The following is a 72,089-nucleotide window of genomic DNA, read 5'->3' as shown; positions in this document are numbered from 1 at the left end:
TTTAGCTAAAAGTCTACATTTCGTGGAACATGGACAGTTGTAAACTCGCTCTCGTATATCTTGTGTCCGCTAGCGCTGCCTAATTTAGAGCGGTACATCGACCCTATATTTCTTGGATGCCCGAAATAGCACTATGCCGAAGCTTTGAAACTCGCAGAAAAAGAAGCAGCTCTGAGCGAGAACTGCATGAGGTTACGCGGCGGCAGAAATGCATGTTCGTTCTCTCATCAATTCTCTGAGACCCGCCGCTTCTTTGAACGTGATGCGTTTCACCTCTCTAAAACTCTCAGTTCCAGTGGAGACTGTGCTTAAAACTTTGTATTTCATGAAACACTTCTGCCGACATCTTCAAATTAATAAGTACTGCGTCATGAAGCCTTTGTAAGTAGCTTCAAGGAACTGGTTTTGACAATGTAACGGCCGGTGAATGGTCAAAGTGGGTGGGGAGCTTTGCTCAGCTACCAGCACCACAAAGAGAAAAGCAGAAGGGACGAGACACAGCGCTGTGTCTCGCCCTTTCCGCCTTTCTCTTTGTGGTGCTGCGCTGCTATGGTTTTATAATGACATGCCGACTAGCCCGTTAGTCTGTGGTGTTAACACCAAATAAAAAAAATCACTGATAGATGCATCCTTCATGTCTATCGTATCCCTGCCTCAGCCTATTCACAGCCTATAGTGAGCTAACATTTTCATAGTTTACTTAAGCCACTGTTGGAGAAATTTTTTTGTGTAATTTATTCACATGTGAATAACTAAGCGCAAACATTTTTACGGAAGAAAATGGGGAGGTCTCCACTTATCGCAAGAGTGAGGGGCAGAGGATATAGCGTGGTGCTTAAGAACAAAATCGTAAACTATATATATCGTTCAGTTGGTCTACAAGCTGCTATAAACAAGTGCACTAGTGGTCTAGCAGGTGCGCTAAAATTAATATCCACTGCACGGGTATTTTCACGCATTACAAGGCGGTCCTGTCCACCTTCTGCATCTCTGAGAAGCTCGTGAAGGAGCTTGACTTTCCTTGAAGGCTACGTTCCGCCAAACGTTGGTATACAGGTGCATATTCGATGCAAATAACGGTCAATGCCATTTCGAAGGTTAATCGAACGTAATACTGTTCATGTCTGTCGAAATTTTTGTATGGCTGATCTAGTCTTAAAAAAACGTGAGGACCTATTTCAGCCTAGTATATAAGTGAAGTAGAGTTCAGTTTAGCACATTGCTTTTTCTTCCGTATATTGGTTCCTCTGAATAGTCTTGCAGCATTCAACCTTCATCTTTCGTATCCCACTGCCCGCATGATAACAATATGTGAATGAGCTTCTATGCCGTGGCCTTAATCGCGTTCTCAACACATTTAACCTATTTTTGCGCCTATGAAGACGTTTTGAGGGTGTCAACCTCAATTTCGAGTATGTTTTAAAGAATTGTGTTTCTTTTGTTGCAGTGACCCAAGACAGAGTGTAGTTGAGTCTAATTGGAGTAGACTCCCCGCACCACTAATGTATCGCGGAAGACGTCGGCAAATGTTCTGTGTGCTGGACGTAGCAAGCCCTGAAGACCTTCTTACCTTCGCGCTGCAGGCCGACCCAACACCGCCGACTGATAGCAAGGCGGCATCATGGCGTTTCTCAGTAAGTCTCATGCCTAGTGCGCCTAGCACGTTTCGGCGAAGTCACCATCTCCTTCGGTATTTGAGCAACCCATTGTGTTCTTGGAGATTACGCCTGGTTCACTGCATCTCCAATCACAACTCCTTTCACCCTCTTCCCTTTGTTTCTTTCGCTCCTCCGCGAGTGAGAACTAACAGGGTTGACGACTGGGCAAGTTGGTACAGGTTCATACTTAACCAGCCAAAAGACGAGACACAGCAAAGAGGAGAACAGGACAAGGCTGGACTATCAACTGAATGTTTAATGATCTGAAGAAAATGAAAAGCTCGCGCGCAACCCAACCAGTGGAATGGCAAGACAATGGGAGGAAGATGAAGACGAAAATTCAAAGCCAATTCAAAGTCAAGGCCTAACTAACGACTTTTCTAGTAGATCCAATTCCTTACAATGAAGGCTAACCGACGCCTTAGCCACACACTTGTCCTTGGCTTTAGCAATATAAAATGCTTCAACCAACTCCCTGCAGAGTTGATTACCATTGCTATAAAGTACACCCGTATTATTGAAGTCAGGCGCACAAAGAGACGGGTCGTGCTTCGACTTACACTCTCGGGATTGCACATGTAGCGCAAGATTGGAACTCGCCTTCCCTCCCAGAGAATTAGAGTGTTCCGTCAGGCGCACGTTGAGGCATCTGCCTGTCTGTCCGTAGTAGCACCGGCCACAATTCAGCGGAATGCGGTAGACCACCTTCTTTCTGCAGGAGGTGAACTTTTTCTTATGTGACACTGCACATCGAAAACTATCACGAGGTACACTGTCAAGCCCCTTTCGAACTCTAGCGCACAAGCCTTTTACAGCGAGAAACAAGATAGGAGGCTTGTGCGCTAGAGTTCGAAAGGGGCTTGACAGTGTACCTCGTGATAGTTTTCGATGTGCAGTGTCACATAAGAAAAAGTTCACCTCCTGCAGAAAGAATGTGGTCTACCGCATTCCGCTGAATTGTGGCCGGTGCTACTACGGACAGACAGGCAGATGCCTCAACGTGCGCCTGACGGAACACTCTAATTCTCTGGGAGGGAAGGCGAGTTCCAATCTTGCGCTACATGTGCAATCCCGAGAGTGTAAGTCGAAGCACGACCCGTCTCTTTGTGCGCCTGACTTCAATAATACGGGTGTACTTTATAGCAATGGTAATCAACTCTGCAGGGAGTTGGTTGAAGCATTTTATATTGCTAAAGCCAAGGACAAGTGTGTGGCTAAGGCGTCGGTTAGCCTTCATTGTAAGGAATTGGATCTACTAGAAAAGTCGTTAGTTAGGCCTTGACTTTGAATTGGCTTTGAATTTTCGTCTTCATCTTCCTCCCATTGTCTTGCCATTCCACTGGTTGGGTTGCGCGCGAGCTTTTCATTTTCTTCAGATCATTAAACATTCAGTTGATAGTCCAGCCTTGTCCTGTTCTCCTCTTTGCTGTGTCTCGTCTTTTGGCTGGTTAAGTATGAGAACTAACAGTCTGGAAGCGCTTTCCACCTGCCAGATTATGCCTCGCTTTGTGTCATTAACTTTAACTGCAGAGTTCTTGAAAAAGCTGCGTGCCTTTTGTAGCACATTGTTGTATTCCTAAAACGCTAGTGGGTGTCTAATTACCGCCAAAAAAAAAAAAACGTCGCAACACGTCGGAGGTTTCTCAAATTGAAAACAATACTGGGGACAGAATTGCCTTGCAGCGTGCTATACTATAGCGCAAGCGCGTGAAGATAGCCCGGTTGTTGCGGTTTAGGGGCGAGCCTTGCCATCGCAGCCGCGTTGCCTTCATCTGTTTTTGTCTGCGGAGCTTTTATTCCATCATGCCAGTATTTATCGCTGGCACGCCGCAACTAAGTTATTCAAAAATAACAGAGAAGACAAGGCACACAAGATCCAACTTTGAGAGTGGTCGCATTCGGGATGAAGCAGGAAGAGCGAGCCACCAAGACCAACTCTTTCTGCCTGATTATTGCCAACAATACACTCTGGTGTAAATCTTTGGAAGCGCCCCTCGCCAAGACCGAACTTGCCTGTAATTCCGGATATTTCTTCACTCCCTACCTTAGCATTCCAGTCTCCTATGAGAAAAACGACGTCTGATGATGGGGTGCGGTCTAAAAGGCATTGTAGGTCCGCATAAAATCTCTCAACGTCAGCTTCTTCAGCAGTAGTGGTCGGTGCATACACTTGGGTAACTGTTATGTTGAAAGGGTGACCTTGGATCCGAAGTGCAATCATTCGGTCGTTTTTGGGGTTGTACCCTAGCACTGCTTTGCCCATTCTTCTGTTTACTATGAGAGCGACCCCATTCCTTCTCTTGGATTCGTGCCCACAATAAAAGACATAATGGTCGCCGGAGTTAAATTCTCCCATTCCGGTCCACTTGAGCTCGCTGATACCCAAGATATTAATGTTCAATCTGTCCATTTCTCGCTTGACAATATCCAGTTTACCTTGCGTCATAGATCTTACATTCCATGTTGCTATGTGATACATCTCCTTGCAACATCGGACTTTCCGGTCGCTTCCCGACACATCCACAACTGAGCGTCCTTTTGGCTTTAGCCCAGCCGCTTCATTCGTCCTGGAGCTACTAGGAATCGCCCTTTGTTCATCCCCAGTAACATATGGGACGCCTTCCAACCTGGGGGGCTCATCTTCCGGCGCCATATCATTAATGGTATTGTGACTGGCCATAGGGTTTTCTTGGCAGGAAATACTGGAGTGGGTTGCCATTACCTTCTCCAGTGAATCACATTTTGTCAGAACTCTCTTCCGTGACCTGTCTATCTTTGGTGGCCCTACACAGCAGAGCTCACGACTTCATCGAGTTTCGCAAGCCCCTCCGCCACGACAAGGCAGTGATCCATGAAGGGGTGTTGCGACTGTAGGAAGAAGGAAAAGAAAAATTAGTTTGTATTCATATTCGTTTTAAGGCGAAAGCCTTTAATGGCTCATGCTGTTGTTGCGACTGTAGGGAGAAGGAAAAGAAAAATTAGTTCGTATTCATATTCGTTTTAAGGCGAAAGCCTTTAATGGCTCATGCTGTTGTTGCGACTGTAGGAAGAAGGAAAAGAAAAATTAGTTCGTATTCATATTCGTTTTAAGGCGAAACCCTTTAATGGCTCATGCTGTTGTTGCGACTGTAGGAAGAAGGAAAATAAAAATTAGTTCGTATTCATATTCGTTTTAAGGCGAAAGCCTTTAATGGCTCATGCTGTTGTTGCGACTGTAGGATGAAGGAAAAGAAAAATTAGTTCGTATTCATATTCGTTTTAAGGCGAAAGCCTTTAATGGCTCATGCTGTTGTTGCGACTGTAGGAAGAAGGAAAAGAAAAATTAGTTCGTATTCATATTCGTTTTAAGGCGAAAGCCTTTAATGGCTCATGCTGTTGTTGCGACTGTAGGAAGAAGGAAAAGAAAAATTAGTTCGTATTCATATTCGTTTTAAGGCGAAAGCCTTTAATGGCTCATGCTGTTGTTGCGACTGTAGGAAGAAGGAAAAGAAAAATTAGTTCGTATTTATATTCGTTTTAAGGCGAAAGCCTTTAATGGCTCATGCTGTTGTTGCGACTGTAGGAAGAAGGAAAAGAAAATTTAGTTCGTATTCATATTCGTTTTAAGGCGAAACCCTTTAATGGCTCATGCTGTTGTTGCGACTGTAGGAAGAAGGAAAAGAAAAATTTGTTCGTATTCATATTCGTTTTAAGGCGAAAGCCTTTAATGGCTCATGCTGTTGCGACTGTAGGAAGAAGGAAAAGAAAAATTAGTTCGTATTCATATTCGTTTTAAGGCGAAAGCCTTTAATGGCTCATGCTGTTGTTGCGACTGTAGGAAGAAGGAAAAGAAAAATTAGTTCGTATTCATATTCGTTTTAAGGCGAAAGCCTTTAATGGCTCATGCTGTTGTTGCGACTGTAGGAAGAAGGAAAAGAAAAATTAGTTCATATTCATATTCGTTTTAAGGCGAAACCCTTTAATGGCTCATGCTGTTGTTGCGACTGTAGGAAGAAGGAAAAGAAAAATTAGTTCGTATTCATATTCGTTTTAAGGCGAAAGCCTTTAATGGCTCATGCTGTTGTTGCGACTGTAGGAAGAAGGAAAAGAAAAATTAGTTCGTATTCATATTCGTTTTAAGGCGAAAGCCTTTAATGGCTCATGCTGTTGTTGCGACTGTAGGAAGAAGGAAAAGAAAATGCAGAGGCCTGCTACTGGCTCTGATTTCTTTAAAAAACTGATTTCTTGCTGAGCCATCGTGCGTATAGAAGAGAAAATAGAGAAGAAAGAAAAAAAAGAGGGAGAGAAAGACGCGCGTCGCAACAGCCGTCGTGCAATGACTGCCTACAACAGATAATAATTCGGTGGCAGGCTAGCCCACGCTGCAAGCGGCGTTGACCTACCAGTCCTTGCCCCGTAGGGTTAGAATCAGCCACACTTCACCACCTCTCTTCCTCATGATGTCGTGGACAAAATGTGTCCCGCTTTTGCGGCTGGTCTGATTGGCCGAGGTGGGATGACATCATAGAGGTCTCGACCAATCACAGAGCACCACCACAGTATGCGCGAATGCGTGCCTTATATGGTCATATGTCAATCAACAATCAATTACTAATGAACGAATAATTAATGAATTAAGTTTTTAGTGACTAGTTGAGTTATCAATAATTAACCGAATAATTAATTATTTCTAATCAGTGCCAGTTACGTAGAAGAATGCGGCACTCAGGCTTTCTCCTTTCACTACTTTAGTCGCTAAAGTATCTCGTAATTTTTTTTTGTCTGTTAAGCTCGTTATTTCTTTCTTTGTTGTTTTTGTCTAGTCTAATGTGTTTGTAGAAAAAAGGTATATTCCTAATTTGACCGGTCTGGTCGTGTGTTTGTATAATCCCACTAAATGAACCCTTTGATTTGTGGATTTCAAAGGATCTCCTCACAGCGTCTCAATGAGTGCAGTGTTGGTGGGGAAATAGTTGAAGATTTTCTTGGCTTTATATAAAAAATATGACTGTATTTCAAAGCACTGCGTTTCGCGTCGGCGTCGCCCTCGCCGACGCTGACGCGAAACGCAGAAACGGGCGCCAAAAAGCTGTGATCTAAAAAAAAGAAAAGAATAGAAAACAAGCGGGTCATTGAGCTCACCTTAAGGATATTATTCTATAAAGCGGCCTGGTGCATCGTGGTCATAATAGTAATCTGGGCCATTTATAGTGCGCGCGCCATTTGTTTGGGCAGCAGCGTACATCAAATCGCCCGGGGTTCTGGTAGCCATCGCATAGAGGTAATAATGTCGGTAATACTAGCATTAATAAATGTCACTGATTGGCCACTGAAGATAGCAAGACAAAGATGGCAGCAAGCATTCTATACTCTGTCCTGAATTATCCCTTTTGTAACTGCTACCTTCATTTTTAGATCCGCAGCCGGGTCAGCGCAGGCAGCGCGCGCTCCAGCCGCCACCATTCGCCGCTGCGTGTGCCCTCCCCCACCCCCTCTCTTTCCTCCGTGACGGCGACCGCGCGTGTTCTTCGATTGCTGCGCGTGTTCCTGCCGCCACCGTCTGCCGCTGCGTGCACCCCCTCCCCCTCATCCTGATGGCGACGATGGTGTTCTCCGGTTGACGTCGCCCCGCCGGGGTGGGGCAGTGGTAAGACGTCCGACTACTGTGCCGGAGTACCCGGGTTCGAACCCGACCTCGGCGGCTGCGTTTCGATGGAGGCGAAACGGAGAGGCGTCCGTGTGCTGTGCGATGTAAGCGCACGTTAAACATCCCCTGGTGGTCGAAATTACTCCGTAGCCTTCCTCTACGGCTCATCTTTCTCTCTTTCCACTTTCACTCCCACCTTCCTCCCTTCCCTTACGGCGTGGTTGTGTCGTCCACAGCAAACAAGTGAGACAGTTACCACGCCTATCCCTTCCTATAAATCAATCTCTCCGGTTGACGAAGCGCCGGCTCGGCATCGGCGGATCACGGTGCGTGCATCCCAATCCGAAATGCAGAGCCACGCTGACTTGACTCGCTAGCGGCGTGAGCGGCATTTGTCAGTCGCTGCTATCTCTTCGCCGCTAACGTTTCTATAGGCCGCCGCGCTGCCTCCCACGACCTCCCGATAACTTAATTGCTCTCTTCACTCCTTCTCCAATGCCACCCCTGTGCGGAGGCAATCAGAGCGCCGGATCGGTGGCGGCGGATATCATTATGTGCACCGCCCGAGCCAAAACACTACCTCAATCTATCCAAAAGCTGAAACAGTTGATGAGCTGCGCTCAAATTTCGCATTAGGAAGTAACGTAATCGCGGCAATTTTTTTTTTTTCAGATTCTGATCAGAAATGTTTTGTATTGTGCACTTTGCTTAGTTATTTTCGCTTGTTCCTCTTTTCTACAATCAACGAGTTACTGCTCCGTGAATGAATAAAATGAGTAAAAAGCTAAGCACGCTCAATGAAAACCTAATGACTCTATCACCGCTGAGTATCGATGAAATTTTGGCATTAAGCTACCCTATCCAAGCATGTGACCATCCGCTTATTCAAGGCGTGAAGAGTTCGCTATATATTAAATATAGCTAAAAAATAACTAGCGCAATGCACACTAACAGACGCCGTCGCCCAACAACGGCTGCTGGTCTCCGTCTGAGGCGGCACCCCCCCCCCCCCCCCCCTCTTCCATTTCTCTCATACGACGGAGGGCCCGAGCTCTTTCATCTGCTGGTTAAATGAAAAGTTGAACTCTCTCTCTCTCTCTCTATAGACCCAGAGTGTGATGCGTCAACGGAGAGAGATGAGAATCTTTCTTTAGAAGGAGCTTCGACCGTCGTAAATGTGCTCCTAGCTGCCACTGTCGATTATGCGGACAAGGGAGGATTGGCATGCTCTCCACAAAAATCCGAACTCTTTCTATATAATCCGAAGCACCTAAGGGGCAAGACACGGTTGTATATAACCATTAAGGTGGAAGGTACACATTTACAAAAAGCTCGCCACGGTGGTGCAGTAGTTAGGGCGCACGACTACTGTGGCCTATAATGCGGGATGAAATCCCGGCATTGGCGGCCGCTTTTCAATGGAGGGGACAAGCGCACGTGTTCTGTGCGATGTCAGTGCACGTTAAAGAACCCCAGGTGGTCGATATTTCCGGAGTCCTCCACTACTGTGTTTCTCATAGCTTGAGTTGAAGGTTTGAAGTTACTTTTTTTTGCATTGATGTAGATACATTACAGTACATCTTGGAATTCATAAAGGGGTACCAAAGTCGAAGACTGTAAGTGGGACCCCTTATTAGTACTACAAAAAACAATCAGTGAAAGAACAAAACGGCAGTCACAGCATGAAAAAACAATAAAAATATTTCACACTGAACAATAGCCGAAGCAATTTGGCAGTAAAGAACCTCAAACGATGTACAAGAATGAAGAAAAGGACGCAGGTTATTTTTGAACATGGTTATATAACAAGATTGTTTGACATATAATGGAAACTTATTTAAGACTAAGGTTGCACAAAAATTAGTGGTCTCTTTGCCGTAGTTATTTCTTGGACTGGGTAATAAGTAATTATCCACTAATGCAAACCGTGTATGATTGAGGTGAAGAAGTTGATTATGCGTGACTAAACCTAAAGGCAACTTCATGTTATGAAATTTAAGGACCAAAATGCCAAGTGAGTATTTAACCAAATCAGTAATGGATAATATTTTATATTTTCAATATAATTAAAAATTACCTTACGTTAAAGCCCATAAAGCAAACTAACTAAACATCTACCAAATGTTGATCAAATCAGGATCCTCCAGTCGCTTGGTCACAAAACAAGGTTGACGACTGAGCGAGTTGGTAAGCATTCATTTTAGATCAGCCAAAAGAAAAGACACAAAGAACACACTTTTAGCAACTATTGTGTAGTTTACGGAAAGGAAAAACAAATCTATCAGGAGATAGTTGCGGCATTTCGCATTGCTAATGCTAAGGATGCGTGTGTGGCTAAGCCGTCAATAACCTTCGTAGTAGGCAATTCGCTCTGTTAGATAAACCGACAGTTAGGCCATGACTTTGATTTATTTCTGCCATTTCACTGGTTTGGGCATTGTGCGCGCGCATCTCAGTGCGACTCTTCGTTGTTTTCTTTCCTTCAATAAATCTTCAGTTGTTAGTCCAGCCTTGTCTTGTTCGCTTCTGTCTTCTGTGTCTTGTATTTTGGCTAGTTTAAAATGAATTGTCACAAAAGCGAGCCCATCAAGAGACTGGAGAGTGACGAGGTGATGACGCTGAGTCTAACCAGGTGAGTGGCCAATAAAGGCCGACGACTGAAAGAGAAAAGCCTCATCGAACTAGTACACGCGTACGTCTTCCGCCGGATAAGCTACACAACGCCGTACCTAAATTTGATTCTTCGATTCGAATCGAAAAAGGGGGAAAAAGAAACTTATATCCAATCTCTAATGAGAAAATGCATTAAAAGGGCGCTAGGACCGCCAACATGTAGCTCCAAAGAGAGAATGCTGGCTTTAGGAATGCGCAACACGGGAACAGAACTAGCGGATGCCGTGCAAACCTCTCAAATTGAAAGACACTGTACAACAGAGACAGGAAAAACTATACTGCCCAAAGTTGGAAAATCCACATAGGGCCCTCACGACAAAAGTAGACGTCGGAGAAAACCTGAAGAGCCACGAGGGGTTAGTAGAGTTCAGCCATTTTCTGTCGGAAATATATATATATATTTTTTTCAATTCCATTGCATGCTACTCTCTCTCTTCTCGTTTCATCTTTCTAATCAAAGAAAAACGGAGGGAATGAAACTGTTTATGGCCAACATAGCCGCATGTGAGTATGACCATCCGCATGATTGGATTAATATTGTGAAGAAAAGGAAGGAATAGGCAGTCAGCCAATGCAGCGTACCGATTGGCTCTACCGTGTCGGAGAAATGAAGAAATGGTTGCAAAAACGGACAGGTAAAGTAAAGCAAATTACAGACTGGACATCAGTCTTGTAAGCATTACTGAAAGCAAGTAGCTGACTAGAATTGATTTAATGAAATGCAGTTTACCTCAGCAGTCGACCGGAAGCAATGGAAAGTTTAAAAGAACAATCACCCGGAAGCTATCAAATATTAAGTTATCTACATCCACATATAACACACACACAAAAAGAACAAGGCACTTAAGCCTACTAACGTGCTGTGAATTCGAAAACATTGTAGGAATGCTTCGGTCCGATCCAAAATGTCGGTTGTGGGCTAAGGTTCACGTCGATCTTTTCAGATGGACTACCAACTCTTTAGGAGCGATAGCTATACTTCGTTCATCTGAGTGAGGAATAACGTTAATTATTTCGTTCATAAATTTTTGTTCACTGGGATGAACGGAGGAATTGAGGGGAAGTTATTATCGCACCTAGTGCCTGATGCCTTAAACAGATGGCGCCAAGTATTCGTGTGCCATCGGTTATCCTCTCTTCGCACTACATGTCCTGCCCATGCCCATTTCTTCCTCTTGATTTCTACTAGAATGCCAGTAACTTGAGTTATTTGTCTGACCCACTCTGCACGCTTCCTATCTCTTAATGTTACCCCTACCATTTTTCATTCCATAGCCCTCTGCGTTATCCTCAAGTAGAACCCTCTTAGTTAGCCTCCACGTTTCAGCCCCATAGGTGGGTACAGGTAAGATGCAACTGTTGTGTACTTTTCTCTCGAGCGATACCGGTAACCAATGGACGCTTAGGGTAACAAACTGGATTCCAAGGGAAGAAAAGCGTAGCAGGGGCGGCAGAAAATTAGGTGGTTTGATGAGGTTAAGAAGTTCACAGGGGTCAAGTGGATGCAGCTAGCACAGAACCGGGTTAATTGGAGAAGTATGGGAGAGGACTTATCCCTTCAGGGGCTACAGACAGGCTGATGATGATGATGATGATGGTAATTCGTGTGCCACATGTGTCATCTCATGCTGCGCAGCAAATATCCTCGTCTTCATGTCGCGTTGTGCAGCAAACATCATCTTCATCGTCGAGCCCAGACGCGTGGGTCCTATACTATCGCCGCAGCCGATCGCGCCTCGTGTAAAACTACGGCACACTATCGAGCTGTGCAGATGATGATGATGAAAACATTTATTCACATTGGCTTAGATTAAGGGAAGGCTGGTCGGGTCCCTAGTCCGGGACACCGTTGGTAAAAACCACTGCCCGTGCTCTTTCGACGAGGGCTCGTTGTCTTCGTCGAGGCCTCGAGGTCCGAGTAAGTGCCTTGATCAAACAACGCTCCCGCGTTATGCGTGGAACATCGTCGTCCTTATGCAGTTCCATCTGCGCCATCACCTTATTTAGCCAAGGTAAACACGCCATGCACATATGCCTTCTCCCTAAAGCCAGAGACCGTGTCAGACTACTCCGTGGTCGAGAAGTTTGCCGAGAGCGGAAGAGAGTCAAGATCGAAGCGGCAGCAGCGACAGCGGCTGTGGCCTATGGCTAGCGCTTAGTTAAGGATAGTTTAACCTCTGCAATTTGTTTTTCGTACCAACCCTAAATGTAGGGGTTGACCGCCAAATTTTGGGGGTGGTCGAAATTCGACTTTCAAAATCTTCAGAACGGACCACAAAATTTTGGCGGTTGGCCCGGCTAAGCACAATATTGCGGAAGAGAAACCCCAAATTCTAGGTTAAACCCGCGACTGGTACTGTAGAACACCCAGAGTTTTCAACTAGGCAACGGAAACCGACTAGGCGCAGGTTCTCGATTGGTCACAGAGGTGATGACAATACAGTGCTGATTTACGAATCTGAGCTTTTCAGTGCCACTTTTTCGAACGCACACCTCCACGTCACCCGAACGATATTAGAGAGTTTTAATTTAGCGTAATCCGCGATCTGCTACCGCGATCCGCCACCACGCGTTCTACTGCGCATGCCCAGATCCCCTTGACGCCGATAGATGGCGCCGCATACTCGATCTCGGCGCCATCGTACTGTCTTCTTTTGGCAATTTGTATATTCTAAGAATTCGTAACAGTTATAGTTCAGTCGATGAGTGCTTAAGACGTGCAATCAAAAGAAGGTAAAGTGTACTCAGTGTGAGGCGCAGGTTAATCTCAAAGAAACGCGTTTTGATTCTGTAGGTGAAGCGGAAGGCAGCGACTTTTTGTGTCGATGTTGCGTACTGAATGCACGTCTAGATAGATTTGATCAAGAAAGGGGCTGTTTAGTGTCTCGTGTGGAGGATTTAGAAAATGAAGTACGTTTGCTAAGGACGGAAAATCAGAAACTGCTTGGACAGCTTACTCAGATTGAAAAGAAAGGGGCCGACTTTGTCCTTGGAACCAACAAGGACGAACATTCCAATGCGGGCCACGTGGCTGGGGCCAGCACTGGCATGGAAGGCATAAGCAAAGTAGGTCAGGCGGATCCGAACCGTCAGAGTTATTTAGAAGCAGCGAAGACGCCGGAAAAAAAGCAAGAAGTAAGGAAGAAGGAAAATCCCAGAGATAAGGACACAGATAACCGAAAACAGGAGCCAACAGTTGGGAGAGGGAGAGAGAAGGCCCAGGTGCTTATCGCCGGAGATTCTAACATGAACAGGTGCAAGCGAGATATCTTGGAACGTGTAAGGGGTGATAAGAGAGTGTTGGTTGGAGCCTTCCCAGGGAGAACAATGAGGGCTGTACTAAAAAAGAGTAAAAATAGGCTGTTGAAGGATTCCGCAGAGCGCAGTATGGTAATAGTAGCCGCGGGTCTAAACGATGTCCTAAATGGTGACGCTGCAGGAGTGGTGGAAAGTTTAGCTAAGGGAGTTGACGAGATCAGGGAGATAGCACCGCAGACGCAGATAGTTGTATGCACAGTACCAGAGGTGCTAGGATTGAAAGGAAAGATGGAAAAGGACGTGGTGACAGTTAATCAGGACATAAGAAAGTTAAGCCTGGAGAAGCGTTTCGAAGTGGTTGAGGTAAACAGGGAGATACATAAAGCAGGTTTTGGTAGGGCTTTTCAGCGAGATGGCATTCATTTTAACAGAAGGGTCGGAGCAGAGATCGGCTGGCGCTTGGCAGGCAGGGCTGTAGCTTTTTTAGGGGGTCCGCGAGGACTCCGTGCACAGAGGTAGTTAGAAGTGAAGCAGAAGAAAGTGTAATAATGGAGGCTGAGCCCCCAAAAATGGCAAAGAGTAGGTCGAGAAAGAAAAGTACAAAAAAGAAATTTAACACTAGGATCAGCTACATAAACATGCAAGGAGGTAGAAAAAGAGCGAAATGGCTAGAGATAGAACAGCAGTTGAAGGATGACAAAATAGGTGTGTACGCTCTTTGCGAGACTCATCTCAGGGATCTAGAAGATCCGCCGTTTTTAGAAGGCTACGTCTGGGAAGGGTGCAACAGAACGAGAACGGAAAGAAAGGGTGGAGGGGTAGGTATGTTGATACACCAGGGAACAAATTGGCAAAGAATTAAATCATCTTGTAAAGAACATATCTGGGTTTCAGGAACCATTGCCGGCATAAGGACATGGCTAGGGGTAGTTTATTTAGGAACAGGACATCAATGCAGGCAAGAAAACAGGGATCTTGTTGAATGTCTCAGTGACGATAGAGGCAGTTTGGAAACGGGGCCAATATTATTCTGCTGGGGGACATGAACGACCACATCGACGATCTGGATGGATACACGGATTGTAACGGGAAGCTAATGCTAGATTTCTGCGAGCGACACGATCTAGTTATAGTAAATAGAGAAACAAAATGTGAAGGCCAAATCACGTGGGAATTCCGCAACAGGCAGACGACCATTGACTATTGTCTAATGTCGCAGGAAATTTATAGCAAGGTCAAAAAATGGAAATAGACGAAGAAGGGGAGTGTAGTCTGGGAAGTGATCATAAACGTATTAGTCTGCAGATGGGGCCCTTGATGAAAAGAGAAATGGAACTTAGACAAAACGTAAACGCAAAATTAAACGACGATCAAATAGCGCAGATAGCAGCAGACATAGAGGAAGCAATAGAGAAAAGCCCCATGAAAGACTGGGATTATGAAGAGGTAGAACTACTCATAAGGAGTAAAATTCAGGAGGTTAAAGTAGCAAACCGCTGGAATGGAAAGAGGAAGCCACGGAGCTGGTGGAATAAGGAAATCAGGGAAGCTATTGAACAACGACGGGATGCTTCAAGGGAACACCGAATGGCAAAGAAAGCACAGGCTTCTCAGGAGGAAATCGACCAAAAATGGGAATCATATCGACAAAAGAAACTTCAAGTGCAGGCCCTCGTCCAAAGTAAAATAAGACAGTCCACCGATCGCTGGATGGCTGATATACACGATGCCTCTAGAGGCGGAGCAAGAAAATTCTGGAACCATATAAGCTGGCTAGGGAAGAAGAATCAAAGAAAGCAAGATCGGATTCGAGATAACGAGGGAAATTGTTTAAAGGGAGACAACGCAGTGAACTACATTACATCAGTTATAGCCGAGTCATTTAAGAACGACGATAGGGTAATCTCCGCAAATCAGGAAGCAACACAAGGTAGCAGAATACAAAGCACCTTAGAACTGACCAATCTAAACTGGAAAAAGGCAGAAAAAAATATTCCTAAAAACACATCTACAGGAACAGATGGAATTCCCATCATGCTGATTAATGAACTCGGTCCAAAAAGTAAGGAAACGTTGTTAAAAGCTTTGGAAACAGTCATAGCGAATAAGCAAATTCCGGACAGCTGGCGGCAGAGTAAAATGAATTTGATTTATAAAGGGAAAGGAGAAAGGATGCACATAAAATCCTACAGGCCGATTACCATAACATCTGTAATGTACAGGTTAGCCATGCAGGCGGTGAAATTAAAGGTGCAAGCATGGGTTGAAAGTAACAAAATACTCGAAGAACTTCAGAACGGCTTTAGAAAGGGTAGGCGCTTAGATGATAGCCTGTTCGTGCTTACCCAATGCATCGAAATATTTAGAGTGGAAAATAGACCTTTGTAGTATTTGGCCTTCCTGGACATAAACGGGGCGTACGACAACGTCAGCAGGGAACTCCTGTGGAACATATTAAAAGAAGAAGGTATCGGTTATGAGATAATAGAGTTCTTACAGGAAATATAGCGGGATAACAAAGTAGAAATTACGTGGGAAGGGATAAGAAGTACGGAGGATGTCAAAGTATGCAAAGGATTAAGACAAGGCTGTCCTCTATCACCGGTGCTGTTCATGCTTTATATGATAAACCTGGAACGGAGGATACAAGACAGTAACCTAGGTTTTAACCTGTCATACAGATTAGGTGGAAAGGCGGTAGAGCAGCGCCTCCCCGGTTTGATATATGCAGACGATATTGTGCCGCTAGCTGAGAGTCTGGAAGAATTGCAAACTCTAGTTAAGTATTGCGGAGACGAAGGGGACGCTCTAGGCTTCAGTTTCAGCGCAGTTAAGTCGGGTCTGATGATTTTCAACGGCTCAACTGATCAGGGTCTTATAATAAAATGCCATGAAATACCCAGAGTAGCAGAATATAAATATTTGGGGGTATGGGTAAACGAAGGATTGGCATACATTGGAAAGCATGAGCAATCACTTAAGGCCAAAGGGCGAAGGAATGCCGGGATAATGAAGCATAAGGCATTGTGGGGATACAATAGGTATGAGGTTTTGAGGGGTATTTAGAAAGGAATTATGGTGCCCGGACTTGCTTTCGGAAATGCGGTTTTGTGCCTAAAATCAGAGGTACAGTCGACATTAGAAACAAATCAGGGAGCCGTCGAACGACTGCTACTGGGTGCCTGCGGCAAAACCCCAAATGAGGCGGTACAGGGAGATGTGGGCTGGGCATCTTTCGAAGTGCGGGAAGCTCAGAGTAAAATATTATATGAGGAACGCCTGAGGAAATTGTACAGTAACAGATGGGCAGCTAAGGTATTTAAATACCTGTACCTAAAAAGCGTTGACTCACAATGGAGGAAAAGAACCAGGAAACTAACTAGTAAGTATGCTAGTAACAAAGACGGAGAAATAAAGAGCATTAAGCAACAGGTGAAAAACGCAGAAGGTAAAAATTGGATAAATTCGATGAAAAAAAAAACAGAGTGTGGAATTATACCGAAAGTGGAAAATGCAGATCAGGAAGGAAGATTTCTTTGATAACTCAAGAGGCAGTGCCCTACTTTTTGAAGCTAGATCAGGGTGCCTTAGAACACGCAGCTCAATGGAGATGACGCATGTGCTGTATGTGGAAAATCCAGTGAAACAATTGACCATATTGCCACGTGCCTAGCGCCGCGCGACAGCCGTGTTTGGTGCCGACGACAACGAAGCGGTGGTTGGCACGAGCGGCGCGCTGGTGCTGGACTCTGTGACTCTGTGTTCGGAACGACAAGCCGACCTTATTCTCGGGTCCTCGGCTACGTGTACTTTCACGGCTCCCTCTGACTTCAGTCGTGACACTGGTGGAGGTGCCATCGATGATCCCTTCTCCTGCAGACGACCCTACGCGGCCGCCTCTCGTGACCACTCCTGTTCATCGTACCAGCTGACGGCTCCGAGGCTTGCCCCCCGAGGCCTTCCCTCTTGACGAAGAGACTCTGGCTGTGGCAATGACACCGCCCGCCCGTACCATGACTGTCCCTTCCACCCCTTCGTCCTGTCTCATCCTTCAGACCCCACGTACCCCTAAACCATTTCACGGTGAGCAGTTTGAAGACGCTGAGCACTGGCTAGCTCACTATGAAAGAGTCGCGACGTTTAACGGCTGGGACGACGCTGCGAAAATGCGGAACGTCTACTTCAGCCTTGAAGACGCTGCTCGCATAGAGTTTCTTATTCTTACCTAGAGGGAAAGCTGTGCTGCCGTCTATGGGCGTTTACATGGAGTTTCCAGACGGTCAGTTCAGCCACCATGGGCGCTCAAAGCATCATGGGCCGGTGAGCTACCGAGTGCAGAACTACAACTTTTGGCCAAAACTAATGCAAAGATAAACGTTGTTCTACCGTAAATAATGCCCTAAGATTGAATATTGTGACTATAAATTGTAAAGAGAGAGAGAAACAGCATGTCAGTGTGATATTTATCCAATATAAGCGATGGCTCTTTCTCCTATTGGCTTAGTTTTGAGCAGCACAAATACCAATATTTCGCACTTAATAGGCAAACTTTGAAATAAAAAAACGTTATGAAAATATTTATGGTTGTGCAATCACTTAAGAAAGTTTTTAGTCGCATTTTGGGAAACAAAAACCATTTATTGGCGACGTCTGCTTTTGAGCCTTCGCTACTATGGCTTTCGCGGTCTATGTACGCACCTTCAAATGATGATGATGACGAAAAAGAAACATCGCAGTAACGCCACTCCACGTACCCGAGAAAAACCGACTGTCCCGCAACAAGTAGCACACTGGCCCATGATTCTTAGCGCGCCCATGGTGGCTGAAGTGCAGCGCCCTCAGCTTTCCCTCTAGTTAGTGTAAGGAACTCTATGGCTGCTCGGACATGGTTCGAGAACCGCGAGGCCACATTCTCTACGTGGCAGGCCACTCGAATGCAATGGTATCCAATCGGAAGTTGATGCAGGCGAAATCACTGTTCCTGAAGCTCTGGGGTTTAGAGATAACAGTGGCCGGGTGAATAAACCGGCGGTGGAAACTAGCAAAAAACGGCTGGAAGATTGGCGGCTCAAAAGCAGAGAAGTGACATAATGTTAGTAATGTAGGAGCAAAATTTAATAAATAGAATGATGGTTTAGTTAACCATTCTAAATCAATAATTAAGATATATGGAGAAAAATGAGCATGATAGCTACTGCTACCACTCCGTTTCAAAGGGGACGCTCCTATATTCCATCCATCCATCGGCACATATACCTGCCACGTCGGGACAAATGAGCTTGTGCGCCCCGCCCAAGCGCGTCAGAGGGTCGCGGTGGCGGATCGCGGATCACGGTAAGCTAAATCTCTCTATTGAACTTCGGCGGTTTTCTTGATGAATATTCTGCTGCAACGCATATCTGGGTATTTCGCCTGTGATTTTTTTCAAGTATTCTCCGGCGTTTTTCTCATGTTTACATGCGAACAAATAAAATAAGAGTATGTGTGTGCACGCGCAAGAGGGAAGTGTCTTCGTTTATCATATGAAAAAAAAAAAAAAAAATCTCGCGCCTTACCGAGAAGTTACGCGAAGCCCGGCGCTTGGATGTCGTTGGCGCTCAGAGAGCACAAAGCTTAAACGCACTAAATGTAACTTTCCGCTGTTCCATACTGAAGGAATGTGAAATCCCAACTGCGGAACGAGGAACTGGTCAAATGCAGGCCGCCCGCGATTGCATGTGCAGAGATCCTCTCGTGGGCGGCATCTGACCAGCTAAACCATTTTCCTTCTCAATGAAGGAAATTCGGTGCTATACGAGTGTGCGTTGCCGAGTTTAGGTTCTTCAAAATTATACCGTTGCTTACAACTCGTTCAAAAATGATGTAACAGAGTACTAATAATCAACTTCTAGCGAAACGCCAATTGATTTTTGAATAGTTCGCTTGAGATAAAGGAATGAAATCACGAAAAGCAATCATTACAAAATGGGGAAAAAAGTGAATTGCAAGTAATAAATTTTATCTATCGCGGTAAGGACAAGTTTGTAGCGTACGCATTTGCAGGGCGCGTAGCAGTTGCGCTCAGCTGCCTGTTCAGCCTAGCAAAACTTGATTTTTAGAGGCAGCGAAGATACTTTAAGCGTCTTAAATTTATATCTACCCTTTGCCCCGCTTCTCGAATTTTGTAATATGAATCTGTTTTACAAATGCCTTTCTGTCGTGGATCACGCAGGGATGCTGGATTTCAGCGAGCGTGGTTTGTGACTTTTTGTCCGTGTTTTCTTTGATATATATCTTTATTTTTGTTTTTTAGCTAAAAGTCTACATTTCGTGGAACATGGACAGTTGTAAACTCGCTCTCGTATATCTTGTGTCCGCTAGCGCTGCCTAATTTAGAGCGGTACATCGACCCTATATTTCTTGGATGCCCGAAATAGCACTATGCCGAAGCTTTGAAACTCGCAGAAAAGGAAGCAGCTCTGAGCGAGAACTGCATGAGGTTACGCGGCGGCAGAAATGCATGTTCGTTCTCTCATCAATTCTCTGAGACCCGCCGCTTCTTTGAACGTGATGCGTTTCACCTCTCTAAAACTCTCAGTTCCAGTGGAGACTGTGCTTAAAACTTTGTATTTCATGAAACACTTCTGCCGACATCTTCAAATTAATAAGTACTGCGTCATGAAGCCTTTGTAAGTAGCTTCAAGGAACTGGTTTTGACAATGTAACGGCCGGTGAATGGTCAAAGTGGGTGGGGAGCTTTGCTCAGCTACCAGCACCACAAAGAGAAAAGCAGAAGGGACGAGACACAGCGCTGTGTCTCGCCCTTTCCGCCTTTCTCTTTGTGGTGCTGCGCTGCTATGGTTTTATAATGACATGCCGACTAGCCCGTTAGTCTGTGGTGTTAACACCAAATAAAAAAAATCACTGATAGATGCATCCTTCATGTCTATCGTATCCCTGCCTCAGCCTATTCACAGCCTATAGTGAGCTAACATTTTCATAGTTTACTTAAGCCACTGTTGGAGAAATTTTTTTGTGTAATTTATTCACATGTGAATAACTAAGTGCAAACATTTTTACGGAAGAAAATGGGGAGGTCTCCACTTATCGCAAGAGTGAGGGGCAGAGGATATAGCGTGGTGCTTAAGAACAAAATCGTAAACTATATATATCGTTCAGTTGGTCTACAAGCTGCTATAAACAAGTGCACTAGTGGTCTAGCAGGTGCGCTAAAATTAATATCCACTGCACGGGTATTTTCACGCATTACAAGGCGGTCCTGTCCACCTTCTGCATCTCTGAGAAGCTCGTGAAGGAGCTTGACTTTCCTTGAAGGCTACGGTCCGCCAAACGTTGGTATACAGGTGCATATTCGATGCAAATAACGGTCAATGCCATTTCGAAGGTTAATCGAACGTAATACTGTTCATGTCTGTCGAAATTTTTGTATGGCTGATCTAGTCTTAAAAAAACGTGAGGACCTATTTCAGCCTAGTATATAAGTGAAGTAGAGTTCAGTTTAGCACATTGCTTTTTCTTCCGTATATTGGTTCCTCTGAATAGTCTTGCAGCATTCAACCTTCATCTTTCGTATCCCACTGCCCGCATGATAACAATATGTGAATGAGCTTCTATGCCGTGGCCTTAATCGCGTTCTCAACACATTTAACCTATTTTTGCGCCTATGAAGACGTTTTGAGGGTGTCAACCTCAATTTCGAGTATGTTTTAAAGAATTGTGTTTCTTTTGTTGCAGTGACCCAAGACAGAGTGTAGTTGAGTCTAATTGGAGTAGACTCCCCGCACCACTAATGTATCGCGGAAGACGTCGGCAAATGTTCTGTGTGCTGGACGTAGCAAGCCCTGAAGACCTTCTTACCTTCGCGCTGCAGGCCGACCCAACACCGCCGACTGATAGCAAGGCGGCATCATGGCGTTTCTCAGTAAGTCTCATGCCTAGTGCGCCTAGCACGTTTCGGCGAAGTCACCATCTCCTTCGGTATTTGAGCAACCCATTGTGTTCTTGGAGATTACGCCTGGTTCACTGCATCTCCAATCACAACTCCTTTCACCCTCTTCCCTTTGTTTCTTTCGCTCCTCCGCGAGTGAGAACTAACAGGGTTGACGACTGGGCAAGTTGGTATAGGTTCATACTTAACCAGCCAAAAGACGAGACACAGCAAAGAGGAGAACAGGACAAGGCTGGACTATCAACTGAATGTTTAATGATCTGAAGAAAATGAAAAGCTCGCGCGCAACCCAACCAGTGGAATGGCAAGACAATGGGAGGAAGATGAAGACGAAAATTCAAAGCCAATTCAAAGTCAAGGCCTAACTAACGACTTTTCTAGTAGATCCAATTCCTTACAATGAAGGCTAACCGACGCCTTAGCCACACACTTGTCCTTGGCTTTAGCAATATAAAATGCTTCAACCAACTCCCTGCAGAGTTGATTACCATTGCTATAAAGTACACCCGTATTATTGAAGTCAGGCGCACAAAGAGACGGGTCGTGCTTCGACTTACACTCTCGGGATTGCACATGTAGCGCAAGATTGGAACTCGCCTTCCCTCCCAGAGAATTAGAGTGTTCCGTCAGGCGCACGTTGAGGCATCTGCCTGTCTGTCCGTAGTAGCACCGGCCACAATTCAGCGGAATGCGGTAGACCACCTTCTTTCTGCAGGAGGTGAACTTTTTCTTATGTGACACTGCACGTCGAAAACTATCACGAGGTACACTGTCAAGCCCCTTTCGAACTCTAGCGCACAAGCCTTTTACAGCGAGAAACAAGATAGGAGGCTTGTGCGCTAGAGTTCGAAAGGGGCTTGACAGTGTACCTCGTGATAGTTTTCGATGTGCAGTGTCACATAAGAAAAAGTTCACCTCCTGCAGAAAGAATGTGGTCTACCGCATTCCGCTGAATTGTGGCCGGTGCTACTACGGACAGACAGGCAGATGCCTCAACGTGCGCCTGACGGAACACTCTAATTCTCTGGGAGGGAAGGCGAGTTCCAATCTTGCGCTACATGTGCAATCCCGAGAGTGTAAGTCGAAGCACGACCCGTCTCTTTGTGCGCCTGACTTCAATAATACGGGTGTACTTTATAGCAATGGTAATCAACTCTGCAGGGAGTTGGTTGAAGCATTTTATATTGCTAAAGCCAAGGACAAGTGTGTGGCTAAGGCGTCGGTTAGCCTTCATTGTAAGGAATTGGATCTACTAGAAAAGTCGTTAGTTAGGCCTTGACTTTGAATTGGCTTTGAATTTTCGTCTTCATCTTCCTCCCATTGTCTTGCCATTCCACTGGTTGGGTTGCGCGCGAGCTTTTCATTTTCTTCAGATCATTAAACATTCAGTTGATAGTCCAGCCTTGTCCTGTTCTCCTCTTTGCTGTGTCTCGTCTTTTGGCTGGTTAAGTATGAGAACTAACAGTCTGGAAGCGCTTTCCACCTGCCAGATTATGCCTCGCTTTGTGTCATTAACTTTAACTGCAGAGTTCTTGAAAAAGCTGCGTGCCTTTTGTAGCACATTGTTGTATTCCTAAAACGCTAGTGGGTGTCTAATTACCGCCAAAAAAAAAAAAAAAACGTCGCAACACGTCGGAGGTTTCTCAAATTGAAAACAATACTGGGGACAGAATTGCCTTGCAGCGTGCTATACTATAGCGCAAGCGCGTGAAGATAGCCCGGTTGTTGCGGTTTAGGGGCGAGCCTTGCCATCGCAGCCGCGTTGCCTTCATCTGTTTTTGTCTGCGGAGCTTTTATTCCATCATGCCAGTATTTATCGCTGGCACGCCGCAACTAAGTTATTCAAAAATAACAGAGAAGACAAGGCACACAAGATCCAACTTTGAGAGTGGTCGCATTCGGGATGAAGCAGGAAGAGCGAGCCACCAAGACCAACTCTTTCTGCCTGATTATTGCCAACAATACACTCTGGTGTAAATCTTTGGAAGCGCCCCTCGCCGACACTGATGATGGAAGCGCGGCTTCACTCGTGCCGGCCATAGGAAGATCATTAGAACTGAATAGCTCCTATCTTTGGTATCGATTCCGCAAATAGAGCGTGCTGAAAAGCGTTTCGCCACCCTTGGCGCGCTTCGTTTCATTTCGGGTGTACCTCCACATTATATACTTTTTTGCTACCAGTGGAACGTCTTATTGCTTCGATTGTGTGCCGAATTTCATCCTTTTTTCGGACATTCCTTCTCGCGTGTAGATATTAGGTTTATTTTTATGGTTGTCATATAGTTTCAGAATATTACCCAGACGGAAAGCTGGCGCCACCCTCTCTGTGAGTTTTTTAAGGGGGCACTTCATCCTCCATGCCAGGATGACAAGGCTAGCTACTTGGCTTGACCCTAGAACGTAATTACGACCAGAGCTCTTTGATAACACCACTCGTGAAACCTCTCATAGGCCCCGTGCAATTAAAAACGGTGGGTTTGATTGGTCAAAACATAGGCGTTTACGGATAGTGGCAGCGTGTAAAGTTGAAAAGTGCAACTTTGATATGGTTTATGGATAGTAGTAAACGGTGTTAAAGTTGTAACCTTTCAGTTTGTTGAAAAATGACGACCACCTGCCAAACAGAATCAGTTGAAAAGATGCAGTAGCAAAAATTATTAGGCGTAACAGCCGTACAGATATTTAATGGGGGAAAATAAAACGAAACGCAGTTTTCAGAAGGCAAGATAGGCAATAGCAAATAGCTCTTCTTTACTTATTCTTGATGGTATAGCAATTCATAAGCATCCAAAAATTGCATACAAAAACTAGTCACTTTTTGAAGCAGTTTCCCGACTGGTATAGGACGTATCCGATACATATGGTATGGGCGTGTCCAGAAATCTATGATAAAGATCAAGGAGCAAAAACAAAATTTTTGACAGTGTACTGTTCAGCTGAAACCCTGAGATTCAGCTAGGTTTAATACGACAGGTTGAACACGCTGCCCGGGTCCAAACAAACAGACTTCTTCTACCAGTTAACCCCCTGTCTTTCCTCCTCCTCCTCTTTCTCCGGGTCCAAGGGCTCCAGGCCGCCGCCTAGGAGGATAGGATGACGCCTATCCTGAGTCTGTTGGACAATAAAGTTTTACCGCCACCACACCAAATGTCATGATTAAAAAGCTTTGATTGTGAATCCCTGCAGAAATATATATCTCTGTAAACAAAATCGCAAGGCAAGGTTGTTTCGTAATCACAATGTAAGTAAAATTTGCCTGTGTACATTGTAATAAATGAGCAGAAGTGCAAATGGATGTAAACACGCACCCAGTTTCCCCATAGGGAGATAGGGCTTTCATTCATGTCGCCATAGCCAGCCATCGATTTTTTTTGTTGTTTGCCTTTAGCAGGCACAGTTTTAGTGCAAATATTTCAAAACATTTCTTAATGCCTGAAGTAGTACTCTCCATGAGCGTCCATTTTGGCATAGGAAAAGTTAGAAACGTTTTATTTGTATCGTCTGCTATAGCCGGTTCACATCATATGACCAAGATTTTCGGGCTAGGTTGAAATGAACCACATAGATAGCCGGCCACAAGACCGCCAACTTCTGTTTATCACCCAGAGCACCTGATAAATCCACTCTTCACTGGCGGTACACATATCGGTGCACATAAACAGTAAAAAATAATAATAAAAAGAATGAATCAACCGGCAAAGACGTTCTTGATTTTAGTTTACTGCTTCGTTCGATATACAGAACACGAGCACGCGACTCCACATGGAATAATTTACATTCTTCGAAAGCAGCTTACGTCTGTGAGTGTCATCCCAGAGAAGTACAGTTACTACACAGCCATTATGATTTTTGATAATATAGCGCGAGCGCCGACCAAACTGCTGGTCAGCGCCTTAACAAGCGATAAAATACAGTTACACGTGAGACTTTCTGTATCGGAAACAATTGGAATGGAGGTTTCAGTAGATGGTCTCTAACTTTGCAAATCAAGTTTATTGTGTAAAGGCAATACTTAATAAATTAGGAAATTGTCTTAATTATACGTTAGTTAACTGCAAAATAAAAAAGAATTGCCTGGGGCACACTATAAGGTTGGCAGCTGTATACAAGTGGTTTCACTGGCCAACCTCACACGTTTTATTTTTAACCCTTGCCTAACGTTAGCTTGGACAGCCGGTATATATATACACACAAGTACTTTTAATGGACGTTTACGGCTTTTAAAAATAAATATGAACATGTGACGGCAGCGTCTTCGCGGGCATTGCAGTTCACAACTGCTCGGGGAAAAAAGATCCTGAAAAGTTTTTGCGCGAGCAACAGGCCAAATTATCTGAAACTGATGGGCGATGAGGTATACGGGCGTGATGCATAATGTAAGATGCCTGATTGAGGGAGCTGTTTAGAATTTTATGCAACAAAGGCTGGCAATGCGGCGACGAAGGAAGAGGCTTTCAAGGCTAGAATTTTCTTTCATAGATTGAACGCCATCTCAGTCGTTACGCGAGATTGCAGTAAAGCAGAGTTCTCCATCCATTGGTATGAAATGGAAGTCCGTCGCTCTGCCACATAAAAAAAATATATCAAACGGCCTTTCAAAAATAAGCTGCGGTAAAGTGAGTATAAAAAATACAAATGATACAATGTTATTGGATTACTGTTTGGAATAGAAACATCAGCGAGAAAAAGAAATGAAAGGCAATTATACTTTTCTTAGTTTTTTTGTGGGAACCGTTCTCATCGAAATTGGCTTTTTCGTTGGAATTCGAGCGCAAATCTGTTCCAATTTTAACTCTGCGCCAGCCGTACGGCTTGCAGCCAGACGAGTGCCCATACGAAAATCAAAATGTATTCAACTTTTGCTTCTGTTAAATTTGGGAACAAGATGGATTTAAGTCGGTTGTCTACCGAAGGAGAAACAGCCTAGTCTCGTTGCCGAATGAATAGACTGCGGATCGGATTCTGTGTTGCTAAAGCGCGCTTGTCGGTGGACACGGATTCGGACTTATTCGTCCGAATGGGAAGGGGTCTTTTCTGTTGTTTTTGTCTCTCTCGTTTCCATACCTGCATTTCCCTTTGTCTGCATGCGTGCGTGCATAGGTGGATGTGTGAGCGTTACTAATTCCTTGCTAGCCAGTGTAACAAGCCTGAAACAAACTGCCAGGTTTCTAAATACGTTGTCGGCACTTTCCATTGGCCCCGCCGGGGTGGTGCAGTGGTAAGACGCCCGACCACTGTGCCGGAGTTCCCGGGTTCGAACCCGACCGCGGCGGCTGCGTTTCGATGGAGGCGAAACGAAGAGGCGTCGTGTGCTGTGCGATGTCAGCGCACGTTAAAGATCCCCAGGTGGTCGAAATTACTCCGTAGCCCTCCACTACGGCTCCTCTTTCTCTCTTTCCACTTTCATTCCCACCTTCCTCCCTTCCCTTACGGCGCGGTTCGGGTGTCCACAGAGCAAGTGTGACAGTTACTGCGCCTTTCCCTTCCTGTGAACCAATTTTAACTTTCCATTGCTTTTTATATATTCCCCAATGAAGATTATTATGTCGTCTTCTAAAGCTTACTTATTTTCTCTCTTGTGGATTAGGGTTTCGAGCTTGCTGAACTTCCTTGCGTGCTGTCACGTGAGACCTCGAGCTTAAGAAAGAAACGAACAGAAGCTGGCTTTATTTAAAGAGCGACGTATGTTGCAGTTTTGCCGGTAGGGTTGCCCTTTTCATGTTCTGTACGAATGAATCTATCACGTGGCAAGAGCATCCTACGATTGCGGTGGTAGTGTCGAAATTATATGCTCAAACGCAGTCATGCAGTCGACTGACTGAACGGCAGTTAGCTGGCTAGCTGGCAGTATAAGGTACTATCAGCGTCAAATACAATCTGAACAGCGCAGCGCTCGGAAACAGGTCCAGTTGAGGCAGTCTGTCTGTCGTTATCCGACATAGACGCGCTCTACCGGTGTACGAAAGCTTCGCGTATATTTTTGTTTACATTCGTTTTCTCGCGGTGGCACTGCAGCTTCCCATTAAGACGAGGTAACTTGCGCAGCGCGGTTTCGCTGCGGGCAGTGCTATTAGAGAGATTTAGCTTACCGTGATCCGCGATCCGCCACCGCGACCCTCTACTGCGCTTGGGCGGGGCGCACAAGCTCATTGGTCCCGACGCGGCAGGTATATCTGCCGACATCGAGTATGTGGCGCCAACTATCGGCGTCAAGGGGATATGGGCATGCGCAGTAGAACGCGCGGTGGCGGATCGCGGTAGCGGATCGCGGATTACGGTAAACTAAAACTTTCTATTGTCCACCCGGGCGATTTATTTATAGGAAGGGAAAGGCGCGGTAACTGTCTCACTTGTTTTCCGTGGACACCGCAACCGCGCCGTAAGGGAAGGGAGGAAAATGGGAGTGAAAGTGGAAAGAGAGAAAGAGGAGCCGTAGTGGAGGGCTACGGAGTAATTTCGACCACCTGGGGATCTTTAACGTGCGCTGACATCGCACAGCACACGACGCCTCTTCGTTTCGCCTCCATCGAAACGCAGCCGCCGAGGTCGGGTTCGAACCCGGGAACTCCGGCACAGTAGTCGGGCGTCTTACCACTGCACCACCCCGGCGGGGCTCCACACGGGCGATGTGAGCACGATTGCGGAAGAAGAGAGAGAGAGAGAAAATAGAAAGGCAGGGAGGTTAATCATGCGATGCCCAGTAGGCTACCCTACACGTGGGGAGGGGAGCAAAGTGAGAAAAAGAAAAGGAAAAACGCCAAGTAAAAGCGTCTGTCACGTGTCCAGATATCTATAATGAAAGGGGGTGGAGATTGTGCACTTAAAGGCTTGAACTGAACCCAGAGTCCTTTAAATACTGTGGGGCTCCGCAGCCTCTTTAGGTGTTTTAAACCACGCGCGCGTCTTCCCATTTGTATTGTGTTTGCACGGGCAGCGCGAGTGCGCATGCGCAAGCAGATAATCTTGGGGGGCGTGATGTTAGCGGCGACAGACGAGGGTAGATAAGCGCGTCAGAAGCAAGGCGCGGAGCTTTTTTGCCCCGGCGGAGAGGCCGGCGCGGGGCAGCCGGCGAGCGTCATGGGCCAGCAGGGTGTGCACGGACGACAGAAAGATCGCCGACACGAAGATGGAAGCAGTGCTTGCAGGAACAGCCTAGACGTATTCGTGTGAGTTGTCGTCCCGTGAGGAGCAATGTTTCTTGTGCCGAGTTAGCGCTTTGGCCCTATTGCTCGTTTTATTCGTTCCGCAGTGTTTTGTTTCACTGCGGTAAGGCCCCTACATTCTTCCCGCTTTCCGTTGGTGTTCTATTGTCGCGCGCATGAACAGTCTGTTCTCAGCGCAGTAGCGCCTTATGTTTCTTTGTTTTGCTTTTTTTATTTATCCGGAATAAACCGATGTTTTTAAGAGACTGGATTTGTCACTCGTCGGACGAGACCATGGCTCGCGGACCCGTTTTTTTGAAGGCGGCGAGGCCATCAATACTTAAGGATAACCTTCACATGCTTTTCTTTGTGATGAAGGTGTTATCCAAGGGCCGGGAATCAGCTTCAATAAGAGCGCAAGAGTTCAAGTGGCGGAGTGCAGCAGCCAGGAAGGCACGCTCATGGTCGAACTGAGGGAAGTCACAAAGCATGAGCGCAATTGTTTTAACACACCCGCACTGCTCACACGTTGGAGAGTCTGCCATTCCGATGAGATGGGAATAAGCGCTTGTAAAAGCCACTCCTAGCCACAGGCTACACAACATTGCAGCATCACAGCGGGGGAGGCCGAATGGTACCTGCAGTTAAAGTAGCTGGTCAAAGTGGTGCGATCGGGACGCGCAGCCTGCGGGCGTAGACCATTATTAGAGAGTTTTAGTACTGCGTACGTAAGCATACGCAGAACCCTTGCGTACGTAGACGGCCTGCGTACTGCTTACTGCGCATGCGTCATACGCAGCACGGTTCTTGCGTACTGCGCAAGACCGACTGAAATACAGACCTGCACAGATAGCACTGCTCCAGCGCGCACCTTCTAGTTCATAGCCTTCGCCGCTAGGGAACGAACACTACGGGTAACCTGGCGATACTGTAAACCTGTTAATAAGAAGGGTCTATTAGTTCTGTCATTTTTCTTCGTCGTTATAGTTTATTTATCTGTCCACGCTGTAATGCATAAGCACCTGTTCTGCGCATGTGCAGCGAGTAACTGCAGTGCCGTCGCACAAAGCGGAATCGCGGTATGTCTTCTGGCGACAGAAAAACATTATAAAAATAAACACTGTCCGCTAAAATACAAAAAGGCAAAATTTTAGAAGTATAACTTGGGCAAAGATCTTTTTTTTTTTTTAATTTGGGTACAGTTTGTTTATATTAATTTGTGATTTGATGATGATGAAAATGACAGACGAACAGGTCAACCGAGCGCCCTCAACGACGAGAAAGGTAACGAAAGTTGGCGCACGAGGTCCCATAGGACTCTGTTTTTTGTGCAGGTCTGTATTTCAGTCGGTCTTGGTACTGCGTATATGTTGTTCGCGTACGCAGCTATCCTTGCCTCTGCGTGCGTTCGCTAAACCGCCTGCGTGTTGCTCTCGTTGTGTATGAGAAAGCGCTGGTGTACTTCGTCGCCAAGCTTGCTAAAACCTGAAGAAGTAGGTACCAAGTTTCCCGTAGTCCTTACATCTATAGTCCAGCGCCGTGTTTACAAAGGTGGCGTTCGTGACGCTGCCACAGACTAGGGGTGAAAAGTGGGCTTTACCATCCATGAGAATACGTGGAAGCGAAAGGTTTCATAGCTGTTTTATGTCTTCACGCGGCACATATGATTTTTTTTTTGTACAAAGCAACCACAAACATCCTAGAAGAGACTGAAAATAAATATCGGTAAAATATGTGCTGTGAAGTCGCCCACACCGCCTACAGGCTCCCAATGCGCTGGGTGCTTCTCCCTATCTCGCAAGCTTCTCATATAGCCTGATATGCTGCCGTAAAAAAATTGTTATAATACCGATCATTCAAAGTCAGCAGCCCATAGACAAAACTAAGTTCAAAAAGCACTTTTTAAACTTCAAAACGAGAGCGAAAGAGAACGGCCCATTATAGCAGACGGCAGCGCAGCCAATGCTCTATTCGATTGCAGACGAGCCGGCGACCGCAAACGACATTCGTGTGAGCAGACGGACTGTTGGTCGTCTGCTGCTGTGCACGGTTTGTTTATCGTGCCGAGTAAAGACTGCCTTCAGCTTAAAAGCTTGTATCATTTGAGTGGCCGTATTTAAGAGGGAACGTAGCCTGTGCGACTACATGCAGGAAAGCACGAAAAGTTCTCGCGATTGCGAAAAGCACCCAAAGGACAGCTAGTTTTCGTGGGTATGTAGGTCATTACGACACAGGTTTATCGACGCACGTTAAAGATTGATTGCCTTTAAAATGATGCAGCATATTTTGTCATAGTTTAATTGTTTCTTCAAAACATTCGCCAACATTTAAAAATCTGCCATGATTACTGGTGCTCTCCTAAAGCGGCAAATTTATTTGGTAAGTTTTCTTTGCACTTGTTTCCATAGGCCATGCTCCCCACTTATACCGCCAAGCGTTTTGCTGTGTTTTAAATATATACTCCGCCTGTCTAATAAGACTGCATAGTCTGACAATGTATTCTCCGAGGTACATAGGTAATTTGCACCGATTGATGACATCATAGGCGCACTGTGAACTCAGAAAACTGCTTTGACATCATTTCTGTATGCCCAACGGTTTGCTTATCCGCATTTAAATTTTGCACGGGGTTGTATTATTAATTTTCACTTTCTACTACGTTTGCAAGGAGTAGTATCCCGATTCCGTCAAAGTTATTCATTATATCCTTATCCTCTGCAACAACAACCTACTAAAGCAGCACATCTGCAGCATGTGCTTTATCTCTCGCCTGTCGGAAAAGCAATGAAGCAAGCGTTACTGCGCTGAAAAATTCATGTTTGGATGGCCGCGAGGTGGCACTACACAATTGCCACTGCGCTTGACGCGGTAGCTTCCGGACTCATGCGTACGTACGGGCTTCCGCGCTACTAAAAGTCTATCTGTGGCATATACGCGACCATGCCGTAGCGTTCCGCAAGGTACGTGGGCTGTGCGTACGTAGCGCTCACTACGCAGTACTAAAACTCTCTATTGTCTAGTCGCGTTTCGAGCGATCAGTCGAAGGTGCTTTGCTGCGTCCGCTCTTGTAAACGGTATCTCGACAATGTTGGTTGTACCATGAGCTGATCGAGCAGCATCGCCAGCGAAGTTGTTGCCAACAATTCACTATGGCTTGGTTATGGTGGCTAGAAGATAGCTTGGTATTCACTGGTAGATTATTAAGGCGAAAGCCTTTAATGGCTCATGCTGTCGTGGACAAAGTGTGTCCCACTTTTGCAGCGTTCTGATTGGCCGAGGCGGGATGCATCCCTGCCATCTGCAAAGCCATACTTCAACGCACGTCAAGGAACGCGACGCGACAGGAGCAATGGTGTACCGTCCAAACTCACACTTGCCGGAGAAAGTGTGATAGATACTGTGCCTTTCCTTTCCTGTAAACCAATTAAATTATATATAGCACTGCAACCAATACCGACAAGAGGCTAACAATGGGAGGCAAATTATAGGATAGGATGAGTAGGCTTTCGCCATTCACCTCTTAAGAGACATCTAAGAGATCCTCTAATTTTTTTCTTGACCCTCTTGTAATGTTTGGTGGTGCGGATGTTGAACCTCCGATTGCTCATGGTAGCCATGGCTCAAGATCGATTGAAGACATTTTAGGGCAGGTTTGGAATCACAGACGAGAGGCCATTTATGAGGAATTTGTTCAGAGATATACTTCACAGCAGCACAAAGTGCGGCCAGATCTGCTCCAGTAGAGGTAGTCTTATGCAAAATGAGATGGTAAATGTTTGCTTGTTTCGCAGGAACGATGACGGTGCATGAAGAACCAGTAGGCGTTACCGCGCCATCCGTACAGAAGTGTGTGTGTTGCGGCTGTAGGAAGAAGGAAAAGAAAATGCACGGGCCTGCTACTGGCTCTGTAGCTGAGTCACCTCCGCTGCTTCGTGCTGACAGAAGAGAAAATAGAGAAGAAAAAAAGAAGAGGGAGATAAAGACGCGCGCCGCAACAACGGCCGTCGTGCACCACCACCGAAGCGGTGGCGGATGCAATGACGGCCTACAACAGATAAAATTTCGGTGGCTGGCTAGCCCCCGCCGCAAGCGGCGTTGACCTACCGTCCTAACCCCTTAGGGCCAGGAACTGCCCCTCCCGTACAGACGTGAATACGGTCTCAAAAGTCATTCTGTAGCATGAACAGTGTCAGTTGCGAAAGGGCTGGCGTTGATTAATTCTATTTCTTCGATATTCTCGTAATAGGAAGGCGCACACATGAGAGCTGCAGACACCACAGTGGCGACGGAGGTCGTGCTGGTGCTGCCGGAGTGAACTTGTTTGGGATGAATTACTGGTGCATTGCTATATATTTGAAAATGCAGAATTGGGCCTCTGCAGAAGCATTTGCGCAAGGTGATGCTCTGGAACTCTTGAAACATGTCGTATGTGCATTCGCAAATAGTCTAGAGCAATATACGTTGAAAGCGGGTGGTCTTTAGAGAATGCAATACTTCCTAGTGTTGATGCGCTCCAAAGGAGGCCCAGGCATGTGCGAAGGGCCCTGGAGGGCACGTAAATGAGTATTGCACGTGTTTGAAAGTACGGGCATACTGTACCGCAGGAATCCTAAAAATAGTGTTCTGTACAACTGCAGCATTGACTGTACCGACGAGCCCCATGATTTTTCGCCAAGAAAGCGGAGCAAGTGAGCGATGGACATTTTTTTTCATTAGGGCGCAGTGCAGGCTCCATGATAAATTGCGGTCTTTCAGAATCCCTAAGAAACGACGAGTTTTGTAGTAATAAATGTTATGAGCGTACCGGATATGGTTTCATAGATTTGCGTGTAAATGCCACTAGCGTGCACCTTTCTGGTGAAACGCTGAGACCTTGCTTCTGAAGATAAGACGGCGTTAGTGTGGCTGACTGTTGAAGTGTTGAGCGCAACTGAAGACTCATCACAGATGAGGCCTAAATGCAGATGTCATCGGCTTAGATTGATATTTGGACGGTAGAAGGTGGGTTCTCTGTGAGGGCGATGAGTGTTAGATTAAGCAAAGCAAGGCTGAGCACACCACCTTGGGGTACACCACGGTGTGTATAATACGCTGTAGTCGAGCCATCTTCACACTCAATAAAAATGGTCTTATCAGATAACAATCTATCCACGCAAACATCCGACCACCAATGCCCACAGTTTCCAGCGCATCAACGATGGCTTCATGATCCACGTTCTCGTAGGCACCTTTGACATCAGAAAAAGTGCCACGCACAGACGTTTCATTCGTTTCTGTTGTTGAACCATGTACACGAGGTCAACGACATTGCCAATAGAGGCGCTACTCCGCATTGCTTTGAGGTATATATTGTATAGTTCTCGATGTAACACTCAAGGTGCGTTAAAACCATTCTTTCCATGAGCTTACTCACGCAACAAAGCTATTGGCCTGTAGGATATGAGCTCGAGATGAAATTTCCCTGGTTTTAGCAGGGCTATCAGCCTACTAGATGGGACAGCGCCGCTTATGTTTTTCCATATGGCCCTGGTGAAGACAAACGTCTACATCTTGCAAGAGCAGAGTCGTCTCCCTCGCGAGAAAAAACGATATCCATCGCTGAATCCCGCAATGCAGGAGGAACGCGCTGGGAATCCGGGGTATAGTCGTGGCACTCGCGATTTTTTTACAGAAGTCAATTGCTACCTCAATTTTTTTTACGATCATAATATACAGCCAAAGTACAAAATGGCTGTATTTGCTGTGGAGATATACGAACACCCCGCACAGTTCGCCAGATGGACAAGGACTTTCGGGGATCTAATTGCTAGCACAAAGATTTCCAGCGCTGGTACGCCAGTGTATTCATTCTTCGGTTGATTTTTTTCTGCATACGTCTAGCCGCTCTCTGATAATTTAAGCACTTGGTTCGTCTGTACCATCTTTCTTGTCACCGCCCAATAGCACGTAAGCGTTCTAATTTGATGTCAAAGTCACTGCATATTTTAGATAACGAGATGTGATTACTAGCAACAGTCATAGCATTTGCTACAGTTTCCTCTAACCTGCCAGTGAAGGCTTCTTTACATGCCTCCTCCATGTTCTCTTGAAATACTGTCCAGTCGATGTGCATGCGCTTAGCTGGGGCGGACGCGCTTATTCCATTTATTTTGAAGTAAGTAGGAATGTGGCCACTCCCATGGGTCTCCACATCACAAAACCGTTGAGCAGACCGGTGCAAGGACCCAGACACTAATGTGAGGTTCAGGCAAACACTGTGGGAACAGCCGCGCAGGTAAGTCGGACTGCCATCATTCAGTATATAAAGGTCATTATCAGAAGCAAATAAGGCCAGATTCCTTCCTGTGGCATTGGTTCTGGTACTTCCCAAAAGTAAGTGTTGGGTGTTAGGATCGCCAATAATGACCCAAAGAGCCCGGGTTGCCTCCATAATAGCCTTCAGCCTTTCGCGGTCGAATTGTGAGGAGGGAGACACATGCTGCAATCAGTGTTAATTGTAACGTTTTGTCTTCCCCATGAAACATGTGTATTGATTTTCATTGTGAGGTTGGACTGGGCAGCAAACGTACGTTATGTCAGTGCGGATGTACGGCAGGACTTTGCTGCTTTGCTGTTCTCTCCGCATGTAGGAGCGAAAAAAGATTCGTACCCGGAAATCCTGACTGCTTTAGTTAAGTTAGGCTCGCAGATGACCAACATCGGAAAGTAGTTAGTGAAGACTGTATCAGATCGTCAGGAAGGCACTTGACAGCATGGCGGCCAGAACAAGAAGAGCCGATGTTTATTGATGGCCATCGTATTTATAGGTTTCCATAGAGCGGCGCACGCACTGCGCATGACATGCGCTCCGTCATCAGGCTATCACACAAGCCTGATACAAAGACGTATTACCGAAAACTTGAGATTTGCGACTTGAGACCTCTTGCATTCTACTGGCGCCTCTGCGCGAGTGCCGTCTCTGACTTCCTCACGGAACGCCAGCCATTGTAGGTTAAAGAACCTGAAGTGCTGAACCGACGGAGTCCAGCACCACTAAGACGCTTCGAGCAGTTGTAGATTGCAGAGCCTGTAGTAGAGGTCGAATGGCGCTCACCACCGTCCTTAATCTCACAAGGGTTTACCGATCTTGCCCCGGGAGCCTGTCCGCAGTGGTGGATGGGCTCGATGATGGGAGCTTACGTCGAGGCGCCTTAGGAGGATTCAGTGATGGAAGTGCTGGCCAATGATAAGACCCTGACGTCACCTAGTCTACGTGGACAGGTCACACTGGGACGAGGTGTAACCGGAGATGGGTGAATAGGAGGCGCCAGCTGCGCGCTTGCGCGGCGGTCGTTGGCTGCGGTCTTTCTGGAATCTGTCTTTCTTCGGGCACATCTTGTGCGAATTACTGCAGTGGCTTCGCGCTGCGTTGAATTGTCTCCGATTATTTGCTTTAGGACAGCCTGCTCATGTTTTATCCACGGGCAATCTAGAGGTGAGGCGTATAGGGCACCGTTACAGTTTGAACACCTCAAAACCTGTGCGGTACACGACTCAGCGTCATGGCGTTCAGCTTAACGGGAGCATACCCTAGCATCACGGCAGTCTCCGCTAACATGGCCCAGTTTTATACATTTTTGGCATTGTAGGGGCTTTGGTATGAACGGCCGTACAGTGTGACGGAAGTGGCCTACATTCACGTGTGACTGCCTTTGAAGATGATCTTCACACAGCGAGAATTTCCAAGACGTGACACCCGAAGATATTTTTGGTGGCTTGACGAGTATGGGCACATTGTTTTTCGTGATAGCCTCGTCAACGTCATAAATGACGCCGGAAGAAAACTCCTCGCCCGTCGGGATAACTGCATGTACTGTTATGCCTCCGAGTTCAGACGCGTGATGGACGTCAACTACAACGACATTCTTGTGCATCTTTAATTTCGTTAGGCTCTCAAGTTGCGACAGCTTGCCTGTTAAGCCACCTCATGTTGTCAGGCAGGCCGAGAATTGTGTGCTTCTGTTCTTGGCCACCGTGAACTCACTTAACTTTAACCCCTTAAGACCCTCATTAGAGGGCATTACATTGAATTGAATTTGAGACATACCTGCGGCTGAGGTATGTCTCAAATTCACCTTCACTATTATCCTCACTGAAGTACACTATGGTATCCTCGCTGCCGTATAAGGCTGCAGCGCTTCCTCGAAGAAGCCGTCGGTTTGGTTAGATGCCCAGGAGGATTCAGGTATGACGAGGGACGACTTCCCCGCGATACACACGCAATAAAGCTAAAAAACGCAGGAGACAGATAGAAAGAGTTCCACAGGGATGCACTCAGATGAATGCGGTGCTGTAGTCTAGCGAGCTAAAAGCGCTCGGCAGCGAAACCGCGCTGTGCAAGCCTCGCCCTCTCTCTGGAAAGAATGAGCGTGGCGCGCCAGTGGCATAGCGAGAAAACGAACGCTAAAGAAAGCAGAAGGAAAACTATCCCAAACCGGAAGAGAGCGCCAGAAAGCAATCAATGACTAGCATCACTTATATACACAGTGAGAAAATTGTTGCGCACATCACAAAAGAAAAAAAAACGGTAGATAGAGAGAAAAAAACAACAACAAATAACTGACATTGATTATAGTAATATAGAAATATACATAAAATAAACAACCATTCCAGGCGCAACAAGTGCGTGGTATTTAAAACACAGGCTAGAAATACAAAATAATACAATAAAGAAATAGAATTGAACACGGGACAGTAAGATTCGTATATAAAGTTTAAAGTTGAAATATAAGTAAGAGATGGATAAAAAGCAGTTCAAGATACAGACAGCATTGAACAGGAGAAAAAGCAAAAAGTGAAGTAAATACAATATTTTAGGCTAGAAAGTGGGAGTTCTATGTGATAAAGTACTATTTAGGATACAACACTATGAACATCCAATATAAAAGAACAGAGCGAGTTTTGGAAGATGTCAAGGTGAGGACAAAAAGAGTTAAATAACCACTGCATTCTGTCCAAAGGGGAATGGGAATGAGACGGAGAAACCTGAAATGGTCTGAATTCCCTCATGCTCTTTCGCGGAACGCGCATTAGGATGTACTCTAAGAGCTGAGGGCACATAATGCGGCCATGAAGGAGTTTGTACACAAAAATGATATCAACTCTGATACGACGGCAGTGAAGAGAAGGGAGATTCAGTTGGGTGCTCCTGGTGGAACGAGAGGAGGAAGTTGCGCAAGGAAAGCGATAATGAAATATGCGTAAACATTTTTTTTTGTACTCTGTCAACCTTGTCAAAGTTCGATTTGCAAGTGCCATTCCAATCAAACGACGCGTGCTCCAAGAGCGGCAAGCATATGGACAGGTACAGTTTTAAGAACGGAAAACTGTAACCAATCAGTCAGTCAGTCAATCAATCAATCAATCAATCAATCACTCTTTATTTATTGTGCGCAGGAACAACCATGTGGTCTAATAATAATAATAATAATAATAATAATAATAATAATAATAATAATAATAATAATAATAATAATAATAATAATAATAATAATAATAATAATAATTCTTTCACAGGAAGGGAAAGGCGCTGTATCTGTAACGCTTTGTGGACACCTGAACCGCGCCGTAAGGGAAAGGAGGAAGGTGGGAATAAAAGTGAAAAGGGAGAAGGAGGAGCCGTAGTGGAGGGCTACGGAGTAATTTCGACCACCTGGAGATCTTTAACGTGCGCTGACATCGCACAGCACACGGACGCCACTTCCCGGGATAAACGACTGGTACATTATCCGCTGAAGGTAAGTAGGGGTAGTTCCTCGCCCTACGGGGCTGGAACGGTAGGTCAACGCCACTTGCGGCGGGGGCTAGCCAGCCACAGAATTTTATCTGTTGTAGGCCGTCCTTGCACCCGCCGCTGCTTTGGTGGTGGACGACGGCTGTTGTCGCGGCGCGCGTCTTTCTCTCCCTGTTCTTTTTTCTTTCTTCTCTATTTCCACCTCTTCTTTCTGCACGAGGAAGCGGAGGTGGCTCAAGAGCCAGTAGCAGGCCCGTGCATTTTCTTTTGCTTCTTCCTACAGCCACAACAAGGTGAATAGAATGCTAGGCGCTTGCAGAATTCTTGGCTCCAGTGCTCCAGTTTTATATCCGTTCTTCTTTATATGCGCAGCGGTTTCTCTGGCAAAATTTAAACAGAATTCAGGACGAGAATGAAAATTCTGCGAATTGCATTCTTATGGCACTTTTTTTTCCTCTCTCTAAAATAGGACAGTCTGTTTACTTCTACTCAGTGTAGAAATCTGTCTACGAAAGGAAAAGACACTGAAATAAACCACAAATTTATGCACATCCCTTTCTTTCATATTTCAAAAATAAGACAGTTTCTTCGTCTTTCTTTTTTTTAATATATTCTGTGTGCAGCATACGATTCATTTTTCTTTCTTCCATGTGATGCAGCAAACGTTTCCGTGAGAGCAGAAACCAGGCAAAAAAATCTGTGTTTTTCCTTTGGCGCATGCTCTGAATATATGTTTTATAACTTGGAAAGTCACATGCTCTGAATATATGTTTTATAACTTGGAAAGTCACATGCTCTGAACATATGTTTTATAACTTGGAAAGTCACTCATTTTAACCAGAGCTCCTCATTTTAAGTTGTGAATATCTATACCTGATTTACTGGTATCATCATCGTCGTGATCAACACAATCATCAGCCGAACTAGACCCACTGCAATGCGAAGGCCTCTCCCATTTTCCTCCAATTATCCAAGATCCTGTGCTAGGTGCATTCACTTGACCCCTGCGAATTTCTTGACATCATCCCCCCACCTAATTTTCTGCCACCCTCTGCTACGCTTACGTTCCCTTAGAATTCATTTGGTTACTCTGTTGTTGTGGCTGTAGGAAGAAGGAAAAGAAAATGCACGGGCCTGCTACTGGCTTTGTAGCTGAGCCACTTCCGCTGCCTCGTGCGGACAGAGGAGAAAATAGAGAAGGAAGGAAAAGAAGAGGCAGAGAAAGACGCTCGCCGCAACAACAGCCGTCGTCCGCCACCTAAAGCGGTGGCGGGTGCAATGACGGCATACAACAGATAAAAATACGGTGGCTGGCTAGCCCCCGCCGCAAGCGGCATTGACCTACTGTCCCAGCCCCGTAGCGCAAATGCCACGTCCCCTTTCATTACTCTTAGAGACCATCGCTTGTCCTCTTTTCGCGCTACCTGTTCGGCCCATGTTATTTCTTCTTCTTAATTTCAACTAGAATGTCAGTAATTTGAGTTATTTCTCTGACCTACCCTGTACGCTTCCTATGTCTTAACGTTACACCTATCATTTTTCATTCCATAGCCCTCTGCGTTGTCATCAACTTAATTAGAACCCTTCTCATTAACCTCCATCTTCAGCCCCATAGGCAAATACCGATAGAATGCAATTGTTATACACTTTCCTCTTGAATGATACCGGTAAGCTGATAGTCATAACCTTCGAATACGTGCCAAATACGCTCCATCTTAATCTTATTCTCCTTGTTATTTCCCTTTCATGGTCCGGATCTGCGGTCACTCTTCCAGAGCTTCGCTACCTATCTTAAACTGCGGTTCCTTTCCCAGGCTGTTCAACATTACCTTAGTCTTCTGCACATTAATTTCTAGGTCTACCTTTCTGCTACTACTGTGTAGATCATTATTCATTGGTGGCAATTCGTCGCCTGATTTATTTATCAAGGCAATGTCGTCAACGAATAAATAAATATTCTCCATCGACCCTGATGTCTAACTGCTCCCATTCCATTCCTTTGAATACACCCTCTAAGCAAGCTATGAATAGCACAGAGGAGATCGCGTCTCCTAGCATAACACCTTTGTTAATTGGATTTTCATCATTTTTATGCAGAACTATGGTTACTGTGCAGCCACTATACATATCTCCCAGTACTTTCAAATAATCCTCACGTACACATTGGTCTCGCAATGCCTGCTTGACTGCTGAAGTTTCGATTGAGTCAAATGCTTTCTCGCAGTCAATGGATATGCTATATATAGGGGCTGGGTATATTCCGAGCACTTTCCTAACACCTGGTTTATAGTGCGGATATGATAGGGGGTAGAGTACCCTTTCCGAAATCCTGCTGGATTCTTTGGTTGATTAAAGTCTAAGAAATTGTACAGATCCTGTTAGCGATTACCTTAGTAAATACCTTGTACGTAACGGATAGTAAGTTGATTGGCCTATAATTTTTCAAGTCGTTAGGGTCCCCTTTCTTATGAATTACGATAATATACTACTAGTATATTGGGAACACTTTCTTTTCCTCTCGCCGGGCATGTAGCAACGTTGCATTCTCCGATCCCCCTCGAGATGTACTGATACATAAATGTCTATCCAGCAGTTGATAATGCGTATGCGGAAGGCGACCATCAGTTCTATATTATTTGTCGTCGTGACTGTCGCTGCAGTGCACAGAACTAAGGAGGGACTGTAGGATGCAGCAGCTGTGAAGTTGTAGAGCTATGACTGATTTAACTGATTTATTTATAGGAAGGGAAAGGCGAGGTAACTGTCTCACTTGTTTTCTGCGGACACCGCAACCGCGCCGTAAGGGAAGGGAGGAAAATGGGAGTGAAAGTGGAAAGAGAGAAAGAGGAGCCGTAGTGGAGGGCTACGGAGTAGTTTCGACCACCTGGGGATCTTTAACGTGCGCTGACATCGCACAGCACACGGACGCCTCTTCGTTTCGCCTCCATCGAAGCGCAGCCGCCGAGGTCGGGTTCGAACCCGGGTGCTCCGGCACAGTAGTCGGGCGTCTTACCACTGCACCACCTCGGCGGGGCGTAGAGCTATGACTGATCTATTTATTTTTATAGGAAGGGAAAGGCACGGTAACTGTCTCACTTGTACTCTGTGGACACCGCAACCGCGCCGTAAGGGAAGGGAGGAAGATGGGAGTGAAAGTGGAAAGATAGAAAGAGGAGCCGTAGTGAAGGGCTACGGAGTAATTTCGACCACCTGGGGATCTTTAACGTGCACTGACATCGCACAGCACACGACGCCTCTTCGTTTCGCCTCCATCGAAACGCAGCCGCCGAGGTCGGGTCCGAACCCGGGTACTCCGGCACAGTAGTCGGGCGTCTTACCACTGCACCACTCCGGCGGGGCGTAGAGCTATGACTGATCTATTTATTTTTATAGGAAGGGAAAGGCACGGTAACTGTCTCACTTGTACTCTGTGGACACCGCAACCGCGCCGTTAGGGAAGGGAGGAAGATGGGAGTGAAAGTGGAAAGATAGAAAGAGGAGCCGTAGTGAAGGGCTACGGAGTAATTTCGACCACCTGGGGATCTTTAACGTGCGCTGACATCGCACAGCACACGGACGCCTCTTCGTTTCGCCTCCATCGAAGCGCAGCCGCCGAGGTCGGGTTCGAACCCGGGTACTCCGGCACAGTAGTCGGGCGTCTTACCACTGCACCACTCCGGCGGGGCGTAGAGCTATGACTGATCTATTTATTTTTATAGGAAGGGAAAGGCACGGTAACTGTCTCACTTGTACTCTGTGGACACCGCAACCGCGCCGTAAGGGAAGGGAGGAAGATGGGAGTGAAAGTGGAAAGATAGACAGAGGAGCCGTAGTGAAGGGCTACGGAGTAATTTCGACCACCTGGGGATCTTTAACGTGCACTGACATCGCACAGCACACGACGCCTCTTCGTTTCGCCTCCATCGAAACGCAGCCGCCGAGGTCGGGTTCGAACTCGGGTACTCCGGCACAGTAGTCGGGCGTCTTACCACTGCACTACCCTGATTTGTTTATAAGAAGGGAAAGGCGCGGTGACTGTCTCACTTGTTTTCTGCGGACACCGCAATCCGTAAGGGACGGAAGGAAGTGGGAGTGAAAGTGGAAAGAGAGAAAGAGGAGCCGTAGTGGAGGGCTACGGAGTAATTTGGACCACCTGGGGATCTTTAACGCGCGCTGACATCGCACAGCACACGGACGCCTCTTCGTTTCGCCTCCATCGAAACGAAGAGGCGTCCGTGTGCTGTCCCACTTGCGCCGCGCCGTAAGGAAAGAAGAGAAGAGCGAAAGAGGAAAGAGAGAAACAGGTGTGCAAAGGTGCGCTGTTGAATAGTTTTGACCACGTGCAAATTTAACGTCGTTAATTATAGCGGTTGTAAAATTGCACTAAGCTTGTTACTTTATTTGTGAATGACAACATGCGAGTCTGACACACCTTCAAAGCACGGATTTAACTAATTAGTCTCATACAGAAGACATTATACTAGTTACATTGAAGGTTGGCTTAGTGCACGCACTGTCACTGCTCTTTTCTTTTTTCGCCAAGATTTTTTATGTTCGCAATTTTCACCCAATCTTTTCTTCGTTTTTCATTATTAATTTTTTTTTACTCCGACGGGAGAAGAGTATGCTAAGGCGCAACGCGGTGCCGACGTTAGACCTTGGAACGTCAAAAATCGATTGAGTGCGCAAGAAGTGCATTGCTGTTGCTCCTGCTTCAGCACTCTTTCATCTTCCTCCTTTCCACGAGGGCGTTAATGTCAGCTACATTGTGTTGCCGCTATTCCTTTTACTGCTTTTATTTTTCTGAACGCATCACCCTTCGGAGCATAAGGCCCTCAACACCAGCGCCTTTGATTGGAACCTTGATCTTTTGGCGCCTCACATTGTTTGCACATGCGCTTTTTCTCTGTCATTCCTTAGAAGACATTATTGGTTGACATCGATGTTGTGCTCCTTTTGAGCCACGAAAGCCTTTAGGCGGCGACCGATACTCTTCAGGATGACATGGCAGAAAGTTGGCAGAAGGCGAGACAAGTCCTCTTCAACACGACGCCTGTGTACCAACCTTTTGCCATCACGTTTACTTCTTCCTCCTGCATCCCTTCTTACTTTAATTCTGAGCTTCCTTAGTGGGAAAACGAAGTTCGATTTCAGAAGCACGCACGAGGAAAAGACCGCGTATGTACAAACGCCCCCGTGCTCGAACGCCTCGTTAACCCCCACTGCTCGAACATTCTCTTCACAGCTGAGAAGGCGGCCGTTTGTGACCTCATTTATTTACGCTGGTACAGGCAGTGATGAAGCGTCTACTGCTTCCCTTCTTCCCACTCGCGGCCAATCAAAACACTGTTCTCGGGAACAGAGAAGGGGGGAAATGACGCTATGTCACATCAGGTCGCGTTGCGGGCCAGCGGCTTTTTAAAGGGCTCGCTTCCTCGAACATGTTGATTCAAAATTGTGCACCGGCGACTGTTTACGTTGACCCCTTTGTAAAAGATTGTGTGGGTTGATCATAGGCGCTAAAATGCTTCGTTTCACTGGTATAAACGGGCTTTCACTTCTTTCAGAGTTTACCATCCGGCTTACATTTAAAACCGTCAACGCGGGTTTTCTAGTCCATGCTGCTACGTGCGAAGAAATGAAGACATACGTGAATCCTGGTTACGTTGAAGGGTAGGAGTGCAGAAGGTTTGTTGTGATGCGTTGAAAGCCAGAGGCGAGCGTTCCGTACTGTGTATACGGGAGATCCTGTTTCCAACGAGTGAGTGAATTTAGGCAGCAAAATTCGTGCTGCTGTCTCTCGCCCTCACACCCCTTCTCAATTCAGGGCTTCGCCGAAATGTTTCTCCAAATATTCCTCGCCTCGCTGGCTTAGCCTCTGGAGCTCTCGAAAAACGGAAGCCATAGCTCCGCGCGCCACTGAGAATGAGTTCTTTCTGTCTACGCTTCTAAAGCACGAAACAGTCGACGCACAAGCTGCCGAAATATCCGAGAGAGTGCCAAGTTCTGGCGTCTCGTGAAAATCCCTTCTCGTGCCTAAAAGCGCACTTCGTACCATGTTTGCGACGAAGAAATGGCGCCAAAAACGACGGATTCTGGGATATGCATCCTTTCACTTCCTTTATCGGTCTTTCTCTTCTGAAAAAAGATGCCAAAAAGTCTCTTCCTGAGCTGCATTTTCGACGACGGAGGCGCGAATAATGCGCGAAGTTAGTGTTAATGCTGAGAAGGGACGCCCTATGGAAGTTCGTTGCAGTCCACATCATGTAGGCCTTCAAGTCTCATAACCCGCCTGACGGGCTACAAAGCATAATCGAGTTCGATGAAACGAGCCTGTGAATTTGTTGTGCCCGCCCTCTCTGACGCTTACTTTCTCTCTTTCTCTCTGTCTCTCTTTCTTGGCTTGCCTCTTCAGTGGACGGTTTTAGTCAACATTATCCTACGAAAGTCAGTGCAAACCGCTTTTGTAGTGAGAGGCCGGAGTCGGTCGAACGTAATTTATGGGATCTCGCTGTGACGGCGTGCGTGCGCTCTGTGCGTGTTGTGTTCGTTTCCTTCACGAAACGCGCTCTGCAGGTTTAACTCTCGGGACAAGCGTGCGCAGCAGGTAGAGGCAAGCACGCGTGATCCAGCTTCGCCCTTGCTTTATTTTCAAATCTTTACAGCAGCTTACGCAAGGGTACACAAATAGTTTTTAAAAGCGCCTATTCTTGAACAAGCCCTGAATTCTACACTGAACAGTATTCGCGTTTACTAAGAACCATTTCGTTGAAAACGCTTCCCAGTGCGTGCGTGAAAATGATCGAGCGGCTACAATTGAGTTTACTGCGTGCCGTGGAAATTGCGCTGCTTTCAGCACGTCAGTAAGGTAGGTAAATCAACAGGACAAGCACAGAAATGAATAAATGCTAATAGTAAATGCTTCTAGTGTCCTTAAAGCTTACTTATTGCGGCTTCGAATGGAAGTGTTTTATTAATGTATGTTTATTACGAAACGTTTTATCACACCTTTTCGTTCTGCGCAAGGACCTTTAGTGCGCTGACCCCTGCTTAACGCTAGTCTCACTAGACTGGATGCTTCCGAATGTCTGGTCCAAATCTCTCACATTCTGATTTGCATGGAAGGGAGAGAGACTGATTCATATCCTATCTGAGACAAACTGTATCTTTATTTCAATTGGCTAAAAGATGTGACTAGTGTCCTTAAATTAAATAAAAACAGCGTTAACAACGCATTGTTTGGAGTAGCGGTCTTTCAACGTCCGGTTCCGTAAATATACACTGCGCGTCTTCATATGGTAACCTCGAGCCTCACATGAAATGGTGAACTTGCTCTCCACAAGCATGACACATGCAATTTAATAAGTTCTGAAGAGTCACCCAGAAAAAAAAAATAGTGCTAGGAGAATAATAAATGGCAAGCATAATTTATTTAAAGACGCAAAATACTATACATCCAACATGTGCAGTAAACAAGAAGCTATTTCCTCGAAAAAATTAATACGGGTGCATATAAATCTTTTGGGCCAAAATGATGTGCAGCAATCACAATAATTAGACAACACTTTTTTCTTCTTCAGTAATGAAAAAAAAAACACTTCAGTCGATTTGTTATAATTCCAAGTAGAATTTCGTCTTGCGGTCTTACAACTTTCTGAACAATAATCAGCGTCCGGGTAAATGCAGATGGGTAGGGAAAGGTTTTTATTGCGATAGCAATACTGTGCCAGGTTTTGAGCCGTCGCGTATCCCCGGCGGAGGCCACGCTTGACCTTGAACAGCCGAGGAGGAGGAGGAGCAGAAGAAGACTGGTAACTTACGCTCTCGCGTCATACTCCTAAAGGATGAGCCTAAGTGTCTCCAATAAGGTAGCCCCTTACTCTATTGGGGCGTGATAGGAGAATAATGTAGCAGACAAAAGAAGCTTCCGCCGTTGCTATCGCATTTCGACTAGGGTTAACCAGAGTTAAACCACAACTAATTTTTCAAGTAGTAAATAAGCAGGAATAAGATGACAGCCCGCTTAATGCTTCGTTTTTTAGCTGGATTACTTCGGCTTAGTGCCTCTATAAGAGCTGCTCGGGTACATATACATGAGGCTCTGCAACTTTTTTTCCCATAGGTACCACAGTCTGTAATTGGAATTACCAAAAGCCGAAGGGGACCACGTCGTTAAATTATTGAATACGGGGTCTGCTCTGAGCTCTGCTTATCCACTTCTTACTACTTGAGAGGAGAGGGATATCCGTCCTAAACTGCGAAAAAACTGAGTCATTCACATATCTTTTTTTTTTTTCTTGCACAAGGCATTTCACGCAATTTGTGCTCTTTTCCAAGTGCTCGCAGAGTTTATTTTGATTCTGAGAAAAAACATCCAAAGGAAAGGACGTTAAAGGCATTGCCTAATACAAGCGGGGGCGGGGGGGGGGGGGGGGGGCATTCTTGAATTGGCAGCTCATTAAAGCAGCACTTTTCATACAGCGCAAACGTATCCTTCATTGCCCCAATACAAAGGCGAATCAAACTTTCTTTTTAGTTGAGGTAGTGACGAAAGGTCCACTTCTTTTGTACAAGCCTCGCAGGTGACATTATGGATGTAAAGGACCTACATGAACACTGCATAAGTCCATTTGCACCTGTCCCCAGAAAGAAAGTTCAGCTTAACTCATACGTGCACTCGCGCTTCGAATATAACACTTTAAATTATAACATTTCTTCTTCTTTCTCTTCTTCTTCCTCTTCTTCTTCTTTTCACGGTGTAAGAACATTTACAGGGGGGGGGGGGGGGGGGGGGGGGAGCGGACACCGCTTGGGCGAGCCACTGGACTCGAGATAAAAAATAAACCACGTTCCTCCGAACCAGGTCGCTGTTCGCGTCGTAAGCGCGGATGTCGGGGTGAATTTGCGCAGGAACAAAAAAAAAAAAAAAAGCATGCATGACGACGCCATTACGACACCAACCAGCTGATACTGCACGACGCACTGCATCTTTCTGCTGCACAAGCCATTCGCGGGGCCTAAACTGTTTCTCCATCGTCGCCAGAAACATCATCGAAGAGCTTTATTCTTACACCGTGTCTATTGCACCAGTGCAGAAGCTAAGATCAGAATAATTCGTTGTCGTGTTAATACTATTCATGAATTTCAATCCTAAAAACCCAGAGAAAAAAGGCTTAAATGTGTACTTTACGTTTCATGGTACTTTTAAAGGTACCCAAGAACAAACAGCGCTGCTGTCGGCGAATGCTGTGTAATTTCCCCATGTGTTCGAAATATCTGCGTAAAGAGACTATTTTAAGAAATTCTCCTAGAACATGAGAGTCTATAGACACGTTTGCCAAGTAGCCAAGCAAGCAGTCTACATCCGGCACTGTCATACTGCCCTCGGGTCAGTAGCACATGGGGCTGCTGTTATATAATACATATCACAGTCAAAAAGCCAGGACAGTCAAAGTAGGTTTTCTTAGAAGGTAGGTGTAATCACTGTGACGTGGTAATAGAACACAGCAAGGCTGCCGGGAGCTCGAGAGAGAAAGATGAAGAAGCATTGGATTCACAGCTAAGACCAGCTAAACGTCCGGTAATGCACTACGGCCGCATGAAGGCGACACAAGACTGATTAGGAATGCGGCAATATGCGCCAGTGACCTGAATCACGAAATCGCACGCATGACCGCAAGTGGTCGTCGCTCAGCTACAACGGAACTCGCTCACGTCGCCAGGATGAAGCCGTGCGAATCCCGTGGGAACGACTAACTCCCTCGTCCAGGGGGGCTTCGGCTGTCCCGGGGGGAAATGTAGCAATCCTGAAGAAGAGGAAAACACATAGATGAAGAAAGGAAAAAGGAAGTTAAGAAAGACGAGGAGACTCTCGTGCCCATGCCGGACTCGCAGCCGTCCACCAGCTGAGTTCTCTGCCTCCTCGACCTGTGCAACGCAATGCAATCTATATAAAAAGTTCTCTATATATATATATATATATATATATATATATATATATATATAGAACTTTTTATATAGATTACACTAAAGTATGGCTATTGTAATAAAAAGGCTACTTGTAGCAAACATATTTGTCCCGAAGAATGACTATTTCGGCCGCAGTTGGACAAAAAATATATAAATTTTGCTGTTTGAAGTAGCGAAGCGGCACTTATGGACATTGATGAATGCCGAAATTAAGGTCTAAAAATTAGGCCACATGGGATTACTCACTGCACACGGGCCCCTTTTGCGTTGTTTCGTGGCAGCCGCAGCCGGTACTAAACAAGTGTTATCCGGCTCAGCAGTCGACCTCCGTTATCTCTAACCTGTCCTAGGGCTTAAAAGACTGGAGGTCACGAATTCAGCGAATGAAACGATTGCAACTGCAAAAGGCGTTCTAGGTCCTGTTTCCATAAGGATGAGACTACGTTTCGAAGAAGGAGGAGGAGGTGGAGGAGGAGAAAAGGAGGGCGGAAGACAGGAATGGTAACGAGAAATAATTTCGATTGGGTACCCTGAACTGGGGAAGGGGAATGGGGGGATTAAAGGGGGAGGGTAGAAGAGGAGAGGAGGGTAGAAAGTCACAGACTGTCAATCAGGCTAGTCTTCTTAAAAGCGAAGAAGAAGCATCTGCATAGACACGCCAGGTGGGATATGCCATGGCAGCGACTCAGTTCATTTCAGTCGGCGATCTCGTGGCCATTTTCCTCCCACTCTACATTTTAGTGCCAAAGAGCGTGGTGGCATGAAAGGCAGAAGACCGGAGGGCAACGTTTATAACAATATGCAGTTGCATAATTTGCCGGACTCTAGAACTCTGGAAGGAGAATTTCGTGGCCCATAGTTATTGATGTCAACAAGTCGCTTTAACAGGCAACTGATATTATTCTCAACTTACATCCGGTAATTCCTGTTCAGAGCCCTGCATTTTATCTTTGCGCCTGCATGCCGGTCTTTCCTTCACCACTCAGCGTCGTCGGTGTTCTCGCAAACTTTGAGCTTGGCAGGATAAAAGCAAGAGAAGTCAAGCAATGATTTTCGTGTCACGCAGCTAATAGCTCACTTCAATCGTCCCTAAAATGTCGCAAATTCGAGCTCGGTTTCTTTTGGTACCAGCCCTGGAGAGTATAGCAGCAGGGACGTACCGAACCGCAGTACAGCAACGCGGGGAGACAGCTTTTCTGATACAAGTGAAATGCGGAAACGCCTTAGAAGGTGTGCTAATATTAGACCCCATAGGGCCGAAGTTAACCACATTATACTATACGGCGGATATCATCTCACAGCGTCGGCGCATTACACTGCTCAAAAAATGTTTGAATGCACACTTAGGTACTTTGACCCAATTGTGGGAACATGCATGTTGATTCCCACCTTTTACATTTAAGAGGCAGCCCTTACAAAAATGGATATTGAATTTCTGTTACCCACGTAATGTGTTTTTGATGAGTCATCAACCACTCAAAGGAGATTCAAGATTAGATATGTTTTAACATCATATCCGCAGCAGACTTTCCTTTGAGATCACACATGAAGTTTTGTGCTTGGAAAACGCAACAGTATTTTTGGGTAGGATCTAATGTGGAAATACATTGACTTTCTCAAATGAGGAAATGTATACATCACTAAGTGAATATATATTATTTCTTTGTTAACTGCACACTTTCAGAGCCCTATGTTTTCATTTCTGATTAGCATATGTAGGATGTTGCCTAAGAAACAATTTTTATGTGTTTTAACATGAGATCCGCAACAGACTTTCATTTGAGATTACGCAAGAAGTTTTGTACTTGGAAAACAAAACAGTATTTTTGTATAGGAGCTAATGTGGAAATACATTGACTTTCTCAAATGAGGGAAATTATACATCACTAAGCGAATGTATATTCTTTACTATGTTTTCATTTCTGTTTAGCATGCACTGTAAAAACAAAAACAACTTTTTGGACATTTGTTTCATTCAACACACGCTTACACCCTGCGTCTTGGGTGTTTGTGCCATTGCAAATCACTTCTTGCCAAGCGAATGGGTGCTGTGGTTGGACAATATGCTTGAGGGTGTTACGGGCAAGGATATTGTTGTGTACGCGAACCGACGCACTGCCACACCGCCTTCAAGCTAACGGACGCAAGGCCGCTCCTTGCACCTGCGAGCAGGCCGTTTTGGAGAGACCAGCAGGGTATACCCCGGCCTGCGCCGACGACGACGCGCGGACGTAACCCGAGCCGTGCGTTGACTCGGAACTGGACCGTCCTGGGAGCATGTGCGCGACCAGGGCACGAGAAGCAATGCCTTCTTTATAATGCATGATATTTTGCGTGTTTCTTAAGCTTTCGAGCTCCTTCTTGCTCTGCGTATAGATTAGCCGAGCCCTCAGTCATCGCAACGCTTCCCAAAATGTTTAGATACAAATAAGATTTAGTTACCAGTAAAATAGTGTTGGCGCTGCTGCGCTTGCCGGTATTGAAGCTTGGTCGCACTTTTTTTCCTTAAAGGTTCGTGCTACAGCTCCGTGTTCAGCGAAAATACGCCCAAGGTAGCAACCACCGAAGAGCCAGCGCTGATAAATTTGCCAGCGATGCCAAACTCGACATGTTAAAATGACTGCAGTGGACAAAATAGTGCGCATAGGTATCTAGAACATTAGATGCAAGTTCTAATGGTCAAGAAGTTGTAATTGTTAGAGTAGCCGCAATGGCCTGTACACTTCGAAACATGCTTCAAAACATTATGTCCCAATCTTATGAATGCAGTACAGACTTAAGAAGCAAATACGTTACCGACATTACAAGTTCCCCGAGTGGCCGAGTGGTTAGCGTAGAGAGCTAGGGAGTAAGAGGTACCGAGTTCGAATCGCGCCAGAGGTGCAGTTGTTTTTTTTCGCTTAGTTTTAATTTTTTTTATTTTTTAGCTTTTTTTAATGTAGTTGAGGTGCTTCGCTACGTTTCAGCTTTTACTTTTTATCCAAAAGTGCTCATTGGTCAACACTCATGAACAACACACAAGAAATGCACACATTAGGTACCAACCAGAAACACGGTGGCCAACTTTCTTGTGAAACTCATCAAAAATGCATCAAGAAAATGTATAGAAATGTTAATGTGCATGATGAGGAATGTAATTACCATTTAATCAGATACTCATTAAGCTTTTTTGTAAGGGAGTATAGTTAACTTATGCCTTAGCGGTTGTGCCGATGAGCGGAAAAAACAATATAAACTTTGCGATGAGTGCATTTGAAAAACAAGTTCGGATAGATCACAGTGCCGCGTTCGCGCTGCTGTTGTGCCCATTGACGCCGTCCCAGCAAATATATCACTAAGTAACCGAAAATTATTACTTGTCGATTGCAGCTTCAATCCTTCTGAGCCCTCGTCGCAGTTAACAAAGTCCACGTACCCACCGGAGTACGTACGGTGTTTGTACTGAGCCTGATATAAGAGCGCGTTCCAACTCCAAACTGCTGGGAGTGGTCGCGACACTAAATGCGAAATATAAGAGACGGAAAATTTTATTTTGTCTGGGGTGCTGAAGTAACAGTACTATTCTCAAGTATTAGATTTCAAATTTCACTCCCTTTGATATCGGAGCTACGCAAATGGTACCTCGTTACAAACAGCTAAGCTGGTAGTTTTTCTCGCAAACGGAATTTGATCCAAACAAAGAACAGGTCCTTGGCAAATGGAAATCATGTAAAGCATGTGGCTGACAAGCTGAGCTAAGAGCCATTATATAGACACAACCAGAACCAAAACGTACGACGTTGCAAACAAGGTTCGGGACAGTAATGATTTCGACGGGCGGAAAACCTATTGGCTAGTCAGGCTAAGAAGTCAAAACGACTGTTGCCCAGGTGAAGAAGGAAAAGAAAGATGTAATGAGCCAGGTGAGGAAAAGACGAGAGGAGAAAACTGAACAAAGAAAAGAAAAAAAAAGCAAACAGTGGATGAATGGCGCGGCAAGAAAACATTATGAATGTGAGGAGGTCTAAGGAAGGAAATAAAGAAAACGCACATCAATGGGGGAAAGAAATTCAAGAAAAGGCCGCAGTCTACCTGCCAGACAGAGAACCCCTTTTATGAAAGCTGTGACGAAACTGCTTACCAAGAGTAATGTAACTAGAGTGCGCATTTACAGTATGCGCTTTAATACTCGCTTCTTATATTCGTACCCATTTGCTTCCGCGCTGTACGCGCAGTGCTTTGCAGTAAACTGTGGAGTTGCGTACAGCTACTAAAGCTAAGATTGCGACGCGTTCCAGCCCCAAAGCACAAGAGCCTCACAGCAAATGCTGATTTTATTTTATTTTGGAATATGCAAGGTGTCACAGTTCCTTTCCTCCATTGTGAGTCAACGCTTTTTAAGTGCAGGTATTTAAATACTTTAGCTGCCCATCTCTTACTGTCCAATTTCCGCAGGCGTTCCTCATATATTATTTTACCCTGAGCTTCCCGTACTTCGAAAGATGCCCAGCCCATATCTCCCTGTACCGCCTCATTTGTGGTTTTGCCGTGGGCACCTAGTGCTAATCGTCCAACGGCTCTCTGATTTATTTCTAATGTCGACTGTACCTCTGATTTTAGGCACAAAACCGCATTTCGGAAAGTAAGTCCGGGCACCATAATTCCTTTCCAAATACCCCTCAAAACCTCATACCTATTGTATCCCCACAATGCCTTATGCTTCATTATCCCGGCATTCCTTCGTCCTTTGGCCTTAAGTGATTGCTCATGCTTTCCAATGTATGCCAATCCTTCGTTTACCCATACCCCCAGATATTTGTATTCTGCTACTCTGGGTATATAGAGGCGTCACTGAAAGCCTCCTAGTGGTCGTTTCCAAAAGTTCTTACGGAATGCGAGTTGCCGCTGCTCATGTGTTGCTGCGAGGAATGCCGATACTCGCCGCGGAGGATCTTTTGTTTTTCAGCTCCTGCCAATTTCTTCGCCGGCCGAAAACATGGATGATGCTGTAGCCGTTCCGGAAAAAACTAATGCGTGGCGCCAGGTGCCTCCTACAAAAAGCGCTAAATGACCAATTTTTGAACCCTGTTTTTCTGGGGGCATGCAGCATCGACTGACCAATTACTTCAACGAATGATCGCTACGTTTTTTTCATTTAGCCTGCCTTTGCTTTGCAAGCTATTTTAATATGAGGCACCTTGATTCAATATATGAGATATTCTGCACCACCCGTCGTTGCATCGTGCCAGTACCGCTCTTCTTAGCCATATCGCTTCATCGACCCAATTTACAAGACTTCAATGCGATGTCGATCTGGGTTCCGTGTCGCAGAAATCGCATATTATTTCGTCGGCCGAATTCGCGACACTTTAATGTGATCGCTAAGGGTTCCATGCCGCAGAAAATTCGGCGTCGTAATTGTTGGCCGTGAACGTAAAACCTTGATGGAAAACACAGGAACAGATTGAAATGTTCAGATTGACGCTAAATGTCTCAAGGATTTTTCTTAACTAAAGGCAGATAAATAAGCGGAAATGAAAACTGAGTCAATATTCAGCGGGGATGCGAGTCGAATCCAGGACGTTAGTGTTGCGATACAGGCACACGCTCATAGGTCGCGAATGCTAGCTCATCATCATCATCATCATCATCATCATCATCATCATCATCATCATCATCATCATCAGCCTGATTATACCCACTGCAGGGCGAAGGCCTCTCCCATATTTCTCCACTTAACACGGTTCTGTGCTAGCTGCATCCACTTGACCCCTGCGAACTTCTTAATCTCATCCGCCCACCTAACTTTCTACCGCCCCCTGCTACGCTTTCCTTCCCTTGGATATCCAGTTTGTTACCCTCAGCGACCATCGGTTATCCTCTCTTCGCGCTACATGTCCTGCCCATGTCCATTTCTTCTTCTTAATTTCCACTAGAATGTCGGTAACTTGAGTTATTTCTCTGACCCACTCTGCACGCTTTCTATCTCTTAATGTTACCCCCACCATTTTTCGTTCCATAGCCCTCTGGGTTGTCCTCAACTTAAGTAGAACTCTCTTGGTTAGCCTCCACGTTTCAGTCCCATAGGTGAGTACAGGCAAGATGCAACTGTTGTATACTTTACTCTTGAGCGATACCGGTAAGCTGCTATTCATAATCTGCGAGTGCTTGCCAAATGCGCTCCATCCCAATCTTATTCTTCTTGTTATTTCCTTTTCATGGTCCGGATCTGCGGTTACTACCTGCCCTAAGTAGACATATTCGCCTACTACTTCCAGTAATTCGCTACCTAATGTAAACTGCTGTTCCTTCCCGAGGCTGTTGAACATTACCTTAGTCTTCTGCATATTGATTTTCAAGCCTACCTTTATACTTTTTCTGTCTAGATCATCAATCATTATTTGCAGTTCATCCCCCGAGTTGCTTAGCAAGGCAATGTCATCAGCAAATCGCAGATTACTGAGCTATTATCCATCTACCCTTATCCCTAACTGCTCCCATTCTAAGTCTCTGAATACTTCTTCTAAACAAGCTGAGAATATTACTGGGGAGATTGTGTCTCCTTGCCTAACACCTTTCTAAATGGGAATTTTGTTGCTTTCTTTATGCAGAATTATGGTTGCTGTGCAGCCACTATATATATCTTCCAGCACTTTCACGTACTGCTCGTCTGCCCCCTGATTTCGCAATGCCTGCATCACCGCCGAGGTTTCAACTGAGTCAAATGCTTTTTCGTAATCAATGAATGCTATGTATAGGGGCTGGTTATATTCCGAGCATTTTTCTATCACCTGATTGATGGTATGGATATGATCGATAGTAGAGTACCGTTTCCGAAACCCTGCTTGATCCGTTGCTTGATTGCAGTCTAAGGTTGCCCTGATTCTATTAGCGATTACCTTAGTAAATACCTTATACGTAACAGACAGTAAGCTGATTGGTCTGTAATTTTTAAGGTCCTTAGGGTCCCTTTCCTGTGAATGAAGATAATGTTTGCATTCTTCCATGGTTCCGGTACCGTCGATGACACCAGGCACTGCGTATACAGGGTGGCCAGTTTTTCTAGCACGATATCCCCCCCGTCCTTCAGCAAATCTGTAGTTATCTGATCCTCTCCAGCTGATTTCCCCCTTTTCATAGTTTCTAGTGCTTTCTTGACATCGTCCTTCGTCACTGGTGGAACGTCTGACTGTTTTTCCCTACCGCCAATCTCATTACGGTCCTGACTACTTTGGCTACTGTAGAGATCTGTATAGAACTCCTCGGCTACTTTGACTATCTTGTCCATATTAGTGATGACGTTTCCCGCCTTGTCCCTTATCGCATACATCTGGTTTTTGCCTATGCCCAATTTCTTCTTTAGCGCTTTAAGGCTTGCCCCGTTCTTTAAAGCATGCTCAATTTTCTCCATGTTATACTTCCTTATATCGGCCACCTTGCGCTTATTGATTAGCTTTGATATCTCGGCCAATTCGATCTGGTCTGTTGGATTGGAAGCTTTCATACTCTGGCGTTTCTTAATCAAATCTTTTGTCTCCTTAGACAGCTTACCGGTATCCTCTCTAACTATCCTACCGCCTACTTCTACCGAGCACTCAGTAATGATATCTCTGAAGTTATTGTTCCTTGCCTCTAGGGTAATGTCGCCATCCTCAGTTAGAGCTGAATACCTATTCTGTAGCGAGATCAGAACTCTTCTGCCCTCCCCCTCACCGCTAATTCGTTGATGGGTTTCTTTCTAACTAATCTATTGCGTTCCTTCTTCAGATTTAGGCTAATTCGGGACCTCACCATCCTGTGGTCACTGCATCGCACTTTCCCGATTACCTCTACATCCTGCACAATGGCGGGGGTTGAACACATTATGAAGTCGATTTCATTTTTAGTCTCTCCGTTAGGACTTTTCCATGTCCATTTCCGGTTCTTCCGTTTGCTGAAGAAGGTATTCATGATTCGTAAGTTATTGCGCTGTGCAAACTCAACTAGTAACTCCCCCCTGCTATTCCTAGAACCAATGCCATAGTCACCTACTGCCTTGTCCCCTGTCTGTTTTTTCCCTACCTTGGCATTGAAGTCGCCCATTAGTACAGTATACTGCGTCTTTACTTTTCGCATTGCCGATTCTACATCTTCATAGAAGCTTTCAACTGCCTGGTCATCATAACTACATGTAGGTGCATAGGCCTGTACAACCTTCAGTTTATACCGCTTATTAAGCCTAATTACGATGCCTGCAGCCCTCTCAATAATACTATAGAATTCATCTATATTACCCGCTATATACTTATTGACAAGGAAACCTACACCTAGTTGTCGCCTCTCTGGTAAACCTCGATAACACAGTACATGCCCATCCTTCAGTACAGTATATGCCTCATTTGGCCTCCTAACCTCACTAAGCCCTATGACATCCCATTTCATGCCCTCTAGTTCCTCTAACAGCACTGCTAAACTAGCTTCACTAGCTAGGGTTCTAGCATTAAACGTTGCCAGGGTCAGTTTCCAATGGCGGCCTGTCCAGCAGAGCCAGGCTTTCTTAGCACCCCCTGCTGCGTCACAGGTCTGATCGACCGCCGCCGTGGTCAGTTGTTCCGCAGCCGCTGGTGACTGAGGTTCAAGCTAAATAACGGTGCAACTACTAATTCTCCATGCTAACGGGGTCCGCTAATGCAATCGCGTTCTGATCGCAATAGGCAATGCTTCAATAAGCGGCCCCATATTTAAAGCATCCCACACGGGCTTAGCCGCGACGATAGATTGGATCGGGGCGATGACACGTTTCATGGCGTATACAGACGGAAATTGGTGAAATGCGATAAAGCTAGCGCTTTCAGCTATCGCTTCATAAAGCTCATTCGCTTTGGTAAAAGGTCAAAATATTTAGAGACGTGTCTCTTAACAAGCACCGCTTATAGTGTGTATGCGTGTACCGTGCACTAGGAGCAGGGTGTTTATTCAATTAAATCTCATAACATCCGCCTTTACTTTGGGGTCAGATGTATGAATGGCTTGAAAACTTCAGCGCCACAAAAATATGCATTGCTTTACTAAGTAAAGAATTCTTGCAGGTTTACGCAGAAACCAACATATTTTGTTTCCTCTGTCTAAACGCGAATGGTTGCGATCGTCAGAAAATTCATGATGATGCGCTGATATTGTTTGCAATGATTCCATATCTAAATATAAGACAGGAATGACAAGCGGCTTGTTAACGCGAAGTGAGCTCGAACGGTACGCTCACGGTCGTATTGCTTTCCGAGACGGGACGAGTAAATACGATCCTCAGCGCGTTCTTTTTTATAGCTTTCGAACATTTACCAAAGCAAAAAGAAAAGCATTGCTGGAGATGTCCCATAGTTTGTGTCACAGTGCATTGGCAGCGGATGCTGTTTATGCAACGATACAAACGCCGCGGCAAAACCAATTATGACGCGAAGACTGCACAGAATAACAAGAACAGCAGATGACCGGCCGGCTCCGCTCCCGGATTTACTTTCAACTCCACCACAAACGGCGTGGCCGGCATATACCAAAATTGCAGTCGAAATTCGGATCCCGCGTACCGATCTCTCGTTTGGGCTCCAGGTCACCAAGGTCTCCAAGGGAATGAGGCAGCCGACGCCGCCGCCCGCGCGCTCTCTCTCAGGGCATTTCCCACGGGACCCGACGCGGACCAGGATTTTGATTTCAGCCCAGTTTACAAATTTAAATAAATATCTGAATATTACAGATCTGCGCACCAAACTCTTCCCACCCCGTGCAAAGCGCTGGGGAAGGCTAACGAGCGGGTGCTCTTGCGCCTGCTCACCAATACAATGTTGTGCCCGGCTACTCTAAAACATTTTGATCCGCAATTCAACGGGCTGTGCTCGCACTGTGGGGAGGTGTTTGACACCTTTCACATGGTGTGGGCCTTCCAGAAAAACCCATCTTTGCCCCCTATCCCCAACCCCACTCGAGAGAACTGGGAGGCGACCCTGTCCGGCTGCTGCACCCTAGAGGCCCAAAAGGTCTTAACGCAGCGCGCCCGGGCTGCGGCAAACGCCAATGGAGTGCCTGTCTAGGCATTCCACCTAGTGTATATACCTCTATGTATTATAATAAATGTTTTCACCACCACCACCGCCATTTTGCACGGGACGTATCGCCGCAGCAGATCACCACGCGTGTTAAACTGCAGTTCTCGCGCTCTGCACTGTATCCACCAACTTCCATCAGTGGCCAAACCCATGCCAGCGTTTTCACTGATGCATTCATGATGTTGCTTCAGATTTCTGTTCTGGTTGCGGCATGAGAAAATTTGCTTAGTTTCCGGCTCATATTTCTCAGTAGGACTTGCCATTTTGGAGGTTCCTTGTTGTTATACCAGGAAGCACCTTTGAATGCTATCAGCTGGCACCTTCCTCTGCTTGTCCTCTACAAGCTTGTGTATCAAGACGCCTGAACGATTAAAATCAGAACCAAAGTGCTTAATTGGTCCTAACTGTATCCGAGGTGGGTAGCAAAATTCGCTGTCATTATCATTGTATGATGTAAATATATAATGCACCTATGAGCATGTAGTCATACAGCAGCAGTGAGTTCATAACAGTGAATTTCACTGGAAGTAACAAAACGAATCCATATATACCGCGTCACTAGGAGGAACGGAGATATTGTAATGATCCCCCAAAACCCGACGCTATAAATTTCGTCAAACAACGACAACCGCCCCAGCAGGATCTCTTAGGCTGGTTTTCGCTGCATCATGGATAATGGGGCACGAATAAAAAAGGGAACAATGAAAAGGAAAAAGAAATTCGAGAACGAACAAAACGAAAAAATATATATATATTACAGCGGAGCACCGAGCGAGATTGCCACAAAAAGGAGGTATACGGCTGAATGGAAGGGGTTTCTGTTCCGTTAGTTCAGGCATAAATGCATCTCATCACTAGGCTGGAAGAGCGATTGGGGCCATAAAAGTAGATATAGGAGAGCAGCGGGGACAACAAATCTCCCGCCTCTGCAACGGAAGCTGTATGGGACCGCCAGTAAGCTTTTCCCGTGTTTCATTCCTCTTTTGTTTCCGCTTTTACCTCTTTCTACCACAAGTTTGCGCACGAGCGGCTGAGCGTGAAGAGGCTTCACAAATGGTTCTTCGTAGCATGCAGGCTCTTGTAAGTGGCCCTCCCATCGCGGTTTCTGTCGCTTCGGCAGGCTGCCCTTCATGGACTGTCTCGGGGGATAGTTCCTGTTTGCCACAATCTTGTGCTTTTTCTCCCCAACTTTAAGGTAAGGCTGCAAGGTTTTGGGGGAAAGGCCTGCTCTGGAGCCCGCGCTAAATGCGCCGTTATTGTTTATGATTTTTGCTCGCTGGTGCGTGTTCGCGGGTGTGATGTAGGAACGATCGCTTTTCGGGCAATCATCGGCTGCGGTGAATGCACGCGAATGTGACAAAACAGGTCGGTGCATAGAAAAATATGACGCTTCACAACGTCACTAAGCGTTGTTTTTTTTAGTCTTTTTCTGTTTTCTTTTCCTTCCTTAGTTGTTTTATCTCCTGTTTGCGCTTTTCCTTTTACTGACAAAGATTGCTTGCAGGCTCCTTGGGAAGGGCGGCGACCGGTACCTGGAGTGCGAGACATCACAAAGCAAACGAGCGGAACAGCAACAGGTAATAAAACTGAGTTGGGTATAGATGGCGAATTGTAAAAATAAGTTAGTAATACTCTATAGCTGTGCATAAAGCAACGAATGTACCGAGAAGCAAACAAAGCAGAATAGTGGAATTCAATAGAAACTTTCTGGGATGAAAATCTAAAAAGCAAGTGAAAATTTAGGAATTTGCGTGCATCATGCCAGTAGCGTTAAGGAGGGTTATGTAACAAAATACAGAAATAATATAGAGCAAGCTATTTGGATTTCTACGCAGTCACGACTACGAAAGGACCAAAGCTCTTTACCAACCTGTACTTTAACTCAAATCATATGCATGTTTGTCTCAAAAATACTCCAAAAATATTAACTCAAGGCACCTTTTCTGCTCCAGCCCCCGGATTGTTCAGTTCCATGTGGCGAGTGCGGTTTCTGGTTTTGGACAAAGGGGCTGAAGTTTTCGACTCTCGCTAAAAGTCTTTTCCTCATCACCTTGTCTCTGATGAGAAAAGTACTATAACTACAGATTAAGAGGATTTCAAAGGCTTTCCATTTTCGTTTCAGAGCGAGGAAACTCAAAGGCAGTGATTTTCAAACATCACCTCCGAGGAGCTTCCTTCCTGTATAATGATGCAATTTTAGTTCTCTATGCAACGCGTAGACATCCTGAGTCCCGAGAAAAACGTCGAAAGTTTGGCTTCCGATTTTCTCAGCGAAGGAAATCTCCTAGGTGTAACTGTGTGGTGCATGCATGTTTCGCGGAACCATAGCAAAGTTTCATATTCAAAGTTTATTCGCCACTAACGAATACGCAATCATAAATTATAATTGGCCTAAGACGTTGTGCTTAGACACACTGACTGTGCCTTCCTTGTGAGGTCATTCATCTGATTAGAAGGTGAAATTCAATGACAATTTAATCTGTAAACTGAACTTAGCGCACTTTTTTGACCGGGCGGTTAGGTCCTTACACGAACGGATAATCGGACTACTCCCCAGAAACTACAATGCCTGTATCGGCCTCCTTCGGTGCGCTTCGCTTCATTGATTTATTTTTTTTTTTTCCAGAAAGAGACCGGAACGCAGATGAGAGTCGGCCAACCAACACTGGCTAAAACACGCGCTCGATGAGAAACACCATGGTGAAGCTGAAGCGTAGCAGCAAGTATGAGATTTTCTAGGGCCGAACTTTTGCAGGGAGAAATGTGCGCAAGTAATTTTTCTCCCGAACAGTGGAACCTAGCCCGGGCGGGAAAAGAGAACGCAACAGCGTAGCTTGTCTCCAAATGCACACCTCCGCAAGATCGACTGCTTCATTCCTTCGAATTAGTCCCTCTCTGTCGATACTGCCGCTTTAGCTTGCAGCCCTGTATATTTGAGATGCCTTCTGTTCAGAAGCAGCTTGCGCGTCACACTAAAGGGAGAAATAAAGTAAAATAGAAGTAGAGAGAAATTCACTATCTTGCATTCCCTGACGAAGTTTAATCTCTCGAAATTCAAGTCGAAGCGGCAGACTGCCGCCGTTTCACAAGCCGCCTCGAACGGCGGCGTCAAATCAAGCCCGCCGTGAAAATTTAATGCCGAGTTCCATTTACGCGGCAGCTGGCACTGGTTCGTCTCCCGTTATTTCTGTTTTCCCTTTTCTCTTTTTGTTTTCGCCTTTCACAAGTACACAGCCAATGTTTCGGAATGCGTAAGCATGCGTTGCGCTCTTGTTTCGTACTTAGGTTGTGTTCGATGCGAGCACGCCGCTGGCACTCTATTCGTTCTTCGCCTCATCTTTCTATTTTCGCACATTATTTCGCTGCGTTTTCCTTTGAGTGGTTCGTGCTTTCATCCCGCCTATGCGCGAAAGAGCTGCTTGCGCACTAAAATTTTGTCTTTCATCACATTTTGTTCATTGCATCTCTACAACATTTACTTTTAGGACAATTATTAAAGACATTTTTGCTTGCAGCAGTTGTCTTAGTAAAGAATCGTAAACTTTGTTCCAAGTACAATGCGCGGCAAAGAAGTCAATTTTCAAGCCTATATTCTGGCACCCAGCATTAAGATTTTTAAAACTTTTAGTCTTTTATATGGAGGTTTTGTTCTTCATTTCAGCTACGATTTGAGGCTTTTGCACCTTCAGGTATTTTCTCTACGACGCATAAAGTTCGACCATTTTTCTAAAACTCGATAAAAGAGACAACTTTGATTCCTGTTTAAAAAAAAATCTTCAATTTTCATTAACGTCTCCTTTACGAACACTCAGTACCTCATCAATATTGAGTACTAAAAAAGGTATTGCATTATATTGTTTAAAACTATAACATTAATATAATGTTTAGAGCTCGTACAGACAATTTTCGATATCTAACACTACACTCTGGCACGATTCTGTATACGCTGCTGTCATTTAAATATTTTCAATATTACCCAGGTGTAGTTCTTTTTTCCAGAAATAGGTTGTAGCTCAGGAGTTTTTTTATCTTTCTTCGCATTACTTTAAAATTAGCTAAAATTCAAAACCTCCAAATGTTGTAAACTTTGACTCAAATTTAAATAAAAATTCGCTTTTCATTTCAATCTACTAAAAGCAGCCTCAGTTCTTCCTAAATATCTGTCACTAAAACGTATTCTATTATGTAGAATAAAAGTTTAAAAATAAATGTTAAACTGGGTGCATGTTTTTATTCTATAGACTTGCGTAGGCCTTCCCTTTACAATATGGTGCAAATTCATTTGCTATCACTTAGAACCCTGTATCTTCAACAGCTGAACCACAATTTTGCTGGCAATGGTAATTGTAAGTGGCGACAAATACACCCATTCCCAGAAGGATTATCTAAGAAACAATAGTCAAAAATTGAATTTATTTTTTTCTTAATGTAGTTAAATTTTATTTTATGCAACATTCAAAGCCTTCCCAGTGCTTATAGACTCGTTTTCTGCTTGTTGGCAAGGTTGAGGCTAGCCTAAAATCAACAAATTCGCTTTTCCTTGCCATTTCGTGGGAAAAAGCAGTGACGGTTTAGCTTTTACTCGGTCCTGTAATTGTTTTTATTCTGCGTTGCAGTGATATTCAACCCAGCTTTGAAATATTTCATACTTCGGTTATGATAAAGATTAGCAGTAATATGTTCTTGAAGACGATTTTCCTCAAGCGCATTTACGTACTGTCATACGCAAAAAGCTCCACAGCATGATAGTTTTGCTGGAATTATACATGACTTTGTGCCACTGAAATAAAGAGTTTACTCGATTCGATTCCTACGGATTTTTTTTAGCAATAAATAATTTTTCAGAACAGGCGAACTTTATGACACCGATTCATTCGCGGTCCTCTCCACACTTTTATACCTCTGTAGCTGAGTGTCCTGTGAGCGGGAAATAAATGTGTCTCGAGACGACGATGACGACGAAGTATGTTTGAGCTGTTAGCACGAGAAGAAAGATATATGAACGATGCGAGACAGATAAGCAGGGAGGGAGAAAAAGCGGCGCTCCTCCCGAAGTTGTTTTCTAAAGGAGTGTGTTCGTCTTTTATCGACTACTCGACAGAGTCGAACGAACAAAGAATTCATCAAGCGGTTCTTCCTAAAGCGTTCCTTTCACCCCTCTCCCTCCCCCCTTGCTTCCTCCCACCTAAATCTTTTTGTGTGTACGAAGAGGTGGTGCCGAAAAGGAAATAAGCGGCTAACGACGTTATGATTCCTGTCGTCAGGTAAATTTTCAATAAAAGCGCAACATTGCTCAAAGATCCCGCGCCTGAAAGAAAACGCTCTACTAGAAATGAGGGATGTGGAGGGAGTGCATCTGATCTTCAGAAAAAGATAGAGGCACCACTTCTATATCATGCGGACAGTGCGCCGGCATAGTCAGGCGCTGCCAGTATCCGCACGCCCCTGCCGTGGCGTGTACACGGTTCGCTCGTCTCATGGCTAGACATGTCCTTAAAGGAAGCAGTCAAGCTGCATAATTTATTTCCACTTGTTTCGTTGAACCTTTACGGTTTCTTTTAAGGTTAAAAGCTCTAGAAAAATGAGGACAATGTTTTTCTTTACCTTACAAAGTTGTAAAGCTTGATAGAACCTGAAAGGCTGCACGATATGACCTGTGATCAAACCATGTTGCCTGGTTGCTAATTATGCAGGCCGCTAATTTATTCGCTCGGTCCAAAATGACTGCTCTGCCTACCCCTGCAGCGTAGTCGAGACAAAAAAGTGAATCTGATAAGCCGAAGCCTTGCTTGAATGGTCTTTCTTTATAACTTTTTTTTTTTTTGTTGCCTTTGTTTGAACCTATCATATAACTCGGTTTGTGGTTAACCACAATCTGTGCAGAATCCCTGTTGGGGCAGCTTGAGGATGACCTGGCTTCGTGCTTCAGGCTGCACATGCAATGTGTGAACTAAAATCAGTAACCTTAAAATCGATGTGAATAGGTTGTAGATGTGGAGCTATCCTTGAGCCAAGTTCCACAGGTCAGTCATCGGCCGCACTTCCTGCTGCCGCTTCGACCTTGGCTCGCTTTCGCTCTTGGTAAGCTTCTCGTCGCGCTGTAGTCTCGGCAGCCTGTCTGGCACCCCTGCGGTCTGTCCTTTGCGAGATGTCTCATGCGTATGCCATGTTTATCTAGGTTAAATGCAGCAGCAGTGCAGATGGCACTTCATGAAGATGATGATGTTCAGCGCAAAGAGAGTGCTACTGAATTGGAACTTGATTAAAATGAGGATGTTTACTGCACAACGCGAAATGAAACACGTTTATTATCTACAATGTACCTTGGCCATTCCACCGCTATCGGTATGTGCCATTTTGATTGCTAATCATCATCATTATCAAGTTGCGGAGCATCAGTACGGGTTGTGATCTGTTGAAATCAGGGGGTACTTGGTCCAAGAATAAAGTGCAACTCTCAAATGAGCCCAGTAGAGCTGACGCTCTCAATATACTGATTTGATACGAGGCTGCAGAAGACATGACAGTAATTGAATTACTCCATTAAATTACTGTATTTAACAACTTTTCTGCGTTATTGATAACCTGAAGAAGTACCTTTTTTGTTTAGTAATTTAGTAATGTAATGAATTACTTTATTGCAGAATTTCCTAGCAAAGGGAATTATTTTCTTTCTAAGTCACTTCTACTACAGCGCATCTCTGCTCATTTTGTAGGCAACACTGCATGCGCCTTGTAGAATGCCTCGAAAGCACGAAAAACACGCGTAACGTCTGGGCCAACATGAAGGATCGGGGACAGAACTGTGTGCAAACTGTTCGTCTGGCATCACCAGTGTCCTAATAGCGGAATCCCCTACTGCGAGTATCTTCACGTCACTTCACGTCTGGAGAGAGGTTGGGGTTGTCCTGTATATGATGTTTACTTAATATTTATGAATGAGAAGCAGAAAGTAACTTAAGCAATTGCAGTACTCTGAAGCTATTATTGTAATTCATTGACATTACTTTTTGTGAGCAGTAATAAGTAACATACCTTAAAAACATTCTTTTTAAAAATATTTTTGCCCAGTATTGTTAGCAGGGGAATGTTTGAGCATTAACTTGGTACGCAGAAAGTGATTTTTAATTACCTGCTATTTTTATTTTCATTCGCAAAGATAGGAAGCTAGCTGAAGGTGATTCTGAATTTACTTGAGGTAAGTTGTCAGAAACCTCCGCCTTTACGGTTACCCGTAGTCCCTCTATGAGCTTTGAGAACACAGCTAAAAGTTAGGTAGGTCCCCCGTGAAGTACGTGTGTTGATGTGTGATATATGAATAAATTCAAGAAAATCACTTTATTTTTACAAAAATTAATTGGATATTTAAAGCCAGTAGTCCAAATTACACTGCATAATAATAACAATAATAATAAAAAAGAAATAGCATGGCACGATATTCATAAAAGACGACTCGACTCGGCAAATGAAAGGAGGGAAAGCTGTCAATGAACAAACACGGCTCTAAAATAAGACCATAAAGATAACAAAGTAAGTATTCCAGATATAGTAAGTAGGGGCAAGAAGGACACAGAAAACACAGCGTAATATATTAGGCCAGATCAAGGTTCAAGCAAACCGATAGCCTGTGGCAAAAAATTCTCACGGATTTCTCTTTCGATCAGGCGTCGTAGTCGCAGAGTTGATCGCTATAGCGGCGGCCATACAAGGTAAGGAGAAGCGATGAGTTGATCGCGGGCTCGGTGAAAAACAAGACACGTTCACAGAGCGAGCGGCCGCGAGGGAGGCCCGGAAGACTGAATCTTCCCAGAGCGCACTGCCGCGAGCGTGCTTTGGTCTGCCTTTTTATACTCTCGGCTGGTTGCGCTGCGGCCCATCGTCAAGGTCGCTGCACGGGAGATTTATGTCGAAGCCTGTTCTGAGGAGCGGAGACATCCCGTAAGTTCAGTTCTATTTGTTAAGCAGGAGATCCCGTGACTTCCGCTCTATATGTGAGGAAGCTTGTGACACTGCCTCCTACAGAAGAATATCGTAGACATCCGCAAGCGCCTAATCTCGGTGAACGACATTATTGCGCCTTGCAGGGGGAAGGGGGGGGGGGGGGGGGGAGGGAACGTCCGATGCACTATGAGAACGTTCGCCACCCATTACGGTTCATAAAGCGCACCATATACGCACTGATCAGACCCTGCACAGCACCACAACACTCTTGATCGACATTCATGTCATGAGCACATGTAACAAGTCACTGATCATCGATAACAATCAAGCAGGCACAAATAGACAGGCACATCATGTACGATTTCATTGCACCAACCAAACCACAATGCAACTAGGCACTAGTGCAACCTGAATAACTATTCCAGCCGGCTCAAGTAATCTGCTGCCACGTTCTCGCTCCCTTTAATATGCTCAGCACGGAAGCTTTTTTTTTTTATTTGATTTTTATTCAGGCAAAGTCTCGGATACAGACGGCAAAAGACAGATGAACTCTGCCGGACGGGGCCCAAGCACCCGACACAAGTTGTATTCCTGAAGCTTAATACTCCAGCGAAAAACGCGGCTGGGCGTAGATTTTGTTCCTTTTAAAAACGTCAAAGGCTGGTGGTCCGTTTGAAAGAGAAACCTTTCCCTTAAAAGAAGACTTGAAGTGTCTCGATTCCGCAAATGAGTACTAGAGCTTCTTTCTCAACCGTTGAATAGGCTAGCGCTCGAGGGAGGAACTTGCGGCTCGCATAGGAAACCGAGGGCAGGATTTCGTCATGCGACTGAAGCAGAATGGCCGCCATACCCCTATCAGGATCATCCGTTCGCAGGACGAATTCCATCTCAAAACCGGGAAGTTTCAGAATCGGTGGCTCAGCCAGTTTTTCCTGGAAGTTCTTGAAAGCCCGCTCTTGCTCGGAACCCGAGCTCACGACAGCAGGTTGACCCTTCCGTGTTAGATCTGACAGAGGGCAGGTCAAGTCAGCATAATTCAGAATGAAATCTCGGTAGTAACCCGTTACTCCCAAGAAGGATCGGATCTACTTCTTTGTTTTTTGGATTTGAAGCTTCTTTTATCTGGTGTGGGGCCTTGGTGGGGGGCGACAATTCTCCGGATGCAATTTGGTGACCCAAGAACGCGACGGTTTCCATTCCGATCTCGAATTGGAGCGGTTTGATGGTGAGATCAGCCGCCTCAACTCGCGCAAAGACCTCGTACAATGTTTGGCGATGATGTGCCCATGTCGCACTTGCAATGACTACATCGTCGAAGTAGTACACCACGTCGGGAATCAGCCAAGATGCTCCCCATCAGCTTCGTAAAAATGGCTGGTGCAGTCTTAATACCGATATATCGGAAATGAAAGCGCCCCGTGCCAGCCGTGAAAGCAGTCATCGCCTTTGAATCGGGTTACAACGGTACCTGCGAATATTCCTTAGATAAGTCCAGCTTGGAAAAGAATGCCTCGCGGCCTACCGAGGAGATAAGGTCGTTGGCACGGGGTAAGGACGGCGTCGTCTGCGATGACTTCGTTTATTTTCCGGAAGTCAAAACATAGCCGATGCCTCCCGTAAGACTTAAGTATGGCGATCACAGGGGAGTTGGGTCACTCCGATGGCTCAATAATTTCTAGTCTGAGCACGTCGTCCACTTCTGATGCATTTGCCTGCCTCAAAGCGTAAGGTAGTGGATATTGCTTTACATTTATCGGCCTGTCGCTCTGCAACTTCAGTTGGCATTCGATCAGCGTGGTCTTTTCCGGAAGGTCTGAAAATATACCTTCGTACTGCTGCAGAAGTTTTTTGGCTTCGTTCTGCTCTAGGCTGGTCAGTCTCTCGGAAATGTGTACATCCTCGATAGACTGTGTCTGGGAGGGCTTAGGAAGCTCTATCTCCAGCGTCTGTGTCTTCTGCCGAAATAACTGCACGGACGTCTGCCACGACAGAGTCGTCAGTCCTTTGCTGGTATTTCTTGAGGATATTGATATGACATATTTCTGTGACATTGCCCAAATCGACTTCATAGTCATCATCACCACTGCGGCTGATGACTGAAAAAGGCTCCTTCGATTGGATGAGCAGCTTATTTTGCTTTGTGGGAAGAAGAATAAGAACTTGCTCTCCCGGTTTAGGTAGGCATTTGCGGCTCTTGATATCATAGTAGTGGCTGTATCGCTCTCCTGCGAGCTCCAGCTCTTCGTGGAAAGTTTACAGGCATTCTCCGGTCTGTCCCATAGAGCAAGGACGTACTCGTACGTAGTTCACAACTTGTCAGGGATGGTTGCATTAGTCCAAAGCTTTCTAATTGCTGCCAGAAGCCCACGCACATTTCGCCCACATAAGAGTTCGAATGGGAAAAAGCCGGGGCTTTCTTGGGGCATTTGCCTGTATGCGAACAGGAGGGCAGCCAGGGAGCAATCCCAATCATTCGGTGTCTCCTGGAATATGCGCTTAAGCATCTCTTTAAGCGTGCCGTTAACCCGTTCGACTAGGCCGTTCGCTATTGGGTGGTAGGGAGAGGTACGCAGCTGTTTTACTGAAAACAAATGGCTAAGCGCTTTCGTTACTTCGGACGTAAAATTAGTGCCCTCTCACTGAGGACCTATCTGGGCACTCCTACAAAGGAAACACTTCGAAAAGAGCTTCGGCTACCCTTTCGGTCTCGATGCTAAGAACGCGACTGCGTCAGAGTACCAAGTGGCATAGCTCACCATGGCCAGGATGCACCGATTGCCTACGGGTTGAGTGAGTCCAGAATGTCGATCGCCATCTTCTGAATCGGGGTCTCAATGACGGGAACTCGTACCAAAGGCGCTCATATGGTGTGACACTTCGCAGTTATGCGTTGGCATAAATCACAAAAGGCAACGAACCGCTTAGCGTAAGCCTGCATTGCGGGCCAGAAGAATACAGTCTGCAGCTCAGTAGAGTTTTCTTTGCGCTTTGGTGGCCTCCCATCAACCTATCGTGTGCCGGCTTGAGAATAGCTGATCTGTATTTTTGGGGCATAACACTTTGAGTGTACTCCCCTCCGCACCCGACGACGCATTTCCTCTGAAGACGCCATTAGCAATGAAAAACAGGTGACTATCCTTTTCCTTGTTCCCTTGCGGCGCGCCTAGGCGATCGAAGCACGAGCGTAGGGGGCGCTTCAATCCTTTGTTCTTGAACCAACTTTTCGCGGCATACACTAGGAAGGCCTTGCAGGGCTTTAAGCTTCTGCAGCGTTTTCTCCTTGCATGCCTGCGCTCTAGTTGCTACCGTGCAAGCTTCAGTGGCATCCGAAATGGGTGCTGTGCTCTCGGTGTCAGGCGCTAACTCTGCAACTTTTACTTCAGTGCTCTTCGTAGTCTCGCTTTAATTTGTCTTTTGCCAGTTAAGATCGGGGTCGTCTGCTGGCCTAGCACCAAATCATATAGGGGATCCTCCATACACTTAGCGCGAAGTCGTCCCTTAAAATAAGGGGTGTCGACATCGACCCAAGCTTCTGGGAGCATGGACCGAGGGGTCAAATAAGTAAACTAGAGACTTCATATCGGTGATATCCTCCTTCCCTACCACGTCCTTCATTACCACCACCATGTTGAAGCCTGTGTCTCTCAGGACTCAGACTGTCCGGCTCCAATAATGCCTGCTACGACAGGTAAGCATTCCCTGACTGCGCGTTCCTTACTGGTGAAACCAGCGTTGCTGACGGGGATCTTCCCTCCGTCCTTACGTTCTAGTTATCCCTTCTCTGCATATTGAAGTGGACCCCAGATGTCCTCTCTCTGTTTTGGGGCCCCATTCGCCCAGAATCTCCAGCTTGGATGACCTGGCTTGCCGCATTTGTGGCATTTATTGGGCGGTCATAATCCGTCGGAGGTGGCGGCGCGGCAATTTTCAGGACGATGTCCCGTGCGCGCACAGACAGAAAATATCTCTTCATCGCTGCTCTTTTCGTTCGATGATTGAAGCGGCGTTCCATTTCTCTCGGTTGTCTTGCAGATGGCGTTTTCTGCCTTGTCTTTCGAGGTGCTTCGCTTTCCAAAGTTCGACCAGCTGGGCCTCCACGTAATTTTCTGCCCTTGCTATTGTTTCCACGAAGAATGTGTCCTTCTTTTCTTTCAAAAACATTAGTAGCGGAGTGGCGTAGTTAGACAGGAACTGTTCCGTTAGAACCAGGTCAAAAAGATATGCTTACTCTTTTTGTCCGACAGCTCTATCCACCTGTCTGAGAAGTTCTGTAGGCGCGTCACGAGCTGTGAACATGTTTCCTCGTTCCGGGGACTAGCAGATTTGAATTTTTCTCTGAATTCTTCGTCTGTCATGCGGGAGCAAATCACGTGTGTCTGCCGGAGCTTGTTGTAGTCCAAGCACTCGGACGCACACATGCGACTAAAAACGCTGAGCGCTTCGCCGCTGAAACGCAGACTAAGAACTGTGGCCCACTGGTATCGAGCCCAACACAGTCTCAGAGACGCGGTCGAAACGCATAAGGTAAGCGTCAAGATCGTCCCTGCCCTCATTAAAAGCCGGCATCAGCTTGTGCGGGCTTATGCGTTCGGGTCGAGCAACTTTACCCTCCCCCGTTCGTGACCTTGTCTCTCCGTTGATATTAGCGTCAATTGCCGGGCTATTCGGCAGGTTTTGTCGGAGCATCAGTAACTCCATTTCTTTCTCCATCTCCACCCTCCAGGGTAAGGCCTTCTGCGACTCTAGTTCCTTTTCTTTCTCCGTCTCCGCATCCGGAGTTTAGGCTGTTCGCGAGCCTTCTGCGACTCTGGTTCCGCCTCCTCTTTCCGACGCGCACGTTCCTCATTGCGTTCCTCTCTGCGACGAGCTCGCTCCTGGTCTACCCATTTAAGCAGCTCTTGGCCCTCACAGCAAAAGTTCGGCCATACTCAACAAGTCATTCGAACTCTGCTTCGGCCATGTTAGGCGGGAGGCGTTATGCAGTGCTAGGACACAACACTAAAAAATTTGCACCTACTCCTCTCTCCCTCACCGACACTTGGTTGGCCAGCCCTGTTAAGCCGATTTTCACAAACCCCCGCCTTTACGGTCAACAAAGGCGTGGGATCCCTTTTATGGTTACCCGTCGTTCCTCCATGAAGTTCGAGAACACACGACCGCATTTTCCTCGCTTTTGCAGAGGGGCTGAGTAAGGCAGAGGAACGAATTTTAAGGTTTCTTCAAACAGGCGTTCTTTGTCCTGCAATCTAATTAAAACACTACGATCCAAACACGGATGGGTGATGTCTGTACTGTGGGTAGACCTGTGATATCTTCAACATGGTGTAGGCATGTACTTAAAATCCTCATCTACCCCTTTCCCTTCCCGAGACGCATGGGAGACTGCCCTCCTCAACAGCTCTTCGTTGGAGTCTCAACAAGCTCGGATGAAACGGGCGCGAAAAGGATCCTCGTCAAGTGGTGTCCCGAACTAGGGATACCGACCACGTAACGGGGCCTCTCTGCGGCTCCCAAACTCTAATTAAGAAACGTCTTCACCACCACTGCCCCCATTGCTAATGGGGCGTTAAGACGCTTGTCCTAATAATGAAAAATGTTGAAATGTACAAGTGATACTATTCTCTGCCACAGTTTTCAAAGTATTCCAGCCTCTTACAACGTGGTTCTATCCGATAGGCCTGATTTCGAAAATTATACTGCATTAAATTATCTTTATTCGGTGAAATAGGAATGTTCACTTAAGCAAAATAAGAGCAGACTACCACCGCTGCTCTGTATTCTGCTGTATAGCCTCACGGCACGAGGCTGAGCTGCATGATATGAAATCCGTACAAATCTCTTTTGTTTACTGTGAGCCTAAGAAAAGAAGCTTGTCATCGACAGTCCTACTTTTGTACCTCCTAGCCAAGGTGTCGCCCTCTATCAGCTTCCTTTAATGACCTCACCCTGTCGATCTGCGGGGGCGGTGACGCGAGAAGCCGCGTATTTGCAGACGTCCGCCGTGGCTACCATTACTGTTTGCCGTTACTTAAGCTGCCATCTTC

General features: G+C 45.7%; 1 long non-coding RNA gene across 1 annotated transcript; it reads left to right on the top strand.

The window, feature by feature from the left end:
- The first annotated feature begins 21,020 nt into the window (after positions 1–21,020).
- LOC146207199 (uncharacterized) lies at positions 21,021–61,130 on the top strand. Its single transcript, XR_014703314.1, has 3 exons — positions 21,021–21,136; positions 59,609–59,681; positions 60,731–61,130. It is a non-coding gene; the product is annotated as an uncharacterized LOC146207199 (long non-coding RNA).
- The last annotated feature ends 10,959 nt before the right edge of the window (positions 61,131–72,089 follow it).

Source organism: Amblyomma maculatum, chromosome 1 (genome assembly GCF_055883805.1).
Source record: "Amblyomma maculatum isolate TAMU_Amacu chromosome 1, ASM5588380v1, whole genome shotgun sequence".
NCBI classification, from domain to species: Eukaryota; Metazoa; Arthropoda; class Arachnida; order Ixodida; family Ixodidae; genus Amblyomma; species Amblyomma maculatum.
This window is presented reverse-complemented; position numbering and strand designations above follow the sequence as displayed.